This window comes from Miscanthus floridulus, chromosome 8 (assembly GCF_019320115.1).
Source record: "Miscanthus floridulus cultivar M001 chromosome 8, ASM1932011v1, whole genome shotgun sequence".
Classification (NCBI taxonomy): Eukaryota; Viridiplantae; Streptophyta; class Magnoliopsida; order Poales; family Poaceae; genus Miscanthus; species Miscanthus floridulus.
The window spans coordinates 11266363-11334379 of record NC_089587.1 but is presented as its reverse complement, the minus strand read 5'-3'; the positions used below and the strand labels follow the sequence as shown (position 1 = coordinate 11334379).

Genomic DNA, 68017 nt, shown 5'->3' with positions numbered 1-68017 from the left:
GTGCATATAGTTCTCTTCTCATCTGGTGTTAGGTTGAAGCACGCCGCGGGTAGAGTATATTTTCCATTAGCCTCAGGTACCGGGTGAAGCTATGGCATCACGTTTAGCTACACCATGTCTTTCCATGCTTTCAGACAATCCTTTGACTTGCATGTGTCCATCAAGGTAGAAATGAGACTCAAAGATATTTTTCTGCACGTGCATAGCATCAATGGCATGGGGGACCTCCAAGTCTGGCCAATAAGGTAGATACTGAAAGAAGATCGATTATTTCTTAAAAGGTACGCCTTCGACAGGAGGTGTGCTTCTATCTTTGTTCGTCCCATCTAGATTCTTCTTTTCATAGACGATGCATATGTTTTTCACCATTCTGTACATGTGTTCTCTGTTATGATGTCTCTTCGGACAGGGTTCAATCTCCGGGGTGTTGTCATAAAATCTAAAGAACAATTTGCTATGGTACTCGTGACTTGTCTTTAAGAAGCGTCGGTTCCTTAGGTAAACTATCTTCTTGGATGCATCTAGGTACACCCATGTAGTACCATCCAAGCAAACCAAGCATCCCGTCTTCCCTTTGATCTGTCTAGACAAAGCAAACAGCACAGGGTAATCATTGGTAGTAACAAATATTATTGCTCTACATATGAAGTCCTCCTTTCGGAATGCATCGTACATCGGCTCCTCATGCCTCCATAGCCTCTCCATTTCTTGCATCAAAGGCTCGAGTAACACGTCTATATCATTGCCTGGTTGTTTAGGGCCAGAAATAAGAATAGTGAGGAGAAGGTACTTTCTCTTCTGACACAACCATGTTGGGATGTTGTACATGGTCAAGACCACTGGCCAAGTGCTATGGTCGCTCATCCTCTCATTGAAGGGATTCATTCCATCAGTGCTCAAGCCAAATCGTATATTCCTTGGGTCATCGCTGAATTCTTTGTGCTTCTCATCAAACCTTTGCCACTGACTACAATCAACCGGGTGTGCAATCTTATCATCATCCACCTTGTGCTCATCATCCCACCATGTCATGAGTGTGGCTTCTTTAGGGTTTAGGAAGATACGTCTCAAGCGGTCGGTCACTGGCAGGTACCATATTACCAAGGCAGGAATTCTTCTCTGTTTTGCATCGTTGCCTAATGGAGTGTCCTCTGGGGGCTGAGATTCTTGTACCACCTTTTTTGTACCCTTCTTATTCCTCTTTTTCCTGGTGGAGGCTTCATCCCTACCGTAAAGGTCACTGTTCTTGTACTGGCTGGCCCCACACCGAGGACATTTATCTAGTGACTTGAATGTTTCGCCATGAAAAAGTATACAGTGGTTGGGGCATGCATGGATTTTTTTCAACCCCCATTATCAATGGACTTATGACCTTCTTCGCTTGGTATGTGTTGGTGGGAACTGAGTTTGGTTGTGGCAGCACCCATGACAGGAGATGCAATAGATCATTGAAACTATAGTCTGACTAGCCGTACTTAGCCTTCAGGATGAGTAGCTCAAGCACAAAATGTAGCAATGTCCAATGTGTCGGACAACCCTTTTCAACACCATACACAGTCTCCTTCGATACTTTTGTCACCCTTTCCAAATTTTCTAGATCTTTTGGGCTATTTAGTAAAATCTCTGGTCTAAGGGCTCGAATCATGTCCTCCAAATCATCTTCATCCCCAACATGTGCTCCACCATCATTATTGGCACCACCTTCGTCGTTACCATCCCAACCACCAGCATCACCACCTTGTTCATTGTCAAACTTGGAATCCATTCGTGCATCAAGCTCTGCTGAATATTGGGACAGGGATTCTAGGGTTTTGTCGTCGTATTCCTCCTCATCCTCGTCGTTAACAATAACCGTTTTACCATGATGAATCCACACTGTGTAGTCCTCAACAAATCCTCGCATAATCAAATGTGATCTGATGATAGTCACATCTGTCCATGCCATACGGTTCTTGCAATCTTTATAGGGACAAATAATTGTATCCTTATTCTCTGTTAATGTCATTGCATGCTTCTTTGTGGCTTCAATAAATTTATCCACCTCTTCATGGAAACCTGCCTTGAACCTTAACGAACCATACATCCAAGAGTTCTTGTACTCCATCTTTTACAACAACAACAAAACAAACATTAAAGGACTACTTATTCAGATATATATAAAAATGAATCAAATTAAAAATTACTTGAGAATAATTGTATATACTTTAGATATATATGAATATAAATCAAATATAATTACATGAAGCATACAAACACACCATGGTAGAGGAAAATTAATTAATGGCCCATTTATCCATAAATAATTAAAATACATATTTGTTGATTACAATAAATAATTTCAAAGACAACAATTAGCAACAATTATATTTTACCCAATATCTTTCATATAAACCCTAGCCCAATTTCATCAAACATAAATTTACAAAAACGAATTTAATAAAAAAACCAAACCCTAGATCTAGATCTACATGCACATGAAACATCCATAAAATTAACTAATTGTTCACTAAAATCAAGAAATATGGACCAAATGAGGGTATGATCTTGTTCCCCTACCTAATTTACCCTGGTACATTCAAAACTTGGGTCTAATTTGCTTCATAAGTAGCTCAAGCACCATAGAAGAGAGAGAAAAACAAAACTCTAATTACTCACTAACCAACCATTAAAACTTCAAAAAAAATGTGGAATAGCATTTTCTTATCTTCTACAACCTCTCCACCAAAGGATTTGAGACCAAAACCTTCCCCCCTTAGTAGAGCAATTTTTGGGAGGTGCCTAAGGCCTCCCCACCTTTCTTTCATGGGTTGGAGTGAGTGACCCGAGGAGGAAGAAGGTGCTGCAGTTTTTTATACGTGGGTCATTTATAGGGGCGGCTGGTGATTGAGCCACCCCTACAAATAGCAGGTAATTATACGCGGGGCATTTGTAGGGGCGGTTCAATCACCAGCCGTCCCTACAAATAGAAACACCTGGGGCGGCTGGTGAATGAGCCGCCCCTACAAATCAGATCCATTTGTAGGGGTGGCTCGTATCACCTGCCGCCTCTACTATTCCATTTGTAGAGGTGACTGGTCTCTAGGCTCCCAAGCACTCCACTGTAGGGGCGGCTCCATCACGAGTCGCCCCTACAAAAAATTTGCCCTGTTGCTACCAACCGTTTTTCACGTAGTGAATATATATGTAAGCTAATGTGTCTTACCAACAAACTAATATGCATGGCTAATTTTTAGCTAGGGCCTCGTTTAGATGCTGAAAAAATTTCAACCCGATGAATAGTACTACTTTCGTCTTATTTGACAAATATTGTCCAATCGTGGACCAACTAAGCTCAAAAGATTCATCTCGTGATTTCCAACTAAACTGTGTAATTAGTTATTTTTTTTACCTACATTTAATACTCCATGCAAGCGGCTAAAAATTGATGTGATGAAGAGAGAGTGAAAAAACTTGGAATTTTGGTGGCATCTAAACAAGGCCTAGGTGTAGCTTCCTGCACAACACATAAGCATTTAAATTTCATGGTATGTTGGAAAATGGAAACTTAGCATCGTCCAATTCCACTGGTGAATTAATCAAGATCGACTGTTGACAAATGAGAAATGACAGAGCGAGCAGAGGGATGATCGAGGAAGCAGAGGAACGGATTGTCGGCCTCATCCTCGCCACCTTTTCTCAGTCATGTACTCGTAGGACATGACAGGTAGGTGTGCTTTGCTAGCTGCGCCCACACTTTGTATCGGCGCAATACACTCCTTACGCTGTCTCCAGGAGACCCAAATCCAAAATAGGTCTTCAATATAATACATATAGCCTCCAACAAAATACCTATATGAAAGACCCATTTTAGGTGTTAGAAGAGGTATAACTTAAATCTGAGTATCCTCTCTCCTAGAGACTGTAACACCCTAAAATTTGCAACTTTAGAAATAGGGTTAAAAAGATTTTATTTTGTAGTTTTGTTCTCATGAAAACATACGAAAATAAATGTTTTTATTAAATTAAAATTCATCATAGGTTTAGCAACATTGTTCTTGCATACATGCTGGGTGCATATGATTTGTTGTAATACGTGGCTTTGTATAAAATCCAAAATGATTCAAATTGCTTTTAAAAAATTAAAAATAGATTTAAAATAAAAGAAAAAAGAGAGAAATTTGGAAAACCCTCTCCTCTCCCTGCTTTGGCCCGCAACGCCTAAGCCGACCCCCCCTCTCTCTCTCTCTCTCTCTCTCTCTCTGCTTCTCCTGGTTGAAGCCCAGCCCAGCGTGCCCTCACCTCGTGTGGCCCAGACAGCCAGCCGGCCCAACCAGCCCACGCAGGCACGCCCACTCTTCCCCTCCCTCCCTCTAGCTGTCATCGTGGCCCCGCTCTCTGAGGAGACCGGACCGTCAGCCTCATCCCCTACCTCGCACCGTGAGGAGACCGGACTCCATCCCGGGATAGGAAACCGCTCGCCGCACCGATTCCTCACGGGATACGGCGTGTCCTCCACGCCAACGTCCCTATGAAACGATGCCCCAGGTGTCACGCTACCCTCATCCCCAAACCCTAGCACAGCAATTTCGCCCCGAGCCCATAGCGCCGCCGCTTGAAACCCTAGCTCTGTCGCCGCCGGGCTCGCTCCGCTGTTCCGCAACCTCGCCGTTGCTTTGAGCTGATCTCTGAGCTTCGCAAGTTGGTAAGGAGTACGCCGGTACCTCCCTTGCTCTCTCCCCCCTTCCTCTTGCGTAAACACGCTCGTCGGAGCAACACCGGTGACCCAAGACCCTTGGGTGACCACAGCGTCACCACCAATCCCTCGCGGCCTCTCCCGACCCCCTAGCCGCGTTCGCCATCTCCCTCTCTATCTCCCTGAGCTTCTCCCATGTCAAACCGTGGCCCGTAGGCCGTTTTCCGTGTTCGCTGGTGAGATTCCTCGTCGCCGGTGATGGCGGCCGCCGCGCCGGTCGATTGTTTCGGCCGACAGCTTCTCCCTCCCTCTCTTCGATCTAATCTAGATCGTCCAATCTCTATCCGATGGCCTAGATTCACCCATACCCTTTCGTCAAGCACTTTTGCTAAAGAATCCCACCACTTTCTAGTAATTCCGCCCGCCGTCCTCGATTTTGATTTAATTCTGAATTTATTTATTTTAATTCGAAAAATAGCTCGGTTTATTTACAAATCTGCCACTGACCTTGTTTTAGCCATAAAATCTTCGTTCTAACTCTGTTTTGACCCGTTCAAGTTGCGTTAGATTTGTATTGACATAATCTATGTGACAATAACATTGTTTATCCTGCTTCGTTTTCTCAAATAAAATGTTAATTTGACCAATCTACATTATATTTCCAATTAAAAGCAATTTAGATTTTCTACTTCTATCTTTTCTAAATAAAATAAGATTAGTTTTATCTTGGCCTTCCAAATCAAATATAATTTGGCTTAATTTAATTTAGATATTTCTTTGAAATATCTTATCCATGCTTTTATATAGTTAAAATATAAAGTAAATGAAGCCTATAGTTTTCTTTTCAAAGTAAACCCTTCTGTAGTCGTTTCTTTTGCACCGTAGCTCCAATTAGCGTGCTTTTCGTGTCTGTGTGCTCGTAGCAATGCGAAGATTAGTTTTCAAACCTTTTTATTATTTGATGTACTATTCTAATTTAGTTCTATTATTTGCTTCGTGTATGATTGCATTGATGATTATGTGGTGTTCTATGATCATGTCCAGTCGGTGAGCAATACGTGGTGAACAAGAAGCAGTTCTTTGAAGGTTTGGACTTGAAGAAAGATCTGAGTTTAAAGCAAGTATAGCATGGAATCATCCTTGTTACCTATTCACCGTTAATTATTTTAATCATACTGCATGTGTCTACCTTGGCTACCACTAAGGATATCATAGCTTTTATATCTTGTACCTTATCACCTATGGGATTATGCATTGGGTAGTGATGCTAGTGCTCAAACAACAACCATAATCTTGTAACTTGACTAGTGGAATATTCAATAAACACTAAAAGATGTTTTTTAGCAACAAGAAACAAGGGGGCTAGAGCATAGTTTTTGCGATGCTCTAGATTTCTCTTCTTAAGGACTTATCTGTAAGTGGTCAACCAGGACTTATAGTACATCCACGAGTGCTATATGGCTCTGGCTTTAGTTAAGTATGAGGACATTTTCTAGCTCATAGTAGCTTACCGAAAGGCGCAAGGGGGGCTCTGATTGCTTTGATCTCGCGACCTGCCAAGGGAGTGCACTTTGGTTTCTATGTCTTTTTGTTAGTCACACATTGAGGAGGGATCTTACTGGTTGATGGGGAATCCTTAGCGGGCTACACTTGTTAGACAAACCTTTGAAAGACTTCACAGTGAGCCCTGTTGACCTTCCTTGGTAGTGGGTTAAGAGGCTCGCGGCCTCGAGCGAAAGGATAAATCACGGCTCATGGTGAAAGTCTACAACCTCTGCAGAGTGTAAAACTGGTATATCAGTCGTGCTCACGATTACGAGCGGCCTTGGAACATTTACGGAATAGATGATCACTATTGACTAATTGTTTATATTATTCATTATTCATATATGCATGATCATGTGTTTTTACGGGCTTATGATAAACTTGATGCTACTCAATTGCTAAAAGATGACTCACTAAAAGCTAATGCAGTTAAACCAGTGTCTACCTTTTGAGCCTCATAAACCCCATGTTATTCTTGTTGAGTACGACATGTACTTACGCTTGTTTATTTTTATTACTTGGATAAAAATCTCGGATGGGTACCAGATTGCTAGATTATAGAGCAGTTAGGCTTGTGATCAACCAGTCAGTTGTCCCTATGGTTGAGTGTCTTTCCACTGTCTACTATCTAAGGTTGTATTCTTTATACTAATACGTTATATATTAAACATTGTCTATTGATATTACCTCTATTTGTAGCCATATGTGTGATTTGATTTCCTAGGCTCACGTATGGTGTGTATCTGGTTTTGTCCTTAAAACCGAGTGCTACAGAGACACATTTGTATAAAGGATTCTCTTTTGGGTCTTGTTGTTGGAGAAGACCAAAAATAGGTATTGAACCCTTTACCCTATAGCGCTATCCAAACGTGAAATGGATCTTGTATTTTAGGCAATTATTGTTGAATAATGACCACAGTAATGCCTCACTCTCAGGTCTGATTGACTCGCACGCATAGAACAAAGTCAGGAACAAAGTATAACGGGTAAAACATGTAACTGAAGATATTAATGGTTCGTAATTAAATATATGCAGTAACTAAGGGATTGTTTGCGGTTCAGAGCTGGTCAGGCGTTGGATTTTGGACGCCTGGAGCCAGATGTGCTGCCTGGCCTGAGCTACATGGCCCATCCAATTCATTTGGAAAAGTTATAAATGATTTTTGGATGCAACTATTTATAGAGATGGGCATGTTTAGATACCTGCCTCCAAAAATCGATTTTTAGCAACACACGCTTAGAATGCCCACCTCTAGTCATTTTCAGAGACATGCATTTTAAAGTCTCCGCCTCTAGAAATCGATCGATGTAGTTGGGCGTCCTAAGACGATTGCCCCTGTTAATTGATGATTTTCAGAGATGATCGCCCTAGGACACCCACCTTTATTAATGATTTTCGAAGGTGAGCATTTTCCTAGAGACTACTAGACCATTTACGAACGCGGACACTCGGAGAGCCTGCCTTTCAAAATCATTTATCTGGTAGTGATAGAGGCACAGAAAGAGCGGGGGCGCACCTCAATGACGACGATGGCACTGTCATTCTCACTTTTGAGAAACCAAATATTATTAACTTTAACCAAATATATAATAGAGATTATTAATATTTATGGCTCATAATGTTATCATTATACTAATATTTAAATATATTTTTGTAATAAACTTATTTGGAAATAAAAAATGCTAATATTTTATACAAACTGATATTTTTTTTTAAAAAAAATGACTTGAGCTGCGCCAAAGAAAATCCACTCCATCAAGAAAACAAATGATACAAATGATATTTGAAGTACATTTTCTTCAAAGATAAATGCTAATTACATTTTCCAACCACCGAGACTATTAATTTCAATTAGTTTTCATTATACCATCCAGAACTCTCAATAGATTTTTGTCTCTACAGAGTACGAATACATTATTTGTCGTGGGTTTGTAACCACGGCTGGTGATGGGTCGCTGTGTAGAACTTCAATGGTTGACACTCAAGATAGGAGAGGTTTACCTTTTTTAGGCTTCGGAGCCCTACATTCAGCAATCTGAGTTCGATGTATCAGAGTGCTCAAGCGAAATTAAATAAATAATGGCGCCGCCGGTGCCCGCATGTGCAGGAGGGGAGGTCCCGGTCATAGGTCCCTCTCAGATGCCGTAGTCACACATGATGATGGGTACCAGACCGCACGTGGAAGGCGGCAGCCAACGACGTCACGCACAGCTGGGAGCGGCCAGCCACCCGGCACCGCTCGTCCCGGCCTCGGCGTCCGTAAATACGCGCCACGCCGAGCTCTCGTTAATCGCTTCGCTTCCTCCAAGGATTTAGCTGCTCTGCTCACCAAGCGCTGCTGCAGCGCAGCACGAGAGGCGAGCGCGACAGCTCGATCGAGTCACCACCACGCTGGCGGAGGAGGAGCCAGGTACTCCCTCCATCTCAAATTGTAAGTCATTCCAAGAATCTTGGAGAGTCAAAGTTTTTCAAGTTTGACCAAGTTTATATAACAAAATAATAATATTTATCATACCAAGTAAGTATCATTAGATTCTTCATTAGTTATATTTTCATATTATACCTATTTGATATCATCAATCTTTATGTTTCTCTCTATAATTTTAGTCAAACTTGAAAATGTTTGACTCTCCAAGATTCTTGGAATGACTTACAATTTGGGATGGAGGGAGTAGCTACAAGCGCGGGGATGGGTCACGACCACGGCGGCGGCGTAGGCTGCTGCTGCTGCGAGCTCTGCGGCGCGCCCGCGGCCGTGCACTGCGCGGCAGACGCGGCCTTCCTCTGCGCCGCCTGCGACGCCAAGGTGCACGGCGCCAACAACTCCATCGTGTCGCAGCACCGCCGCACGCGCCTCCCCCTCGCGGCCGTGAGATCGCCGGCGCCGGCCGAACGAGGACGGGTACGAGTCCGCGGCGAGCACCTGCGTGTCCACGACCGGCTCGGCCAGGAGCGGGAGCCGGAGCCAGAGCGCGCGCGCCGAGGCGGTGCTCGAGGGGTGGGCCAAGCGGACGGGCCTCGCGTCGGGGTCGGCGGCACGCCCGCGCGCCGCGGCGGCCGCGCGGGCGGTCCGGGCCTGCGCCCACGACCTGGCCTCCGCGCGCGTCGCCATGGCCGCCGCGCTGTGGCGGGAGGTGGCGGGGCGCGGTGGGATCGGCGGCGGGGGCAGGGGCGGGGGCGGGGGAAGCCACGGCGAGGCGCTGCGGCGCCTGGAGGCGTGCGCGCACGTGCCGGCGAGGCTTGTGGTGCCGGTCGCCACGTCCCAGGCGCGCGCCCGCGCACGCAGGCGGAGGGACGCCGTGGAGGGTTGGGACGAGTGCGAGTGGGCCGGGCCCAAGTCCAGCCCGGCACGTTCTTGATCTCCCCTATCTTTTGTTGTGCTTGCTGAGGAACAGACGACTTGCAATTTGTGGACCTTTGTTTATTCGATTTCGTTGGCCCAAGTTCCAAGCAAACTCAAAAAACAGCAAGCGAGGCACCAATGGTGATGCCGTGCATCTCAACATTCTTCGGAGGTCTTCATATAATAGAGTGTGCTGTGCTGGCATGTATATGTATTTATTTAAAGAGATGAACGCATGCATGCACAGTAAAAGATAATTATATTATTTCACGAAAAGAGAGAGAATTGTATTAGATATCTCTTATTAAGAAGATCTTATAGGTTGTCGAGAGCTAAGGGTAAAGGTTATGTGCATATGTGGAGTGCATTTAATTTCAGGATAGACGGAGGTGTGATTTAAATAATTCCTTAGGCCTTAGACCAATTTTTTTTTGTTTTCTAGAAAAAAAATGCATATTCAAGTATAGGCTTGTGTGGCACAACATATTCCTCTTTGACTTTGTCATCAGGCCATTCGTCAAGATATAAGGCTGTTCACAATCTGACAACCATTTGTCTTGTATCACAATTTGAATAGACACAGTTAATAGATAGTCAATTAATAGTTAGCTAGCCAATATTAACCACGAACTATTAACTAGCTACTATTACTCCCTTCCTCCCAAGTTATAAGTGGTTCTAGACATTATGCATCTAGACTAGAAAAAACAAATGTACGTAGACAAAACCAAGAATGATTTATAAGGGGGTGTTTGGATCCAGGGACTATCACATTGGACGTTCAGATGCTAATTAGGAGGATTAAACATGAGTTAGTTATAAAACTAATTACACAGACGGAGACTAATTTATGATAATGATCTATTAAGTCTAATTAATCTATGATTAACACATGGTACTGTAGCATCACAGTGTCAAATCATGGATTAATTAGACTTAATAGATTCGTCTCACAAATTAGTCTCTACTTATGTAATTAATTTTATAATTAGTCTATATTTAATAATCTAAATTAGTGTCAAACATTCGATGTGACATGAACTAAAAATTAGTCCTTGGAACCAAACACCCCCTAATTTGGAATGGAGGGAGTAGCCCCTAGTGGATTGGGAATGAAAACGACCAGTCGGGGTGTGTGGATTAGGGATGAAAACGACCAAAACCCGTCGAGGTGTGTGGATTAGGGATGAAAGTGACCGACTGAGTCAGGATGTGTAGGGATGAAAACGACCCGAAACAATCGGGGCATACACACCGTTATGCAACTAGCGCCAGGCTTTGCACTAGCCAGATGCGACGTCGCCTTTTTTGCACAGGGTTACCCGTATTATGCATGATGTGTACAAACGGCCGCATTCCACGGCCATATGGCATCATCAAGTGGGTGAAAATGAAGTAGTTAGGTGTCATGTCGATCGTCTTCCCACCCTGCCCACGCCCCACAAGTGGCGCGGCTGCGCAGCAGAAATGCCGCCGTCGATGACCCAGAAGCGGCGGCACATGAAGGGGACAGGGTCACAAGGAGACGGCTGAGCGCCGGCCTCGCTAGTTCTGCTGGTCCTGAATCCGTAACAGGCACATCTGAAGCAGAACTGCTTTCCAATTTCTAGAACTCAAGAAGATTGATGCTCAAAAACTGTCCGTGAACCATGCATGTTATTATTCATTCACAAGTTCACATGTATGTCCGTCTGTATGACTGTATGTACAGCACAGTTCATGGACTCTCGGACACCACGCTACAAGCCTCCCAACGTCCTCGGCTTTAGCCCTTGGAAGGCACTGCAGATGCTTTGCATACTGGACACCAGTTCTTCTGCCCAAGCCACTGGCCTATGCAGCACACATGGAACCGGTGCTCGCACGGCAGCCTCCCAACTTCTTCGCCCTCCATGTACTCTTCCTGGAATAGACACAGATGTCTAAGTTTCATTCCATAACAGAATATTTCTGCACCAGTTTCTTTGGTTATGAACATGAGAGGACTGAATAAAGTTAAACCCCTAAAAAATATCAGTGATGAGAGCAATAAGCTTTAATTCTTCAAAAAAAAAAAGAGCAATAAGCTCTCTGCCTTAATTAAAAGGCAAAGCTCCTGCCACTTACGTCAAAAAAAAAAAAAATGAGAGCAATAAGCAGTACATTGCAAAATCAAGCATAAATAACATTTGCAGAAAGGGTGCTGAATTGGCTCGACAACTTCAAGCCTTAGTCTGACGCCTACCACTGATATTGGAGAACTATAACCACTGATATTGGAGAACTATAACCTCTGTAATAAGTACTCCCTCCATCCCAAATTGTAAGTCATTCCAAGAATCTTGGAGAGTCAGAGCTTCTCAAGTTTGACCAAAATTATAAAAAAAATTACAAAGATTTATGACATCAAATAGGTATACTATAAAAATATAATTAACAAAGAATCTATTGGTACTTAGTTGGTATCATAAATGTTATTATCTTATTATATAAACTTGGTCAAACTTGAGATGCTTTGACTCTCCAAGATTCTTGGAATGACTTACAATTTGAGATGGAGGGAGTAATACGTAACAGCTTATAGAACACCGGCTTGTATGGTTTGGTCGCCTTTGAACCTTGCAAACGCTTGTGGAAATCCTGGGTGCTGTCAGAATGTAAAGTATTTTTATGGCTTGCCATTCGGAACAAATGTTGGGTAGCCAATCGACTAGCAAGAAGAGGTCTAGCGCACTCCAGCAATGTGTGTCATGTGATTAGGAGGAGGAATCTGCCCAACGTATTCTCTCCACTTGTGTGTTTGCTCATCAATTTCTGGTATAATTTTCTTAGCTTAGCTTGGGCTGGACAGAGTGGCTCCAAGACGCAATGAATTGAGCTCTGCAGATTGGTGGAGAAAGGCAAGTTGAAGGATTGGTAAGGCCGAAAGAAAGGGGTTTCATAGTGTTGTCATTTTGGGTGCTTGAACCTGTGGATTCGAAGCAATAAGTGTGTGATCGGTGGCGCCTGCCCTTCTCTCACTGATGCTTACTACTACTTCGAGGAGGAGATGAGACCCTGGTGCCTGGAAAGCTTCAGCCTTCAAGGTTGGGCTTGTTTGATTAGTCCAGGTTGGAGGTCGTTTTTTTTTTCTGTTTCAGGCTTTTTTGACTCGAGATGTAAAGCAACCCATCCTTGTCTGATAATCATAGTTGAGATGAGGAGGTTGTAAGGGACTGTTATTTCTTTTATCTATGATATAAATAAAAACACAAAGCTCTCCTGTGCGATCGAGAAAAAAATATCTTGTTTTGCACTTGTATTTGCTTTCAAGAAAGGCAGACTCGGACGTTAAAAAAACACTGCCAGGAATCCAGTTCATAAGACTTTTCGGTAGTGGGGTAATAGCAGCATAAAAGGGCCTGTCTTCTGTGAGAAGGGTAGACAAACCTGTACTACTCAATGCCGACTGTCCAAAACAAAAGGTCAAAACTCAAAACCTTTTACTTAGTGCCCAAAATAACCAGTTCCACATGAAGAGAAAGTGCTCAATGTTGAATCTTTATATGCATATGTTTATACCCACAGAAATAGTAGATCCCCTAGGTAAGGTTACCATATACCTGGCATATGCTGCATTTCATGTCATCAACGGTTGATTTGTTCACATCTGAAGCGACTTGACTATATATGCTTCTTCTGAGGCATTTTGTGAACTGCTCTTCTGAAAGAGCTGTGCTTACAGAGCCTATTCTCTCCTCCAAGGCCAATAATTCCTGTTCAGAAGGAGATACAAGCACCTCTTGTGTGAGTATAAATATGAACCATGAGTATTTCATAAAGAATCATAGTTAGTACTCAAATCATAGCAAGGGCTTCAAAGGCAGAATAAGGAAGAATCCAGAAAGAAAAGCATCCTGTAACAAAACCCCTCCAGCATTCAGGTAGAACAAGACATGATAAAAGATAGTACCTCATAGGACATATTATCAATATCCATCCGCATGTCTCTATGCCGATCATAGGAGCCAAAAGCACCAAGAAATAGATTCGTCTCCAGCACCAGCAATTGCTGCAAAAAAAAAAAAAGTTTATTCAAGATTTCAGGCAAAAGAAAGATGATAACAAACTTGTGGAGTAAAGAATAAAAACGAACTAACATCATAAGTTAGCTCTGCTTGTTGTTCAATCCTCTCCAATGCTACCAAAACCTACAGAAAATAAACCTATTTCATTCCAAAATATTACACTTATACCACCTTCTTAGTTAAAGCTAAGGATATTTATCAAAATAAGATCAGTATCACTATATATTTAACTGGATTATAATGACATAAGATCTAACAACAAAAACAGAACAGCTGGAACCACTATAGGAAACATTTTAGAAACAACCTCTGTAATTCCTTCCATGGTTATGTGTCTGTGACTCTCTCTCTCCCCCATGAGACTATGGAACATTTGTCGAGGACTTTCTTCAAAAAGGGAGCTTGGTCTTCCCCTTTCAGCTCGAGTATTCGAGCAATGACGACGACTAGATGAAAAAATGTTACTATCAAATTCCACAAAGAATGGCCTTATTGAACTCTCAGTGGAGACTTCTTCCAATGAAAGATGTTCCTGAGCTGGCTGTACATTCCTCATGGATGATTCATGCAGAGAAAGCATGCCATCTTCTCTTTCATCAGGAACACTCATCCTAGTGGTATGAGGAGAAGGTCGTCTCGTCCTAACTGAAACTGCCGATTCCTGGTTTCTGCTGCTTCTTCGTGGTATTTGTTGAGAAAGTGATTGTTCATTCATTCTGATTCTGTGACCAGTACTACGAATATCTGTAGGAGGTGAATGACCTAAACTTAAGTTCCTTGATCTGGAAGAGCTTTCCTGGTCAAATGCCCTCTTTCTCATGAACTCAAACCTCCTACTAATAACAGACTCAGATGGGCAACCTGATGGCTGAGCATCAGGTACTGAAGTACAACCAAGGTTTTTAAGCCCACGTATCTGCCCTCCACTAACATGACCATAAGCTGGCCTCAGACCCATGGTAGAACTTCTGGGTATAGTAGACCCATTAGTCAGAGATGAAGAAGATGCTCCTGGAGTACCCATGTTTACTTCTTTGTATTTCTGTGTCTGTGTCCTAGAACTTAGTGAGGCAGTTTGGACCAAGGACTTGACTGTATGTGCAGAAACACCTGAATGACCGGTAAAATGAGAGCCTTCTGGATAAGGTACTTGTTCAGTAGTAAAACCTTCTGATTCACCCTGCAGAGTGTCTGAACTCTCGTTGTCTACAACAATTTTCTTACTACCCTCTAGCCGCTTGGCATCAGCCTTTCTTCTACTACTTTCAGCAATATCAAACCCTGGCACAAAAGGTTGTCTTCGCCTTTCCTCAAACTTGCTAAGTGGAAATTTGGAAGAGCTTGCAGGTGCCACCTTTGAGCTTGAAGATTTAAATGAATCATGTACATATCTTGGTCTTTCTTGATTATCGCCAATTCGCGCTTTCATAGGATTGAATCTAGTGCTGCTTACCGGTTTATCGATGCTGTGATTAGTCCTCTCTTCTGAACTTTGATTCCTGGAAGACAATCTGGAACCCCTCCTGAGATATGCAATTTCTGCTTTTGATCTCCTATCTGAATATTCCTCCATATAATCAGGTTGCAATAAGTACCTCAATAATTGTTCTGAGATATCCTATAGTTCTGCAGATCTGTAAGACAATTTTGTAAAGGTCAGTAAACAATAAAACCTGGAGGAGGGATACAAATAACGAATGAGCAAGAAAAATTCAGAAATATGCGCCTGGACATATTGAGAATGAATATTTTTTTACTTGGACAATAAAATGCTTCGGAACTAAGATTACTGTCCATCAGCAGAATCATAATAACAAATTTGAGACACTGTGAATATGAATGTATGAAAACCAGTTATGACCAAGGGTCTCTTTGTATTGGGGGTATATCATTGGTATGGATATTGTTGCACTATAAACTTCCAAATGGAACCTCATCCTAACACCCTCGGAAATGCACAGTGAAAAATGCTTTCAAGTTCAGCAGGCATCCTTCACAGTTCATCTTAACCACAATGAACTTCTAAACGTTGGATATAAAACATAAACATCTGAAAAATGATGTGCTCAAAAGATCAATATGAGCAACAAACAAACAGTCAAATTGGCCCTTAGCATTTGGCAACCAACTATATAAGAAGACAGTTTTGTCCTAGCATACTTGTCATAGAGATAACCATAATCGCTTTTGAGACCCAAGTCTGAGCTCTATTACCCAGCTCTAAAGCCGGTAGCCCGGTACCAAAAGCAGCCAGGTCCGAGGTGGAGGGGGTACCACTACCAACTCACCTTCCGCGTCAACATCAGACAGGACCCCACATCATCAGTAACCAAATGAGCGAGAATTTGAGACACGCATGTCAGCACGGAACCAGGAAAGATAGACAACAACATTTTCAAGGTAAGATAACCTTAATGCGCAAAAAACATTTTCCAGATAAGCCAAAAAAAAGGGGCATCGGGACCACCCTCCACAGATCATGACATGATCATTTTTTTTGATAGGGATCATTGACATTGAGAAGTGAGTGCAATGACATCATTCGTCTATCCACATACTCAGTACAACTTTTTCATCAAATAATACTAGTATTTTATTGCCCCCTCTGAAACCCAATACAAAGCACAAAGTGCCAATGTCAGTAGTAACTAGGTACCCGGCTTAACAGATTGCCCACTCTGAGTAACAGCGAGTGCCAAACATCTCACGGTAAATTTGCTAATGAAAACTGCATCGCCATCAAACCGTTCAGGCCCAGTATCCGAATCTCTTTCATGCAACTACCATGTTAATTGCTTCTAAATCATCTGAACAAAACTAGCCCACCACTACCCCGACTCCCAAACAACAACAATAACCAAAAAAGAATCCAATGTTTCTGCATTTTAGAGCCTGAAGCCCACAGCGAGGCGGACAGAAGAAATCGACTTGCTGTGTGAGAATCAGATTAATCGCTAACTTTCCTCAGCTTCTGAGCCAGCCGAGACGAGCGATATAATAATACTACAACAACTAAAACCGATCATTCAGTTCGACAAACCCCAAGCAAATACTGGCATTCGAATCGAACAACAGAATAAAACGGAACCAGGCAAACAAGAGACTGCACAGCACCCATCACCTGCTGATCCTACTAGAAGTCGCCGCCGTCGCTCGAGAACACCAGCATCGGGAAGGGAGAGGGGGGCCGCCCCGCCTGCGCCTCTAGTTCGGAAGGAACCGCGGCGTGCTCCGGCCGGCCGGAGGAGGAGGAGACGCCAAGGCAGCAGGAGGCGAGAGAAGGGAAGGAAGCAGCGAGCGGAGGGGGTGGGGTGGCTTGGATTCCTCCCTGGTTGGATCCGAGGCCATTTATCACGGGCCAGGCCGCGCCAGGGGAAGGGTCGCCCCGTTAACGGGTCGGGTGCGCTGTCTGCCAGTTGTCGCTTTGCGTTGGTATTTGGACTGCTGCTACGTCCACGCACGGAAGGGGTACACGGACACGTACACTACGGCGGCAGCGCGGTGCAGCACGGCGAGTGGGCCCGGGTGGACAGTGTGGCGGTGTGGGTGGTCGTCCTGGCTGGGCATGATAAATGAGCTGAGTATTGTGGCGTGTGCGTGCACGTGACAAACGCGTACACAATACGTTTTTTTCAGACACCATACACGACGCCGAATGTACCGCCACGTGACAAGCCGCGTTTGCTACGGAATGAGGTTCTCGTACAAGTTTTTTAGATCCAGACTTTTACAAAAATTATTTTATTAGATGATAAATTATAGAATAGCTTTATAAGGACGTTTGGTCCGAAATAAGATTCTATTCTCTCCGTTCAGAGGCAATTCGACTTGGTGCGCGATCTTCAAAACCACACCTTGATGATTAATTTTTTCTTGTAATTTGTAATAGTTTATGGCAACAAAGGTAGTACTCCCTCTGGTTTCCTAAAAAATGTCGTTTTGGACAGCGACACGATCTAAAAAAACAACTTAACCATTACTTTTTGCTATAAAATATTTATAAAATATAGTCTATATATACTTTTATGAAACTACATTTCAAGATGAATCTATTTACATCACTTTCATATTTTGAAACTTAACCAAAAAAAATATATTTATAGTCAAAGTTTAAAATATTTGACTTAAGACAACCTCAAAACGACATTCTTTAGGAAACCGGAGGGAGTATTAGAAAGGGTTCCTAAACACAAATTCAATGTTACTGTTTTTATACCAGAAACTTTGTGTATATCGAATAATTGTTGATCGAAGATAACAAATTTTGAAATACGTGCATGTCTTATATTTCGAAACGGATGGATTAATTCACAAGAAAATATATATTTTCTGAAAAATCATGTAACTAGAAAATAATTAAAAACATTTCTATTTTTTTCGAAGAACAACTTTAATATAACACACATCTCAACTTGTATTAAAAAGAATTATAACTGAAAAAAATATACAATTGCTAGCACAGAAAGGAGAGGCAAAGAAACAGAGGCGATTCATATGCGAAACTAGCCTTTTGCCGATTCGATTCGATGACGCGGTGCAAAAATGAGAATTGTTCCCTAGTCGAAATGGTTCTGGATTCAGAAAGTTTCCGTGTACCAAACGCTCCCTAGGTCCTGCTACAGGGGAAATTGCTAGACGTTGTTCGTGGGCGAGTATGCATGTACACAGACTTGTAACGTGATTATATTCTTCTATGCGCAGGGACTATTTTCCCTTCATCGTGCAAAGTACTGTACTATCTTAGTTCACAATCACAGGTTGTACCATGAGATTTTATTTTCTTGGAAACTAAAGGCCAAGTTTTCTTCACACTTGCACGCTACGTATTGGTGATTTCTTTTTCTTTAAAAATACTCATACACACAAATACTCATATATTGATCTATTACACGCATATATAAACACAAATTACTTCCACTAGCAATTTTTATTGAGATTGACACCGTTACAACAGGCCTCCGGTATTGTTTGTTGAACCTAATCAAACTACTACTCTCAACGTTTTAGCTTCTTTTAGATATTTTTAGATTTTATGCATCTAGGCATGCGTGTATATCTAAGTGCATAGCAAAAACTATGTATTTAAAAAAATCCATAACATATTGTAATTTGGAACGGAGGGAGTAGTATTTGTTAGTTGCGGTCAAAATCATGTATCCATACGTGTATATACTGGTTATAACATGCAGCGGCGGATCCAAAGGGGGGGCTGGGGGGCTCCAGCCCCCTTAATTTCTTGATTTCAAGCTTAATCACTGTAGCAAAAGCTTGATTTCACCATTAAATCTTCATGCAAATCAACATCTCCATTGTTTTAGCCCCTCCTTATCCCGCATCGTGTATCCGCCACTGAACATGCTGAATCCATCTTCGTCCTATGGTGAAAAGAAAGAACAGTGCGAGACACGAGTAGAGGTGGATGGATACCAAGATGGCCGTGCTCGATTTTCAGGAAAAAGAATAGCTGCACACTCGCATGCATGACCTGCTGTCGCGGTTAGGTCATGGACTCATGGATGCAGGATGCCCTGTGACCTCTTTATAAGATTATATATATTGTTACTGATTGCTAACCAATTCGTCCACTCAAGTAGCACTAACCCGGCATTAGCCCCGCGTGTCATCACACGCAGGCCTCGTTCGTGAAAAGAGAATTGGGGAGAAATATGTACGAGGGCAACTGGCAACGGCAGTGGGTGGCGACAGCATCAAATGGGTCGGCTGCAACTAACCACTAATGTCGTGTTCACTTTGATAAATCATGGTTTAAAATACCGTTGACTGAATTATTACGAAAGAAAAATATTATTTATTAGCTGAAAAAGTACGGAGCGAACAGGACGCAAGAGAGCACGACACACATCACCTGAAACCCCACGTTCAGGGCACCCTGTCTGAGCTGCTTTCGAGTTTGGGCAGACCTCTTTGCATTCATTCCTTCATTCACCGTTGTGCTCCAATCCTGAAAAGTAGTTTTTTTCTAGGGCCTTGTTTAGATCACCTTCAAATTTCAAGTTTTTTCACTCTCTTTCCATCACATTAATTTTTAGCCGCTTGCATGGAGCATTAAATGTCGGTAAAAAAAATAATTAATTGCACAGTTTAGTTGGAAATCACGAGATGAATCTTTTGAGCTTAGTTGATCCACGATTAGACAATATTTACCAAATAAGACGAAAATGCTACTATTTATCGGTTTAAAATTTTTTACAATCTAAACATGGCCCAGTATATTATTGTACGCCTATAGAGTAATGCGTTAGGTGTCTCTGCCAAAAGGACAAGCGAAAGAGACCCACACAAATCACCGCCAAATGTTTGGGATGACAGGCAGTCCGGCTTGTTTTGGAGCACGGACGGACCGGGGAGACGCATGTGCACGAGAAGTAGCTAGGGTCGCAGGAGTGGTTAGCATGGTGACATCGAGCTGATGCCACGTGGAGTGGTAATGGGGGCGCGATTAGGGTTTTGTTTAGATGCCATCCAAATTCCAAGTTTTTTCACTCTCTTTTCGTCACATCAATTTTTAGCCGCTTGCATGGAGTATTAAATATAGGTAAAAAAATAACTAATTACACAATTTAGTTGGAAATCATGATATGAATCTTTTGAGCCTAGTTGGTCCATGATTAGACAATATTTGCCAAATAAAACGAAAGTTATACTATTTATCGGGTTCATTTTTTTTTTAATCTAAACGAGGCCTAGGATGGATAGGATTTTCTTTAGAGAAGCTGAATTGCAGCGTGGCCGTTGATCCAGTCATCCAGAGCCCAGCTGTCCAGACCTGACAAATCAGACGGCAACGCGTCCTGTCCACCTGTGGGGTGAGGCCCCTTCCACAAGTGGGCAGAGCCGCAGAGGCAAGTCACAACTGCTCCTCCGTTCCAAAATATCCGTCGCTTTCGCTTTCCGAGAAACAATTTTAACAAAATATATATTAAAAAATATTAATATTTATGATATATAATTAGTATCATCAGAAAGATCTTTGAATCTAGTTTTTAATAAATTTATTTAGAGATACAAATGTTATTAGTATTTTCTACAAATTAAATCAAACTTGTGGCACGAAAACTGAAAACGACAAGTAAATTGGGACAGAGGGAGTAGGCAACTAGCTATGGGCGTGCACCTGCCCTCAAAATTAGGCAGCATTCATTAGGATTGAATTGGAAATTGAAATCACAGGTGCAGCCCACGAATTAGGCCCTGTTTAGTTCCTCTTCAAAATGTTAAAATTTTCAAGATTTTCTGTCACATCGAATCTTTGGACGCATGCATAAAGCATTAAATATAAATAAAAATAAAACCAATTACACAGTTTAGATGAAATTCACGAGACGAATCTTTTAAGCCTAATTAGACTATGATTGGACATTAATTGTCAAATAACAACGAAAATGCTACCGTGACATTTCGCAAAAAATTTTGCCAACTAAACGGTACCTTAGTAAATCAGCATTAGAAAAAAAAACAAGCTTGAAGGCAGCTGGTTTTTTCCGGTCCTAGCGGCTAGTGCTCTGCCTCAGCTTGTCTGCAGCTCTCATCCTATCCTAGGCAGATAAAGGTTCAGGACAGGCCCTAAATGGGTAGTAATGATTGTGGGAGTGAACATGATGGTTGTAGGTCTGGAACCATGATTTTTTAGAGAGATAAATTAGGTGTGCTGAATGACAATGGGAGTCAACATGCAGCCTGTTCGGGAGGCCGTATCGTATCGTGGATTATTTACTGCTGGCTGGTTTGATGTGAGAGAAAAATACTATTCCCGACTGAAAATTTACGATCATTTACCCGCAAGCGAACAGGCTGATGATGTTTGCAATGATGCAACCTCTGAAAAGAGGGATACAAACATACAGTTCATATGTAGCTCACCTAGTCCCTCTCATTAGTGCTGAGTGCATCACCGGTAACACTTAGGCGTTGTTTATAAAGTTTTGGATATCAGGTCGGTTGTCCAATGAAAATGTTATATGGGGTGTTCAGATACTAATAAAAAACAAACTAAACAAACTACAGAATTCATCAGTAAACCGCAAGACGAATTTATTAAGTCTAATTAAGCCATCATTAGCGTATGTGTACTGTAGCACTTTTGTTATCAAATCATAGACTGATTAGGCTTAAAAGATTCGTCTAGTAGTCGTAATCTGTACAATTAGTTATTTTTTAGTTTATATTTAATACTCCGTGTATGTGTCCAAACATTCAATGAGGTATGGTGTAAATTTTCTATCATTACTAAGTTTTTTTCTATTTTTAGTAGGGTTCAGACAATTTTTTTTTTATTTTTGACCCTAAAGAAAAAACTAACGAGTCACACACTAAGCATAGCAATTATATTAAAAGATTTATTAATTTTCATTAAATCTTATAGAAAGAGGGATACTTTCTTCTTTTTTTTAGGGATTTTTGGAAAAACAACTCATGGTGTAAACTTTGGGGAACTAAACAAGGCTTTAGCCTGAAAGCAGCAACAATGCTTCTCTGGAAATGGCCGTTTAGGCAAGAAATGCACAGGTCAAGTCTGATTAGGATCCAAGTAGCATTCATGGACCCATCATCTACCAACTATTGCAGATATTAAAAGTAAACAAGCATAGGGAAAACAGTGAAAGTCAAAACATGGAAAGCAAAGTGCAATGGATGGGGCACTGGGCAGCAATGCGCTACTAGTCCCCAGACACCCATAGGACTAGACCAAATGGATAGGGCACGCCCAGAATGACATGTCCCGTTCATCTAATGGCTCATGAAAGACAGAACATATGCTGCAAAAATAAAAGGGAATTTACCAAAAATTTTCTTCTCCATGTCTCAGCAGGGCATGCCACTGTCAAGCAGGAAGGCTCTCAGCTTTCTCCTTTTCTTTTTCTGAACAAAGCACCGTTATGCTACATCCTCTTCTGGACCATCTGGACAACGGAGCGTCTTTTAATGGACACCTGCTATTGACAGAGACATGAATCTTCATCTTCCTCTAGGCCTTATTTAGATTGTAAGTTTTTTCACTCTCTCTTCATCACATTAAATCTTTGAACATATACATGGAGTATTAAATGTAGATAAAAAAATAATTAATTACATAATTTGATTATAAATTACGAGACGAATTTTTTGAGCCTAGTTAAGCCATGATTAGACAATAATTGTCAAATACAAACGAAAATACTACAGTGCCAAATACTGATTCCTAACTTCAATCTAAACAAGACCCTACATTCAAAGGACGGCCCCACAGTCAAGTCCGATAAGGATCCAAGTAGCATTCATGAACCCATCATCTACCAACTAAGGCCTTGTTTAGTTCCAACAAGTTTTCCCAAAAAAATGCTACAACACTCGTCACATCAAATCTTATGATACGTGTATGGAGCATTAAATGTAGATGAAAAAAACTAATTGCACAGTTTGGTTGGAAATCACGAGACGAACATTTTGAGTCTAATTAGTCCATGATTGAATACTAATTACCAAATAAAAACGAAAGTGCTACAGTAGCCAAATTCCTAAATTTTCCCCAACTAAACATAGCCTAATACAGATATTAAAAGTGAACAAGCGTAGGGAAAACAGTGGAAATCAAAGCATGGGATGCAAAGTGCAATGGATGGGGCATTGGGCAGCAATGCGCTACCAGTCCCCAGACGCCCATAGGACCAGACCAAATGGATAGGGCACGCAGAAAGATTTTAATGACTAGAGGGGGTGAATAGCCTATTATAAATTCTACATCAATTCTACATCAACACTTAAGCCAAGTGGATAGTCAATTAAACGGCTAAGCGAGTGTTGCGCTAGCCTACTACAAATACATGCCTTCTAACCATAATTCTAATTGTTATAGTCTCTAATTCACACTCAAGGCTAAGACACTACGACTAAGTTAGTGAGCTCTCAAAGACTAAATAAAGAGTCTCACTAACCACTAAACAAGACACTAATTAGCTCTCAAAACTAGTTACACTAAAGAGCTTAGCTACACTAAAAAGGTAAATACGAGAGTGATAGAGATGTTTATACCGCCGTATAGAGGAGTGAGCCAGTCACAAGATGGAGCCAATTAATCACAATCGAAACCCGGTGATAAGAGATGACACAATGATTTTTCACTGAGGTTCACTTGCTTGCTGGCAAGTTAGTCCCCGTTGTGGAAATACACTCACTTGAAGGTTCACGCGCTAATTGGCATCACACGTCAAACTCACAATTGGGTGACGCATAACCAACACAAGATGAGAAACACACAAGCCACGGGTAATCCACTAGAGTACATTTTGGCTCTCCGCCGGAGAAATGTCAAGAACCCCTCATAATCACCACGATCGAAGCCGAAGACAGTCACCTTCCTCCGCTCAACGATCCTTGCTGTATCAAGCCGTCTAGGTGGCGGCAACCACCAAGAGAAACAAACAAATCCCACAGCGAAACACAATCACCAAGTGCCTCTAGATACAATCACTCAAGCAATGCACTTGATTCACTCACAATCTCACAAAGATGATAAATTAATGATAAAGATGAGTGGGAGGGCTTTGGCTAAGCTCATAAGATTGCTATGTTAATGCAAATGGCCAAGAGAGTGAGCTTGAGCCGGTTATGAGGCTTAAATAGAAGCCCCTACGAAATAGAGCCGTTGGGCTCCTTATTGCAGCCCAACTCGGGGCAACCGGACGCGCGGGTCCGTCTGATTGGACACACAGCCCCAATGTCTGGTCAGCGGATGACTGCCACGTGTCCTTCGCTTCAAACCTGCACCGCCCAATCTCAACAGTCAAGTCGCTCCGCGCCAGCGATCAAGTAACGACCGGACGCACCCACGGTTGACCTGACGCTGCGCCACCACGTCCGCTCGCGCGCTCGCCCACGCGCCAAGCCACTGACCTGACGCACTACTGAGATGACCAGACACGTCAGGTCATGCATGATCGGACGCAGTCCAGAGTCCGATCCTCTGTGGCCAACTCCTTCGCCTTGCGTCACCATACGTCACAGGCGACCAGATGCATCCCCTGCACGCCCGGTCCCTCTTTCTTCTCAGCGTCCGGTCATGAGACCGAGAGTGGCCTTCACTGCGCACCACTGACCGGACGCGGGGTCAGAGTCCGGTCACACTGCCCAAAGGCAGAGTCCGGTCACTTCGAGACTTCTCCTTTTTGACCCCAAACTTCATCACCCTTGCTCAAATGTGCTAACTACCAAGTGTAACAGCTTGTGCATGTGCGTTAGCATATTTTCACAATCATTTTCAAGGGTGTTAGCTCTCCACTAGATCTAAATGCATATGCAAAGAGTTAGAACATCTAGTGGCACTTTGATAACTGTATTTCAATACGAGTTTCATCCCTCTTAATAGTACGGTTATCGATCCTAAATGTGATCACACTCGCTAAGTGTCTTGATCACCAAACCAAAAAAGTTTATATCAAGTTTCATCTTTGCCTTGAGTTTTTTGTTTTTCTCTTTCTTTTTTTCCAAGCTGAACACTCGATCACCATGGCCATCATCACCATCATGACCTTCATTTGCTCCACCATTTAGAATAGTGCTACCTACCTCATAATCACCAGAGTAAATAGGTTAGCACATAGAATTTCATTAATTCATCAAAACCGATCTAGAGCTTTGACACGCAAAAAATGACATGTCCCGCTCACCTGATGGCTCATGAAAGACAGGACATATGCTGCAAAAACAAAAGGAAATTTACCAAAATTTTTCTTCTCCATGTCTCACCAGTGCATGCCACTGTCAGGCCGGAAGGCTCCCAGCTTTCTCCTTTTCTTTTTCTGAAGAAAGCAACGTTACGTTACATCCTGTTCTGGACCAACCGGACTCCGGAGCGCCTTTTAATGAACACCTGCTATTGACAGGGACATGAACCCATCATCTACCAACTAATACAGATATTAAGGGCTTGTTGGGGGTACTACCCCTCCTCCTAAAATTCATATCACATTAAATATTTAGACATATGCATGGAGTATTAAATATAGACTAATTATAAAACTAATTGCATAACTTGCGACTAATTTATGAGACAAATCTTTTAAGCCTAATTAGTCAATGATTTGACAACATGGTGCTACAATAAACATGTGCTAATGACAAATTAATTAGATTTAAAAAATTCGTTTCGAAAATTAGCCTCCATCTATATAATTGGTTTTATAATTAATCTATATTTAATACTTCTTATTAACATCTAAACATTCGATATGACATAAATTTTAAAAACACCAAAGAACCAAACACCGCCTGCAAATGAAAAAGCATAGAGAAAACAGTGGAAGTCAAAGCATGGGAAGCAAAGTGCAATGGATAGGGCACGGGGCAGCAATGCGCTACCAATCCCTAGACCCATAGGACTAGGCCAAATGGATAGAGCCCGCCTAGAATCATATGGCCCGCTCACCTGATGGCTCGTGATGGCTCGTGAAAGACAGGACATATGCCGCAGAAATAAAAGAGAATTCACTAGTAGAGAAATAATCTTTGATTTTATCTTGAAATTTAACTTTAGTTTCGTCTCGGAGTCTACAGACCTTTAGTCTTTGTATCTTCAACTGGGATTAAAGGTCCCTACCTAACGGCTACTACGGCAGGCTTTTGCTGCAAGGGATCTTTTGTTCCGATTGGAGCTACCAACCGGGACTAAAGATTTACTTTTACTCCTAGTTTGTACCTCCAACAGAGAGTAAAAGTCTATTCTCGGCTGGAGGCTCCGCCCGAAACTAGAAATGAACATTTAGTCCCGGTTTCTGTATACAACCGGGACTACAGTTCTCCTCCTATATACCCCTTGTTTCTCTCCGAGCCCGAGCCACTTCGAGCTCAGTGTTCTTGCTTCATCGCCGGTCTCTCTTCTTCCTCATCACCGGTGATCACAAGATTTCTTCCATTCCTCCATCGATTCTTCGGTTCTAAAGGTTACCAACTTTATACTCTCATGTTTCATCAGTAGCTTATTTCATTTTGTGGACTAGATATATGTGGTTTTTTATAGTAGATTTTTTTATTTATAAGCCATTTAAGCTCAAAATCACTTTAAAGTTTGCATATTTGGATGAAGGAAGGTTAAAGTTGTTATTCAAAACTAGTATTGAGCTTTCATTTCTAGCATGCATAGCCCACTTCATGCTTTAGAGATATAGAGAATTTTAGAGTTTTTTTAATTTTATTTGTTTATAAAATGAGAAATTTATATTATATTAAAATGAGTATAGAGAGTAGATGGCAACTGCTTCCGGGTTCTCGGCCTCTCATCGGATTACAAAAGCGAATAAGGCCGGACCTCCCTCTCATTGCATGCGGCAAGTGTGAGGAGAAGATTGTGATGGAGTACTGGGTGAGGAAGGAGTGTCCCAACAAGGGCCGTATCTTCTACAAGTGTCCGGATCGCAATGTGAGTTATTTTGTCGCATTTGATGATTATGGTTAATTTATACTTATTTTTATGATGATTGTGATTAAAGTTCTAATTTTTTGTTTTAATTTTAGTGGGATGGCACTGGATGTTCAGGCTGATACTGGGAGGAAGAGTATGTTGAACACGTGCAAAACTCTCTCGCACAGGCGGTTACGACGGCTGATGAGACAGTGATCCTACGGAAGAAGCCCATAGATATTGAACAAACGTATGATCTGTCTGTTTTAGTTGGGATTAGTCGCAAAATCCTTATGCTGCTGAAGTACATTTTAGCTTTAGTTTTTTAGTGATAGTTGGGATTGTCTACATTGTAGTGAGACTTTCATAAATTAATACCTTGTGTGGTGACATGCATGTCGTATAATTAACTAATTATGTTCTAGGTTTTAATATGGTATGTATGTCATGTAATGCAGATGAGACGGTATTGGATGTACAATGCTGATCGCCGCTCCCAAGAGTTCATTGAGGACGTACATTCTTTCTTACGTGTGGCCGAGGCAAACAAACGCAATGATTTTATGTGCTACCCATGTGTCATATGTAAGAATTTGAAGGAATATCCTAGCTCAAGGAGTCTTCATTCACACTTGTTGAAGTCGGGTTTCATGCCAAACTATATTTGTTGGACGAAGCACGAAAAAACTGAGATTGTAATGGAAGAAGGTGAAGAAGAACAATGAGACGATGATGACATTATTGCTGAATATGGGGCCTTCAATGATACTGCAATGGGGGAAGCTGAAGAAGAGGTAGGGGCAGAAGATGAGCCCGCTGATGATCTTGGTCAGGCCATTCGTGACACATAAAGAGAATACGAAAGTGAAAAGGAGAAGATCAAGTTCGAGCGCATGCTAGAGGATCACAAGAAATTACTATACCCAACTTATGATGCAGGGCAAAAAAAGTTAGGTACCACACTGGAATTGCTGCAATGGAAGGCAAAGAATGATGTATCTGACAAGGGATTTGGAGAGTTACTGAAAATCCAAAAGAAGATGCTTTTGAAGGATAACGAATTGTCCACCACTACGTACGAAGCAAAACAGATAGTCTGCCCTTTAGGATTAGAAATCCAGAAGATACATGCATGTCCTAATGACTGCATCCTCTACCGTGACGAGGAGTATGAGAAGTTAGATACATGTCCGGTATATCATGCATCGCGGTATAAGATCAGGCGAGATGACCCTGGTGATGTTGAGGGCGAACGTCCCACAAAGAAAATCCCTGCCAAGATTATGTGGTATGCTCCTATAATACTACGCTTGAAACGTCTGTTCAAAAACAAAGACCATGCAAAGTTGTTGCGATGGCACAAAGAAGACCATAAGGTAGACAATATGTTGAGACACCCTGCTGATGGGTCCTAGTGGAGAGCAATCGATAGAGAATTTTCGGAGTTTGCAAATGACGCAAGAAACTTAAGGTTTGCTTTAAGTATGGATGATATGAATCCTTTTGGTGAGCAGAGCAGTAGTCATGGCACTTGGCCTGTTACTCTATGTATCTACAACCTTCCTCTCTGGTTATGCATGAAGCGTAAGTTTATTATGATGCCAATGCTCATCTAAGGCCCAAGACAACCTAGCAACGACATCGATGTATATCTGAGGCCACTAGTTGAAGAACTTCTACTTTTGTGGAATAGACCAGGTGTACGTGTGTGGGATGAGTACAAACAGGAGCACGTTGACATGTGAGCATTGTTGTTTGTAACAATCAATGATTGGCCTGCTCTAAGTAATCTTTTAGGATAATCAAACAAGGGATATAATGCGTGCACGTACTGTTTCAATGACATTAAAGGTATATTCTTGAAAAAATATCAAAAGGTCGTGTACCTTGGCCATCGTCGATTTTTTCGATGAGAGTATTGATGAGCAACTTTATTTGTTGGCTAGGCAGCCATCGTGGCATATCCTCACATATAAATGGTACGAGATAAATGGGAATATATTTTACACAGTAGCCCAAGATAAAAGGAGCACCAACCAAAACAGTGGTGTCCGCATAGATGCCACCGACCCTAATGGAAATAAGCAAACATATTATGGCCGCATAGAGGAGATATGAGAACTAAACTATGCACCTACTTTTAAGGTACCTTTGTTTAAGTGCCAATGGGTAAAGGCGACTGGAGGCGAGGTAGCAGTCGACAACCAGTATGGAATGACAACCGTGGACCTCAACAATATTGGGTACAAAGACGAACCGTTCGTCCTTACCAAGGATGTGAATCAGGTGTTCTATGTCAAGAACACTATGTCAAGGACATGGCTACAAATCCGAAGAGAGGGAAAAACAACAACGATCCAATCAATGAGCCAAAGCGCCACATAGTTCTTTTAGGGAGAAGAAACATCGTCGGAATTGAAGACAAGTCAGACATATAAGAAAATTATGAAAAGGATGACCGAATTCCACCCTTCACAGTGACTAAAGACCCAAGCATTCAGTTAAATGATGAGGACACTTCATGGTTACGGCGCGATCATAACCAAGGGATATATGTTAAGAAAATGTTCACTACTGTACCCGCTTGATATATATAGTGATGTATTAGACCTATTATGTAATAATTATGACTTCAGATTTTATTGTCGTGTTTTCATATTTTCTACGGTTCAAATAAATTTTCTGCTAGACGGTGGATTTCCCGTGGAGAATGTGTGATGAAAAACCAAATGATGAACGTTAATAAGATGTGAAAATTAATTTCCTGTCGAAAAATAATAGTTTTAACGATTTTAATTAAGTAGTATATTTTTGCATGGTGTAAATTATAATTATTATTTACACTATGTCAAATATTTATACAGTAAAACAAAATAGTTTAGTTTACAAATTTTTGTTGCGTATAATAATGCAAAACCAAGTCAAAGAATTTTTTTATAATTTTTTTGGATAATATTTTATTTATTAGGCAATTAATAACTCTCTGCATATTTATATAAAAGAAATATATAAAAAAGAAAAAACCCTTACTCCCGGGTGGATCAACCACCCGGGACTAAAGGTTGTGCTTTAGTCCCGGGTGTATACACAAGCCGGGACAGATCCCCCTTTACTCCTGGGTGGATTAACCACCCGGGACTAAAGGTAGAGCTGCAGTTTTCCAACCCGTCCAAATGCCCTTTACTCCTGGGTCGTGGGTACACCCGGGACTAATGCTCAGACCTTTAGTCCCGGTTGTAATAATAGCCCGGGACTAAAGATTCTTTAGTCTCGGTTGGTAGCTTCAACCGGGACTAAAGGTATCCCTTTATAATCCACGCCCTAGTTCTCTTCCTCCCTGTCTCCGCCACGCCGTCGCCTCATCTTCTCCACCAGATCGATCTAGCAGTGCCGCCGCTCCCAGGCGACCACCCTACCCTCGCCTCGTCAGCGCGCCTCTTCTCCGGCCGGCCAACGTGCTTCTTCTCCGGCCAGCCAGCGGGCCTCGCTCGTCCTCGCTGGAGCGCGCGTCATCCTCGTCCCCGGCCCCAACCTCGCTCGTGCTCACCGGAGCGCGCCGAGCCTTCACCGCGCTACCTCACCGGAGCTCGCCCGAGCCTTCCCCGCGTGCGCTGCCTCACCGGAGGGCGGCCGAGTCTTTCCCGCGCTGCCACACCGGAGCTCGCCGAGCCTTCTTCGAGCGCGCTACCTCACCGGCCGAGTCTTGTAACTAGTTTCGATCTCTTGTATGTGCCTGTCTGTTGCGTGTTTGAGCCTTCTCCGAGCGCGCTGCCGATCGACTCATGCTGCCTGTCTTGTATGCGCTGCTGAGCCTCACCGGCCGAGCATTGTATGTTTGAGCTACCGATCGACTCACGCGAGCCTCCACGCGATGTGCGGGACGGTGGAGAACTCGTGCTGCCGATCGACTCCACGTGGCTGCGGTGCCCAGCGGTGTGGCTTGTTTCCATCGGTAGCGTCAGGCAGGCGTCAGTCGTCGTCGTTCAGCTCTGTCGGTCATGGTTTTGCGGTTGTGTTGCTGTCTTTGCACTTCGTTCATAGAATCAGAGCCCGAACAGCCGGCCTGACAGTTTTCATTTCGTTGCTACGGTCCAGGGTGCAATGCAATGCAATGACAATTGACAATGCGTTGCTATGTCAAAATATGGTCATTTTGACTCCACGACTAAACATTTTATTTTAACTTTTTATGAAATGAAAAACTTAGAAAATAGTTAGAAAATTGTAGAAAATCCGTACTAGTTGAACTTACGGACCGTGATCAGCTCGGCGAGCATGTTCTCTGCCGAGCGGTAACGGATGTTAAGGAGGAGCTTTGATTCTACGAGGAAGAGCGGCAACGGTCGTGGAAGACCGTGTTCCCTTCCTCGTAGAATCGGAGCTCTTCTTTGGCCACGTACGGTGCCGTCCGGTGAAGATATGCTCGCCGAGATGATCACGTAAGCAATGTCAACTAGTATGGATGGTTATTTATTGAAACATGTTTTTGAGCTATAATTTGATGGATATTTGATAACTTTAGACCTACAAATGTCACAAATGTTACTATCCTCGGCAACCTAAACGTCCGTGAGCTCGTCGATATCGAGCAGGTCACTTAGAATTATTTTTTCCATGAAATGAAATACTTAGAAATCATGCCTTTTATTTTTTAGAATTAATTTTTCCATGAAATAAAAAACTTAGAAAATAGTTACAAAATTGTAGAAAATCCGTATTAGTTGAATTTGCGGACCGTGTTTATCTCGGCAAGCATGTTCTCTGTCGAGCGGTAACGGACGTCAAGGAGGAGCTTTGATTCTATGAGGGATAGCGGCAACGGTCGTGCAAGACCGTGTTCCCTTACTCGTAGAATCGGAGCTCTTCCTTGGCCAAGTACGGTACCGTCCAGTGAAGAAATGCTCGTCGAGATGATCACGTCAGGAAGGTCAACTAGTACGGATGATTATTTATTGAAACATGTTTTTGAGCTATAATTTGATGGATATTTGATAACTTTTGACCTACAAATGTCATCTGCAAATGTTACTATCCTCGGCAACCTAAACGCCCGCGAGCTCGTCGATATCGAGCAGGTCACTTAGAATTATTTTTTTATGAAATGAAATACTTAGAAATCATGCCTTTTATTTTTTAGAATTAATTTTTTCCATGAAATGAAAAACTTAGAAAATAGTTAGAAAATTGTAGAAAATCCGTACTAGTTGAATTTATGGACCGTGTTCATCTTGGCGAGCATGTTCTCTGCTGAGCGGTAACGGACGTCAAGGAGGAGTTTTGATTCTACGAGGGAGAGCCGCAACAGTTATGGAAGACCGTGTTCCCTTCCTCATAGAATCGGAGCTCTTCCTTAGCCCAGTACGATGCCGTCCAGTGGTGAAATGCTCGCTGAGATGATCATGTACGCAAGGTCAACTAGTACGGATGGTTATTTATTGGGACATGTTTTATTTTTTATAGATATATCTAGTAGAGTAAAAGCTAGATGGCTGCCCTGAGAGACAACATGAATGAAGAAATGATGAATATTATCAACACCGACACTCAATTTATCGATGGTGACCAGTAGGATGTAGATGACGGGAGTCAATACCTGGCTCTTGAAGAAAACCAAGAAAATATTGTGCAAGAAAATACTGGCGAGGTATATATATATATATATATATATATTTGAATATTATATATATATATTTGAATATCTATCATCTATTATGTGTACACATGATATTTATTTATTCTTTTTTTATACGTAGCCCTCTGGATCGACGACCACAACGGCGAAAAGCAAAAATATTCGAGGCCCGAAAAAGCCATTGGAGGGGCGCTACATAATATCGGAATTCAATATCGAGACAGGCGAACCACTTGGTCCACATGCAAGGAAATTCATGCAACACTGTGGATACCTTATAAGGGATAGAGTTCCAATCAGTGCCCGTGAATGGAAGCAAAAGATCAACGAGCCTCATGTTAGTTTTATCTCTGATCTTGATAAGAATTTAATTTGGGATGATATCCTTCAACATTTCACGTTGCAAGCGGATGATTATGATGATATCAACGATCGTGAATTGAAGGAGCTAGTTCAAAAGTGGCCTATGAAGAAGATGGCCACACAATTCTAGACTTGGAAGAAATCCCTATACACGAAATACGTCAAGAAGAACCTAACGCCCAATTTCAATACTAGTGGCCCGCTCGTGAAGTTAAGGCCCTACTAGAATGATTTTATACAGTACAAGACACCGGAAGAGGGTGAGAAACGGATCAGAAGGAACCAAGAGAATGCTCGACAGAAGGTATACCACCATGGCATGGGATCTGGTGGCTACGCGACTGCCATTCCTAAGTGAAAAAATGGAAGCGGACATTCTTACCAAGGTTATCACACCAGAATCACTCAATTGGCCCAAACGCACGAAGAATTGGTTTTTCGCTCATGGGGGAAGGCTGGACCTAGAGACCGGGAAGCCGGTTCATGGCCCAAAACTCGAAAGAGCAACACAAAGATTATCTTATGCTCTACAGGCTAAAGCTATTGGTGCGTTCAGGCCCAATAGAGAGAAGGATGAACTGATGTATGCTATCGGGACTGCTGAACACAGTGGCTGAACAAGAGGTTTAGGATGGAACATTCCTTGGGAGCATAGTTTCCCTAACGGCAGAGATACCTATAGAAGCCGGCAGAGAAGGAAGGATGAGAAATCAGCGCGGATCAGTAGGTTGGAGGAATATGTTCGTGAGTCACGGGAGGCATTGCTTTAAGCACAAGAGCGCGAAAAAAACATGCAAGCTAGAATGCAGGACGAAATCATAAAGCAAGTGCAAATAGCAATGAGTTCCCAAAGGCAGGCATCAGATGCAGGAATCAACATTAATATTAGCCCCCCTGATCAGTTGAAAAGTAGCTGCGCTTCCACGGAGTTGCCAAATCAAGATGACGCAATGCTACGTTTCCCTATGGATGACATCACTGCACCGTTTACATCATGTGAGCTACATATTCCAAAAGAGAATGCCACGATCATGGTGGCTCTCGGTGTTTTTTCTCCTCCAGATCCTACCAAGACACCAAGATCCATGGGGCAATAATACCACCTGTATATGTTAGCGTCTCAGTGGATAGAGTTAACAAAGGTTTTAGTGATCTGGCTCTTGACATTCCAGGAGGTGATGGGGAGAATACTCTAGGAGAAGCAGAGAAGTCATTTATACTATGGCGCAAGTGCTACATCATTATTCTCAGGGTCTCTAGTCCACCGCCGCTTCCTCAATTGCTAGACAATAGGTGCGGACATAAGTGAACAAAAAAAATTTCACTAATTTTCTATTGACATGCATGATTAAAAATAACAATTTCTTATACCTAATTATTCTTTTTTGTACTCACACTGTAGGGTCTCCACCAACCTAAGTCCAATTATCCAATCTCCCGGGAAATCAGGTGGCAACGCCGCCACCACCGCCACCTCCAAGGAGGTCTCCAACGCCTCCAAAGAGGTCTCCAAAGCCTCTAAGGAGGTCTCCAATGCCTCCAAAGAGGTCTCCAACGGCTTCCCCGCCTCCCTTGATGACTAAGAAGAAGCCAGCTTCTAAGAGGGCCGCCCCGTAAACGAAGCCGTTGGCCCACCAGCCGGCAAAGAAGAAAGCCATATCTAATCCAATTATTTCCCAAAAACTGTCTTACGAGAAAAGTGAAAAGGAATTAAATACTGTAGTACAAAAAGATGTGGATAGTTTTTTCAAAAAAGTGAAAAAGCAACGAAAAGCGAGGGAGAACCCGGAGAAACCGTACTTCTAGCTACCTCCAGATCTTCTAAGAAAGAAGGTGGACCAGAAAAAGCGGGAATCTCAAAAGACCCTGCCAAAATTGGACTATGACCGCTCTCTCACCAAGTCATTTGAGGCGGCGCAGAAAAAGACTGACTAAGGAAATGTGTTGCACAACTCGGACAACAATCGCAACAATCAGTCCCCCCTCTTGTCGTTCGTAATGAATATGGTTCGAACTTAGACTTAGACGTCGATTTTGAGGAGCTGGCTCGGTTTTACGAGGAAACTGGTTTGGACCTTGCCTAAGTGCTCGTTGAAGGACCATCTGCTCCGAAAGTGGATCCTTGGAAGAAATTTGAACATGGAAAGAGTCTATGCAACCCTGAGACCTTAGGTGATCTGGGTACGCAAATGTACCTGCTAAACAAGTGGTACATGACGGCGTGTGAACGGGGAGAGGCCTTTATTCTTGTCAGAGTTAGAAACCAACATTACTTCCGTGGCGATGACGTTATATATGTCGAGTTTGTAGAATTACACCAACTATGCCACCTGGACTTTCTCGACAAAAGTCTTATTAGCTGCTATTGTCTATAAGTGTGATTATTTTTTACTATTAAAGTATGTATATATAAAGCTATATGTATATATATAAATTATATATCCTCACACTATATTTTTATATATATAGATATGAGATGACAGAACTCAGAAAGAGAAATGATAATGATGTTGGTTTCATTGATCCAAATGTCGTATTCAAACACCCTAACCCCCCGTCTCAATAGAAAGCTGAACTCGAGAAAAATCTCATGAGGTTCTTAGTGAACCAACAAAACAAGAACATACTCTTCCCCTACAACTTTAAGTGAGTGTTAAATAATTAATGTCGATCATATGGACATTTGTTCAATTATTTGCTTACTAGCTAAGCTATCTCCCATATATATATATATATATATGTTGACTCTAGTTAATGTCGATCATATTTGTGTATAAAAACATATGCAGCAATCACTGGATATTGATGGTCATCGATATGACCAATAGTCGCTTGAGCATTTTAGACTCGTTAAGAAAAGAGCAAATAGAGTACCAAGACATGATAGATATTGTCCAAGGTTAATTTGATCTCTCTAGCAACTATATATACCCCGATTTCTTAACTGCAATAATTATTAAAGGCTAAATTAATTTTTTATTTTATTGGACGCAGTGTTTGGAAAAGTTTCATTGAGGAACACCACATAAAACATTGCAAAACGTCACTGGATGTAATCGCACACAAAGTAAGTACTAGCTACATTTATATATATATAATTCAATTAACACCATGCATGTTTTCAATTCACCGGATCTTTTTTCTCATAAAAGTGGGTTCTGAGGCAAGAACAGGGGAACAACTACTGCAGATACTATGTTTGCGAGTTCATCATGGCGTACGCAAAAAGAACTTCTGAAGAGATCCTCAAAGTACGTTATATAAATATATTCATATATTCATAATTTCTTTTGTTGCTCATATATATAAGTAATCACGTGACCAATACACACACACACATATATATATATATATATATATATATATATATATATATATATATATATATATTAATACTTTTCCTTTAACTTTTATTAAAGACTCTATGGTTCAAGAAAAAAGTCATACGACGTGACCAACTGAAAGCAATTCAAGAGACCATAGCAGGATTTCTTAATGACCAGGTCCTCAACCCCGCCGGCGAGTTCTACAATGACGTCAACGAAACATGGAAGCCAAACCAGATGAAGTGAATTTGTTATCCCAAGGATATGATAGAATATACAATGCAAGCTTTATTTGTAATATATATATATATATATATATATATATATATATATATATATATATATATATATATATATATATATATATGTGTGTGTATATAAAATAACGTACAATATATGTATATATGCATGTAATATATATGTTAGTTTCATACTTTAGTTTGTACAAAATGTTCGAACATTATAAACGTGTAGAATACGTATATTACTAGCATCGTAGAATGCGTATTCGAAAACCAAAACGAATCATTAATTGAAAATAGAAAAAAAAGGAAACCTTTAGTCCCAATTGGTAATACCAACCGGGACTAAAACGCCGCCCCACGTGGCCAGGTCGAGAGGCCTCTTTAGTCCCGGTTGGTCTTACCAACCGGGACTAAAGGTGCACCTTTAGTCCCGGACGAGAAGCCGGGACTAAAGGATGGGCCATTTAGTCCCGGATTCGTGCTCCCGGTTGGAAAACCGGGACTGAAGGGGTTTCCCAACCGGAAGTAAAGCCCGTTTCTGTACTAGTGATTTATCAAAAAATTTCTTCTCCATGTCCCAGCAGTGCATGCCACTGTCAGGCAGGAAGGCTCCCAGCTTTCTCCTTTTCTTTTTCTGAAGAAAGCACCGTTATATTACATTGTATTGCCAACAAGCAAAGATGATTCATTGTTTAGTTGCCAGCAAACAAAATGCGGCTTTTTAATAAACACAACATTTTATCGGACCAAAAAAGGTCCCTGTATACATGTACGTAGCATACACTCTGCTCGTCACCTTTCCAAGCATATCCACACCATCAGACAAGTACAGTACAGACAGTGGCGGATCCAGAAAAAAATATTTAGGGGGGCTGGACTAAACATAGAGCTAAGCCAGCCTAACTCAATTATATCCCATACAAAACAAATATAGCAATTTCAATCAATTTAACATGTAAGCTTAGATAAACACTCAAAAAGTATCACGAGAGGAAGTAAATGAAATTTTCATTACTAACCAACAGAGTAATATTAGTATCTAGGCCTAATACTTTAGGAATTACGAATCCGAAATTCCAAAGTAGGTAACGTTCATGTAAACACAATAGTTCTGTTAAGCACGATGGGTGACCAAAGCAACGAAATCCTTTAAAAAAAAAACTGCTTACACGGGCTGGGGGCTGTCGGGCTAGTTGCCTGGCTTCGGCCTTTCGGAAAACAGGAAGCAAGAAAGCAGAGAAGTGAAGAAAAGGCCGGTTTGCTCCTACTTGGGTCCTCCAATTAAATGCGGCCCAATATCAAATAGCTGGCCCAGGCGGGCAGGAACGAGTGGAGGACGTTCATCTTCAACCTTCAGACGTTCTCCAGTTCAGTTAGCCTCTAGCGCCTCCTTCTCTTCCTCCCATGGCTGAAATTTTTAGGGGGGGCTGAGGGGGGGCTCCAGGGGCTCGGCCACAGTAGGGGGGGCTCGAGCCCCCCCAGCCCCGGTGGCAGATCCGCCCCTGAGTACAGAGGCATATGGTCATATGAGCAACATACAAGCTTTGTTTGAAGGAATCCATCGTCTGGAAACGAGGGCACAAGCATTTTCAAACTTCCACGGACCGGAGTCAACCATTCAGGCCCATCTCCTTCCTCGTCTTGCCGATGAAAAGATCCCCGGATTTGATCTTGCCTGGCAAGCACCCGCAGAGCGTCAGCAAGGGAATTTGAGCCAGCCCTTCCTTCCTTCCAAGAGAGACGAGTGCCAGCGGGTAACCGGTGCTGTAAGTTGCCAGTTTGCTGTTGGGCAAACCCTTGATCAGTAACTTTAGGTTCTTCGCCACTAGCAGGGCGTGCTTGTGGGCGTTGTACCCTTGTTTGATTTCCTGAAAATTGATGGATATTAGTGCCAACAACTTCAGTGTTTTTGCGATAACATTGCTACTTCCAACATTAAAGATCGATGATGATCTATGGGGACCCTTTTTTATTTCAACCAAGGATGCTCCATGGACAGTATAAAAATTTAAGAAACATGAATTGTGATGATCAGTAATCAGTATCCACTAGACAGACAAATCTTTATCCAGAGCATCATAATCAAGGATAAGGAACACCAAAAATAGTTCGGTAGTGAGAACTATCATATCATCCAACTGCCAAGAATTAGGTTACTGCAGATTAATCATTTAGATTATTATCTAACTGCCAAGATGACGGAAGGGCATGGGTGCAACTAGGAGATGATTTTCAAATATCAGTGGTCTCCGCTGAACTAAAGTCATGTGAGTGTCATTGTGTCATGATGCACTAATAGAGAATACTCATTCTTTGCAAGGTTTTGGTAGAATCTCATTTACGTGAGCCAATAGTTACTGTGTGCGAATTTTCAATGGGTTCTGCTGGGAAAACTGAGAGTAATCAGCCTACATAGACATGCACTCATTAACAGTTCAGTCTGCACAAATTTGGGCAGTAGTTCAGTTTAGATCAAGTGGTTGCTATTCTCTACAAATTTAAGTCACCGTGGTTGGGACAAGGAGAAAACTAACAGAGTAAAAAACAGAAGGAAAATCACAAGTTGGTAATGAAAACTTACAGGAATATCCGTGATGTCACCAATCGCGAAAATGTTATAATAACCTTTCACTCTTAAATCCTTTTCCACCATTACTCTCCCCTTGCTATCCAAAGATTCCTTTAGGATGGTATCATGTAGCCACGACGAACTCAGCGGCTTTCCAATACACACAAAGTGGCAATCAGCTATTACTGTTTCTCCTCCTGATGTCCTATACACCTTCTCTGTGTCTGATAATGAGCCCAAGTCAACCGATTGCTGAAGAAGCACGTCTACTTTCTTTGAAGTCAGCCAATCAAGGCACTTCTTTGAAGCCTTTTCTCCCATGAATTCGAGTAGACGCGGTCCTCTATGGATATGGGTCACCTTCTTCCCCGGGTAGTCTACCACAATCTCCGCAGCTAGTTCAACACCAGTTGGACCACCCCCAATTATCAGCACAGATTCTGATGACTCTATCTTCTCATTATCTGTAATATAACAAGCATAAACAAAACAAAGCATATGCATGACAGCGAAGGTCACAAAAGCGTAACTGTTTTTTTTTTTCATTATGTGGTTTGACTGCAGTAAAACCTCTCTGGAATTCCTTTATCCTCTCAGCTCTGCTGGCAGGAGAAGTCAAAGCAAGGCCAGTTGCTATGACGAGATAATCATATGGAAGAGAGTGGCCATCAGTAGTAAGGACAGCGTGTTCGGTGATATTGACCGCAGAAGATGTCACGATGGTTGCGTCGTTGAGGTAATCTTTGTGATAGATCAATGACCTCTCAGCAAAAGATGGTTCGACCATGGAGCGCAGCTCAGCATAGGGGATCTCCAGGTACTCTTTCCTGTCATTAGAAAGGGGGCAGCATGTACGAAGGAACGTTCCAATTATGATTTAGTGTGAACCAGGTGATGTTACTTTACATTCAGCATCAGGTATTTAAGCTAAGCTGTCACCAGCACCGAATAGATAGATAATTTTTTTGGCCCAAGTCGATCAGGCTCTATGCGTGGCCCAGGTAAACACAGCCCAGCGATTACTCTTGTTCTCCGTCTCCCGCACCTGAGGCCGCGACTCATGACAGCGGCAACGTTCGAACTGGCCCGGCCGCCCGGCCTGATTTTTCCGAGTGCGTGAAGATGTAGAGGACACAGATGGCGAGCGAGAGCAAGACGAAACACAGACCCAGGCACCAAGGCCCGGGTTTGTTGTGGCGTGGTGGTGGGCTAGCTGTGGCGCGCCATGGGCGCTGCTGGCTCCATCCACTCCACGCACGAGAAAGCTAGTATATATACGGTTGGAGTTGATCCCAGTGATTAAAGCTAGCTTTATTGCGCTGTCCGTCCTTGCCTTGAAACCCTAGGGACGACTGCTTGCTGCCGGCCAAGTTGACGAGCGTATCAGCCAAATCAACCGACGGGCGCATGCCCACGGCTGCTCATGCCCCCTACGCGGCTGCTAGAGTGGTTGGGCGCCGCCGGTAGGCCATGGTCCACGGCGGCGCGCGCACAGGCACGACAGCCAGTCCAAGAAAGAAAGCAAGCAGCCGGTCGGCTCGGGATTTCCGCGAGCGGGTGGCCGGCGCAGGAGAGGAGCGGGCGAGGAAAGGAAGAGGTGCTTACGGGTCGAGGAGGACGACGTCGGCGTGGCCCTGCATGGTCTTGGCGAACAGGGAGCCTGCGTGGCCGCCGCCAACCACCAGCACCCTCGCCTTCTCCCCCGCCCCCGCCATCGCCGGAGCCGGACGCTCGCTCCCTCGCGCGCGGCCCACTCAGCTGACAAGAAGCTCCCCCACCCGCCCAGCTCACGCGGCGTAATCAACGAAGCAGCTCGCGAGCGCAAAAGTGGCGGCTTTGGAAGAATGGGGCCGACCGCTGGTGACTGGACTCGAGTGCTCGACCGACGCGATGGGACGGTGGAGCGCCATGGCGCTGGCGCCAACCTTTATCACCTTCCGTTTGAGTGTCATCTCCATTCTCCTACACGACTACACGCAAGGAACTGCGATAATATAATACAATTATTAAAATAAATAAACTACAAATTAACTAAACGAAAAAAATCCCGAATGTAATCGTTGAGATTCGATTTTATCCCTCTTACCTTTTATTAATTTTTATCTCAGATACCCCAGTATCCTTTACATTTTCTTTTTTTGATTTTTTTATGTTCAAAACATAGAAGAAATCAACCATACCATGTGCAGGGGCGGGCCCACATGTATTCAATGGTATTCAGTTGAATACCTAATTTTTTTGGCAAAAAATTTCATATATATAATATATATACAAGTCTGTATATGAGAAAAAGAAAAATATAGTGAACTTCCTACCTGTACACTCAATTTAGCCCAATTTCTAATCGTTTTCGTTTCCCATCCGAGGCCCATTTTGTCTAGCCGAGGCCCAAGGATGCACGCTCGGTGCTCCAGGTCGCCCTCCAGTCCTGCTGGCCGCTGGTCCCGCAATCGCACGGAGAAAGTTGAATCGACTCGGTTCGCGCGGCGTGTTCTTGCAAAAGAAACCCTTAGGGCCTTGTTTCATCGGTTCGTGCCCTCGTGCAGCGTGCGACGGCAAGGAGGCAGGAGGCGCGGCGTGGCGGCGTGCGATTAGCAGCTAGCAGGCAGCAAGCAGGCCAGCCGCCGGCACCAGGCACCAGGCAACGACCTTCGACCTGTAAGTTCAGATTCACTCCTCACGAAGTTTTAGGGATAGCAATTCGCCAATTTGTCCCCAAACTACTTAGTCTAGTCTCTTGTTTTAATTTTAGGTCTCAAGTATAAAAAGAAAATGATGAAAGCTTCATAAATTGGAAAGGTCTAGCAGAGTTGTCCATAATGCTTGTTAAAAAGGACAAGGTTGATATGTTCAACGTTGTTTACAAACTTCTCAAATTGGTGCTAGTTCTCCCAGTTGCAACAGTCGGTGCTGAAAGGATCTTTTCTACCATGAACTATATCAAAAACAAGCTGAGATATAAGATGGGGCAAGATTACTTGAATGATGGCTTTGTTACATTCATTGAAAGGGAATTCTTCTTGCAAGCAAAGGATGAACACTATCAACCGTTTTCAAAGCATGAAGGATCGAAAAGTTGTCTTGTAATTTGTAAATTTTATTGTCATTTGGTTGTCAATTCTATATGTTGCCATTCCATATGTTGCCACTTTGCTATGTTGAACTATTGGTACCTTTTTATGTTAAATAATTTCAATTTATGCTCAGATTCTTGAATATGGAAATTCTGCTCAATTCTTAAACTATATATTATGCAGTTTTAACTATATGGCATTAATATTAGCCATTTGGTTGTAAAAAAATAATACCCATGTATAGTTTGAATACTCAGCCCTCAAATCCTGGGCCCGCCGCTGACCATGTGCATGATCGCATGGTATGGTCAAAGATAGCCTAGCCAGCGGGTAACCGAAATAATCGCCCGCTAACTACCCTCCTGACCGTAGGTGTAGAGGAGCGGTTGGGGACGCTGACACGTGGGGCACCCGGGCCTCTCTTAAACCGTTGGGAGTTGCAGGACTTGTCCTCCCTCCCTGCACACGTGGCCTGGGCTGGCCGCCTCCGTCCACCGTCCTCCACCGCGAGGCCGCCGTCTGCGAGGGCTTCAGATGGCCCTCTGCGCCGTCCCTTCCTCCTAGTGCCCTGCAACATTGCAGATCCAGCCCTCTGATCCTCATCTTCTTCACCTCTCCAACATGAAGGTCAACACGAAGGTCAAGCTGGAGGTATATGTAGTTGTTGCATTGCATTCGCCATTCATCATGATTCGTAGTAAGGATGTTAAAAAAAGATTTTTTTATTAATTTTCTCTATATATATGTTTGTTTATGTTATTATAAATTTGATTCATAAGGGCCACGAGGGCATCATCGTCATCAGAAGTAAAAAGATGCATAGAAGAATTCTGCTTTATCTTTAATATTGTTATTATGTATAATATAAGCCGCGCGCGCGCGTGTGTATATATATATATATATATATATATATATATATATATATATATATATATATATATATATATATATATATATATATATATATATATATATATATATATATATATATAGATATAGAGGATCACGAAGGAAAAGAGTATCTTGGAGATTAAGTCAAAAGTTATGAGATGCAGTCTTGATTTGGTTTGGGTGCTGGACACATTGACCGTGCATTACATATCTCTTAGGTTATACAGCCGTATATAATGAATCTCCAACGACAGCACGGATCTCTTATACCATTATTATACAATTTGTTTGCAGACACCAAAGCAGGCCATGGCGCCGTCGCGGTCCCTGCCGCGGAGCGCCAGCGAGCTCGCGGACCCGCCGTCGCCGTTCAGCTCCAACCCGGCGCACCACCCGGTGTCCGTGCCCAACACGCCCGGGCTGTCGTCGTGCTCGTCGTTCGGCCGCATGCTGTCCCCGCCCACCGACACGCCCACCAAGCAACAGCAGCAGGGCGGCAACAAGCCCAAGCCGACGCCGGCGGCGTCCGTCGCCGCGTACTACGCGTCGCTGTGGTCGCCCAGGCGCCTCATGCAGCGCGCTGCCCGCGCGTTCCGACGCAGCAGATCTCGCGGCCGCGTCAGGACGGTCAAGGACCTCGCCGAGGAACGGGCCTCGGTGCTCAACGCCGGCAGCAGCAAGGTCTCCGACACGGCGGCGGTGCTGCCGCCTGCAGGTGCGGAGGTCGCCAGCGGCGCCGCCGTGGGCAGCGTGCAGGATGGGCCGCAGCAGCAGCAGCGCCACGATGACTACCACCATGAGATCGTCCCCGAGAAGATCATACGAGAGGACGCGCCGCCGGCGCCGGTCGTTGCTGAAGAGAAGGAGACCGCCTCCACGGAGGAGGAGGTGGAGTCGCCTAAGAAAGGAGCGGCGCCGGTGCCCGAGGCCATCGTCGCCGCAGCCGCAATGGAGGACGACGTGGTGGCGGACAAGTTCGTGATGGTGGTGAAGGAGGCGATCAAGAATCACGAGGCGGAGCAGGACGAGAAGAAGGAGGCGATGCGGAGGTTCCAGGGCAGCCGGGTGAAGACGGCGATGGAGGCGCGGCCGGAATCGGAGCAGCCGCGGCGCCGGGAGGTGGCGCGGAGCAACGACGTCATCGAGGAGGCGCGCACCAAGCTGCTGGAGAAGCGCCAGTGCAGCAGGGTCAAGGCGCTCGTCGGCGCCTTCGAGACCGTCATGGACACCAAGAAGGACGCCGCCGTCGCCGGCAAGCCGCAGCACCAGTACCGCAAGTCGGCCTAAAACCACCATGCAAGCCACAGCGACGGCGGCGACCCGCATTGATCGATCCTCCACGCTTCGTGTCTTCGCCTTAATTAAATATTAATTACTGTTATAATCCTGGCCAGCCCGTCGCCGCATGCATGCAAGACGCTAATTAATCCCTATTACTACTAATTAACCCCGGTTAATTCGTGGCACACCATGTATAGCGTCATGGAGTTCTCCATCTACACAGAGGAGTAATATTTTGTAAGGAGGAGGAAAATGGGGTAGACCGATGTTGCATTCTGCAGAAATTCTTCTATGATTATATAATTCATCGGTTTTATTCTTCCCTAGATACATGAGTGCTTTAATTTGGTAGAATTTGTTCATTGTGTTCGGATTTGGAACGTTTGAACCAACATATTGCATCGGTCATGCATGCACCTAGAATGACATGATTGAATTTTACTTGTGGTCCCTAAAATTGGAATTTAGACGGTATCCTACGGGTCTCTAAGGAACGGGATATACTAGTGCCCGGACGTCTAAACAAAAGCGCAGCGCGTGTCCGGACGCCCGCGCGTCTACGGAAAAGGCCGCGCCAGCCTTTCCTTCCCCCTTGGCCCCCTCCTCTCTCTCTCTGCTACCGCGAGTCCGGACGCCCGCGCGCCCGTGGGAAACACCGCGCCCGCTGCTCATTCCCCCTGACCCCCCTCCTCTATCTCTGGGCGGGCAGGGCCTGAGAGCCAGCATGAAGATGAGCACGCCTTGTCTGCAGGATCCTAGGTGCGCTGCGCGCCCCATCCCTCGACGCCTAGGGCGTTCCCCATGACTCTCTACCTCTAAAACATGAAACACTTGGATGCAACATACGACTGAAGGAGATGAAACATTTGGAACATATAACTACAACATGTGTGTGAAACATATGTAACATCCAAATAAAACACTTGCAAATTGCAACATGAAAACACTTATTGCAACATATGACTGCAGCTAAAACAATTCAAACATACTCTTGCAACATAGGTGTGAAACATTGCAACATCCAGATAAAAAACGCTTGCAACGTACATCTGAAACAGATGAAACAATTTGAACAAATGCTTGCAACATGCATCTAAAACACTTAAAACATGCCTTTGAAACACTTGCAACGTATGCACCATCCCGATCTACCTTTGCAACATTCTTACGAAACACATGCAACATACCTCTAAAACACTTGAAATATATATTTGCAACATATGAGAGGGGAGGTCGGGGCCGGTCGATTCTGGCCTCGGGGCGCAAGCACCACCAGCACAGGCCGCGCTCATGGGTGCCCTTGGCTTGGCCGAGGACCGACCTGAGGCGCGCGACGGCACCATGAGCACCAACTAGCAGAGGCGGGTAGGGCAGCCGACGGTGTGGGAGCGAACGGCGTGGGTGGGCGCACGGCGGGGTGGGACTGTGGGATCAAGGAGCGAGAGGCCAGGTAGGTGCGCGACGGGTGGGACTGTGGGAGAAAGGAGCGAGAGGCGTGGGTGGGCGCGCACGACGGGCAGGAGCGAGAAGTGAACAACACAGGATGGGCGCGCGTGCGGGGAGATGGTTGCGGCGACAAATGCAGAGTGGGGCGGACGAAAGGCCGCACGGCGCCGTGAAGCATGCATTGGGTGGGCAGGTGGGTAGATATTCTCTGTGGGAGACATAAAGAGGAGAAGGCAGGCTTGGTGGGCCATGCAGGTGAAAGCTCTAGTTTGGTTTTGGTGAATTGATGAAACCCTAAGTGCTAACCTAGTTTATCAAAGTAATTATGAGATAGGTATTACTACTCCAAGTGATGAAGCAAATGAAGATCATGACATGATGATGGTGATGGCATGGTGGTGATCAAATGCTTGGACTTAGAAAAGAAGAAAGAAAAACAAAAAGCTCAAGACAAAGGTGAAACTTGATAGGAGCTTTTTCATTTTGGTGATCGAGACACTGAGTGAGTGTGATCACATTTAGGATCGATAGCCGTACTATTAAGAGGGGTGAAACTCGTATCGAAATGCAGTTATCAAAGTGCCACTAGATGCTCTAACTCATTGCATATGCATTTAGGATCTAGTGGAGTGCTAACACCCTTGAAAAATATTTCTGAAAATATGCTAACACATGTGCACAAGGTGACACACTCAGTGTTTGGCGCATTTGAGCAAGGGTGGAGAAGTTGGTAAAATGAAGGAGGGGATAGTCACTAAGAAACAGTGACCGGACACTGGTCACGCAGTAACCAGACTCTGACCCTACGTCCGGTCAGTAGGCGCGCAGTGTTGGTCGCCCTCGGTCCCCTGACCGGACATTGAAGGGACTGAGGGACCGGACGTACAGTGGGTGCATCCAGTCACCTAGTGACGTACACTGACGCAAGCAACAGAGAGAGACTATGTTGACCGGACGCTGGCCTAGGTCCGGTCATGTGCCACCAGACGTGTTCGGTCGTGAAAAACCATCTCTGGAACTTTACTAGAAACGACCGGACGCCAGTGATGGTGTGTCCGGTCACTTTGAACAGCGCGTCCTGTTGAGAATGAAACCTTACTAAAATCGACCGGACTCCAATGTTGGAGCGTCTGGTCACTTCGAGCAGCGCGTCCGGTCATAACTTAAGTGCACTAATGACCGTTCAGATCGAGCGATCAACATTTAAAGTCAGGGACACATGGTGAATATCTGAGGACTGGATGCTGGGGTCCTACGTCTGGTCAAACCGACCGGTGTGTCCGATCGCCCTAATTTTTAGGGAGCAGAGGAGCCAACGACTCTATTCATGAGGGCTCTCTATTTAAGCCCCATGGCCGGCTCTAGCTCAGACACTTGGCCTTTTGCATTGACATAGCAACCTTGTGATCTTAGCCAAAGCCCTCCCACTCATCTCCATCATTGATTCAATATCTTTGTGAGATTGGGAGAGAATCCAAGTGCATTGCTTGAGTGATTACATCTAGAGGCACTTGGTGTTCGTGTTTCGCTATGGGATTCACTTGTTACTCTTAGTGGTTGCCGCCACCTAGATGGCTTGGAGCAGCGAGGATCGTCGAGCAGAGGTCGGTGATTGTCTCTGGCTCCGATCATGGTGATTGTGAGGGGTCTTGTGCCTTCCCCGGTGGAGCGCCAAAAGGTAACTCTAGTGGAGTGCTCGTGTCATTGAGTTACCTCACTTGTGGGTAGGTTCTTGTGGTGTCCAATTGTGTGGACGAGGTTCGTGCAACACCTCTTAGCCGCTGAACCACCAAGTGTTGGTCAACACAACAGGAACTAGCGTGCCGGCAAGCACGTGAACCTCGGGAGAAAAATTGGTTGTCTCTTGCCTGTTGGTATTCTCCCGGTGATTGATTTAGTATTCATCTTGTGATTGGTTCACTCCTCTATACGATGATATAATCACCTTACTTACTCATTTACATACCCGTAAACTAGTTATAGTAAGCTCTTTAGTGTAGCTAGAATTGGGAGCTTGCTTGTAGCTTAAGTTCATCTAGTGGAACTCTTTAGTGTTACAAGTGTGAGAGCTCTTAGTGAGTATTAACTTAGTAAATTGTGTTTCTAGTGATCATAGTAACTAGAATTGTTGGATAGGTGGCTTACAACCCTTGTAGAGCTAGAGTAAGTTTGCTTTTTGCTATTTGTCATACTAATCAAATTGCTCTAGTTGGTTTATAGATTTTTTAATAGGCTATTCACCTCCTCTCTAGCCATATTAGGACCTTTCAAGTGGTATCGGAGCCGTGGTCACCGTTTGATTGAAGCCTTAACAACCTCGGTGTCAAATTATGGCTCAAATTGTGTTCAACCATGTGGGGGGCAAACCACCGTTCTTTTGATGGCACATGCTATGATTATTAGAAGAGAAAGATGAGGATGTATCTTGATTCAATCAATGATCAAGTATGGGATGTGACCGAGAGTGACTATACTATCATTGATCCCAACAATCTCACCAACCAAGATAAGACCAATAAGTAATGCAATACAATGGATCTCAACACCATATGCAATGCCATTGATTCCAAGGTGTTTGAGCAAATCATGGATTGTGAGAGAGCTAATGAGATGTGGAAGAGATTGGAGGAAACATATGAAGGCACACCAGCGATGAAGAGTGTCAAGTTGTACATCCTCAAGAACAAGTTGACAAGCTTCAAGGTGAGGGAAGATGAGAGCATTCCGGAGATGTTCCATCGATTGCAAGTGATTGCTAATGACTTGAAGGCTTTGGGAGAGAAGATCAATGATTATGATGTCTCTCAGTGGCTCTTGCTGTGCTTACCTCCAAGATTTGAGATGTTGAGATTGCTTATCATAAGAGGAGGATTAAAGAAGATTACCCCTAACCAAGTACTAGGTGATGTCATGACACAAGAGACATATCGTGTGGAAAGGGAGGGGGTTGACAAGGATGACAAGAAGGAAGATGAAGACAAGAAGAAGAAGAGTGTAGCATTCAAGGCTAGCTCATCATCCAAGAATAAGAGCAAGTCCAAGAAAGAATCAAGTGATGATGATGATCTTAGTGATATTGATGAAGAAGCTATGGCTCTCTTTGTGCGCAAGATGGGCAAATTCATGAAGAAGAAGGGCTATGGTGCAAGAAAGAGAAGAGATCACACCAAAAGCAAAGAATATGTGAGAAGATGCTACAATTGCAAGAGCCCCGATTACGTTGTAGCGGATTGTCCCTACAATAGTGACAATAATGAGGATGAGAAGAAGAAGCACAAGAAGGACAAGAAGGAAAAGAAGAAGAAGAAGGAGGAGAAGATGATGACCTTCCAAAAGAAGAAGGGTGGAGGCTATGTGGTCACATGGGATATTGATGGCTCTTTGGATAGTGATGGATCTAGTGATGATGGCAAGAAATCTATCAAGAAAGCATTAGCAAGCATCGCCATCAACAACAAGCCCTCCATCTTCGACACTCCATCGACATGCCTCATGGCAAAGCCTACCAAGGTAAAATATGATGTGAGTGATGATGATGAATGTAAAAGTGATGCTTGTAGGAGTGATGATGATGAGGAGGAGTACACCAAGGAGGAGCTCATGGACATGTATGAGCAAGTGCACACTTGCTTTGAGATGAAGAGAAATGAGTGCAAAGAATTGTGCAAGAAAGTCAAATTTCTTGAGCAATCCTTTGATGAGCTAAATGCTACTCATGAGAGGCTAATAGAAGCCCATGAGAAGCTTGGCAAAGCTCACTCTAAGCTTGAAAAGGCTCACTCCTCTCTCATCGAGCAGGTCAAAATGGAGGAAGCCAAGAAGGAGCAAGTGATTGTGTCATGTGATGTGGGACTAACATGTGATATTATTTATGAATCTTTTTATAAGTCCATTGTTGTTGCTCCCACTAACCCTTCTTGTAGCACTACTACTTCTACTTCACCTTTGAGTGATGGTTTCACTTGTGATGCCTCGTTAATGGTGGAAAATGAGACCCTCAAGAAGGAAGTGAATGAGCTCACTCGTGCCTTAGGCAATGCCTATGGTGGAGATGCCCGCTTGCTAAAGTGCTTGGGTGGCCAAAGATTTTCTCTCAATAAAGAGGGACTAGGCTATACCCCTAAGAAAGGCAAGGCAACCTTTGTCACTCCCAAAGCTAGCTTTATAAAGGGCAATGGTCAGTTTTGCAATAGATGCAAGCAAGTTGGGCATATAGAACAATATTGCAAGACTAAAAAGAACAAGCAACCTAATGTATCCTCAATTAGATTTGATTCTTGTTACATGCTTGTTAAGGGTGCCAATGGTGTGAAAGCTAAGTTCATTGGTACACCAATTGTGGGCCCAAAGAAGAAGGCCATTTGGGTGCCAAAGACCTTGGTAACTAGCTTTCAAGGACCCAAGCAAGTTTGGATACCTAAAAGGAATTGATCTTTTTTTGTAGGTCAATTATAAAGCCGGAGGAAGGCATTGGGTGATTGATAGTGGGTGCACTCAACACATGACCAGTGATCCAAGAATGTTCAATTCAATCAATGAAAATAAGAGCAATGAGATTGATAGTATCACATTTGGTGACAATGGCAAATGCAAGGTCAAAGGTCTTGGTAAGATTACAATATCCAATGACTTGAGCATTTCCAATGTGCTACTAGTAGAGAGCTTGAACTTTAACCTATTATCGGTAGCTCAATTATGTGATCTTGGTTTCAAGTGTATTTTTAGTGTGGATGATGTAGAGATCATAAGAGTAGATGGCTCAAACTTGATATTCAAAGGATTTAGATATGAGAATCTATACTTGGTTGATTTCAATACTAGAGAAGCTCAATTGTCAACATGTTTGCTCACTGAGTCTAGCATGGGTTGGTTATGGCATAGAAGGCTTGGTCGTGTTGGAATGAAACAACTGAACAAGTTGATCAAGCATGACTTAGTTAGAGGATTGAAAGATGTCACATTTGAGAAGGATAAGCTATGTAGTGCATGTCAAGCCGGAAAGTAAGTTGATAACACACATCCTAAGAAGAGCATGATGAGCACATCTAAGGAGTTTGAGTTGGTGCACATAGACTTGTTTGGACCAACCACATACACTAGCATTGGTGGAAACAAATACAGATTTGTGATTGTGGATGATTTCACTAGATACACATAAGTGTTCTTTCTTGTGTGACAAGAGTGATGTGTTTGCAATCTTCAAGACATTAATCAAGAGAATTCATAATGAGTTTGAATCAACCATTAAGAAAGTGAAAAGTGACAATGGTAGTGAGTTCAAGAACACAAGAGTGGATGATTTATGTGATAAGTTTGGAATTAGGCATCAATTTTTGGCCAAGTATACTCCACAATCAAATGGGCTAGTTGAAAGAAAGAATAGAACTTTAATTGACATGGCAAGATCAATGTTGAGTGAGTACAATGTGAGTCATTCATTTTGAGCCGAAGCAATCAACATGGCTTGCTACTATAGCAACCGACTCTATTGTCACCCCATGATGGAGAAGACACCTTATGAGCTATTGAATGGAAGAAAGCCCAACTTAGCATACTTTCGGGTTTTTGGTTGTAAATGCTATATATTGAAGAAAGGCACTAGATTGAGCAAAAGAAATGTGATGAAGGTTTCTTGCTTGGTTACTCCACTACTAGCAAGGCATATAGAGTTTGGAATTTGGCTAGTGGTACTCTTGAGGAGGTTCATGATGTGGAATTTGATGAAACAAATGGTTCCTAAGAGAAAGATGAGAATCTAGATGATGTGAGAGGCACTCAATTAGTCAATGCAATGAAGAACATGGACATTGGTGATATAAGACCTAGAGAGGTGATTGATGTTGAAGATGACAAGAATCAAGTGCTCTCTAACTCAAATGTACAAGCTAGTGGTTCTCAAGATCAAAGTCAAGCAAGTGCTAGTGTTGATAAAGTGCAAGATCAACAAGTGACTAGTTCATCATCTCAACCAAATGATCAATCAAATGCAAGCAATCAAGTGCAAGCGCTCCAACCAACCAATGTCGGAAGAGATCATCCTTTGGACTCTATAATTAGTGATATTTCTAGAGGTGTACAAACAAGATCTAGATTGGCATCATTTTATGAACATTTCTCATTTGTGTCATCCATTGAACCTAAGAAGATAGATGAAGCTTTGAAGGATGTTGATTGGGTCAATGCTATGCATGAAGAGCTAAACAGCTTCAAGAGAAATTAAGTATGTGAGTTAGTTGAGAGGCCTATGGATCATAATGTAATTGGAACCAAGTGGGTCTTTTGGAACAAGCAAGATCAAGATGGGATAGTAATAAGGAACAAAGCAAGATTAGTGGCTCAAGGTTACACTCATGTTGAAGGTCTTGACTTTGGAGAAACATATGCCCCGGTTGTAAGATTGGAAGCAATTAGGATCTTGCTAGCCTATGCTTGTGCCCACAACATCAAGTTGTATCAAATGGATATGAAGAGTGCATTTCTCAATGGGTACATCAATGAGCTTGTGTATGTTGAGCAACCTCCCGGCTTTGAAGATGAAAAGAAACCAAACCATGTTTATAAGTTGAGAAAGGCTTTCTATGGATTGAAACAAGCACCAAAAACATGGTATGAGAGATTGAGAGATTTTCTACTCTCTTAGGGATTCAACATGGGAAAGGCTGACACCACTCTCTTTACCAAAAAGCTTGGAAATGACTTGTTTGTATTGCAAATCTATGTTGATGATATCATATTTGGGTCCACCAATCAAGATTTTTATGAGGAGTTTGGTAAGATGATGGCAAGTGAGTTTAAGATGTCCATGATTAGGGAGCTTAGTTACTTCCTTGGTCTTCAAATCAAGCAAATGAAGAATGGCACATTTGTGAGTCAAAGCAAGTACATCAAAGACATGCTCAAGAAGTTTGGAATGGATGATGTTAAAGCTGTTAGTACACCAATGTGGACAAATGGAAGCTTGGATGGTGATGCTTGTGGCAACATGGTGGATCAAAAGAAATATCGGTCTATGATTGGAAACTTACTCTATGTGACCGCATCAAGACTGGATGTGATGTTTAGTGTATGCATGTATGCTAGATTTCAAACCTCACCAAGAGAAAATCATTTGAAGGCAACAAAGATAATATTGAGGTACTTGAAGCGTACATAAAATATTGGATTGTGGTATCCCAAAGGAGCAAGATTTGAGTTGATTGGATATTTGAACTCCGATTATGCGAGATGTAAAGTTGAGAGAAAGAGCACATCAGACATATGTCAACTATTGGGAAGATCACTTGTGTCTTGATCATCAAAGAAGCAAAATAGTGTAGCACTATCAACCGCCGAAGCAGAGTACATTTTGGACGGTAGTTGTTGTGCTCAATTACTTTGGATGAAGGCTACTTTGAGTGACTTTATGTAGCACCCAGTTTTAAGAACAAAACTAGATACACACCATATGTGAGCCTAGAAAGTCAAATCTCACATATAGCTATAAATAAGGCTAATATCAATAGACAATGCTCAATATATAATGTACTTAGTATAAAGAATATAACCTTAGACAGCAGACAGCGGAAAGACAACTCCAATCTTCAGGTGAAGACTCTAATTCCATAGGGATAACTGACTGGTTGATCACAAGCCTAATTTCTCCAAACTCTAGCAATCTGGTACCCATCTAGGATTTTTATCCAAAGATTTAAAAAGTAAAGCAAGCGTAAGTACATGTCGTACTCAACAAATATAACATGGGATTCATGAGGCTCAAAAGGCTAACACTGGTTTAACTACGATTAGCTTTTAATGAGTCATGATTTTAAGCAGTTGAGTAGCATCAAACTTATCATAAGCCCATATAAACACAAGATCAGGTAAACATGAATAATGAATAGCATAAACAATAATCATTAGTGAGTATCTTTATCATCAGTATCATCAGTGTTCATCATCTAATCCGTAAGGGTTCCAAGGCCGCTCGTGACCGTGAGTATGGCTGATATACTAGCTTTACACTCTATAGAGGTTGTACACTTTTACTGTGAGTTATGATTTACCCTTTCGCTCGAGGTGATTAGCCTCTTAATCCACTACCTAGGAAGGTCGGCAGGGTTCACTATGAAGTCTTTCAAAGGTTCTTCTAATAAGTTAGGGCCATTAAATTCACTCGGCAAACAAATATAGGAACCCCCTATCGAATGGCATAATTTCATCATGGTTATACACATAAGAGTAGAGGCTGTCCTATACCCAATTTGGCAAGCCATTCTTACGCCAATAAAGGTAACCTCTAATAAGCTAGAAAAGGTCCTCATACTGAGCTAAAGCCAGAGCCATATAGCCCTCACAGCTGTACTGTAAGTCTCGGATGATCACTTACAAATAAGTCCTTAGGGAGAGGAATCTAGAGCACCTTAAAAACAACCCAATGCTCTAACCCCCTTGTTTCATGTTGCTAAAAAACATCTTTTAACGTTTATTGCATATTCCATTAGTCAAGTTACAAGATAATGGTTGTGGTTGAGCACTAGCATTATACTACCCAATGCAATACCCCATAGGTAACAAGGTACAAGGTAACAAAGCACTAGGAAATCCTTAGTGGCAGTCAAGGTAGACACATGTAGTATGATAAGTGATTAATGGTGTATAGGACAACAAGGAAGATCCCATGCTATACTTGCCTTAAACTTAGATCCTTCTTCTAATCCAAATCTTCAAAGATCTGCTTCTTGATTCACCACGTATAGCTCACTAACTGGACAAGATCATAAAGCACCACACAAGCATCCATGCAATCATACACGAAGCAAACAATAGATCTAAATTAGAATAGTACACCAATCATAGAAAAACAAGTAAAAGAGTTTGAGACATGATTCTACGCATCACTACAAACACATAGTCGAGAGAGGCACGCTAATCGGAGCTATAATCAAAAGAGATACAGCTACCGAAAGGCTTGTTTTTCTTTTAAAAGAGAACCATAGGCTTTATTAATTTTAACTATCTAAAAGGATGCATAAGATATTTTAGAGAAATATCTAAGTTGAATTAAGTTAAATTTATATTTGGTTTTGAAAACTGAAGTGGAATTTATCATATTTTATTTATAAAATCCAGTTGCATAATTATTATTCAAGTTAGTGTTTAAACCATGAAATCTTAGAAATAGTGGCATGATAAACATTGTTACCAATGCATAGTTTATGTTATTACGAATCGAACGCAACTTAAATGGGCTAAAACAGAGTTGAAACGTAGAAGATATGAATTAAACAAGATTTCCTTTAATAAAATAATAGATTAAATCTGACCTCGAATTTTAAAAGTTGAAAACATATCTATCAGTAGTATGAACATGTAGATTATGAAATGCAAGTTGAATGGGTCAAATCGGAGTTAAAACAGAGAAGATATAGCCTACAGAAGGTAATGGCAATTTTATAAATAGATGGAACTTAATTTTCGAATTAAAAAAATAAAATCTGATTTTTAAATCAGCCGAGTACTGTGGATCCTATTTAGCAAAAGTTCGGGGCTCTTTTGAAAGAAACCAGGGATGGCAGGTTAGAACATAGAAAACCAGAGGGTTTTTTTATGAAAAATGGCCAAGGCGAAGGGGGTATGGAGGAATGTAAGCCGTTGGATCAGAGTTGGATGGATGAGATTAGATCTGGAGAGTGGACTGTGGGTTCTATATTCAAAAGCTCGAGGGACTCTTTAGCAAATATGCCAAGCCAAAAGGGTATCATGCAATCTCGACCGTCGGATCTAATTTCGATGGCTAAGAACAGAAGCAAGGGAGAGAGAGGGCGCACGCCGACCGGAATAGAGAGAGAAGACGGCGGCGCCATGGCCGGACCTCACCGGAGCTTCGCCAAATGGTGTTTCAGGCCTCGGATTGTGATAGGAATAGCACGGGGAGAAAGAGAGCAAGACTGTGAACTCACCATGGAGGTTAGCGCCGGCGATGAAGACACGAAAGAGGCGCGATGCTCGGCGGTGGCAGCGGCGGACGACAGCTAGGGTTTGGCGGTGTTGCGTTAGCTCGGCGAGGCATCTACAGCTTAGAATGGGATAGGGAAGCGGTGTGGCGCTGCTTAGTATTTATGAAGCTAGTTACTTGAGGCGCAAGGCAACGACGTGGGGCGGGGGCAGCACGGACTCTTGGCGACGGCGGTGGTGGAGTCCACATTGGGTACGAGTGGGAGGAGGGGGATAGAGCTAACAGGGATGGCCCACCTATCGGCGACTACGTGGGAGAGAGGTGTAAAACGGCGCAGCGCTGGGCCGACTGGGCCAGGGCGTGCGGCTGGACCAAAGGAGAGGAGGAGAGCATCGACGCGGCGCTGGGCTGTGAAAGCGGGAAGCAGAGCTGGCCCGAGCGCGCGGACGAACAGGGGCAGGCCGAGGGAAAGGAAGCGGGCCGCGCGGGAAAAGAAAAGGATGGGGAGGAGCAGTGGGCTGGCTTGGGCTGCCAGAGGGAAAGAGAGGGAGAGGGAGAGCAAAGAGTTTCTATTTTTCCTTTTCCATTTCTTTTTCAAAACAAATTTCGATTATGAATCAAATCAAGTTCAAATATTATTTCCAATATACTTTTCAATAAAAATGAGAAATTTTGGTAAGTTCTCCAAAAATAAATTTTACACCTTTTTAAATTCTTTTATTTTCTAATTCTCTTTTCTTTCTTTTCTTTTACTTCAAAGCCATTTTTAATTTTATTTGCAAAAGCAATTTAAACCATTTTAAATTTTCAATCAAAACCACTCAACCAAATAATGCAAGGGCATGTATGCTCAAACAAAAAGTGCCATTGCTACATTGTCATGAGCACAAAATTCATAAATAAACCATTTTAAACCTATTTTTAAAAGAGGCAAATTTTAGGCTGTTACACTTTGGAATCAAATTCAAGCAAGTGCCATTGTTATATGACAATGAGAGTGCCGTAAAGCTCACCAACAACCCGGTTCAACATTCAAGAACAAAGCATATAGATGTCCGCCATCACTTCATAAGAGATCACCAACAAAAAGGGGATATTTGTATTAAGAGTGTTGGCACCGATGATCAACTTGCCGATATCTTCACCAAGCCACTTGATGAGAAGAGGTTTTGCAAGCTAAGGATACAATACGATTTACGCCTCTCAAGTTAACGAGCTAGTTCTAACGACGAACGTACTAATCTATGTATCAACATCGTCAAGAAAAGTGTCATTTCCCAACAATTATTTTAGTTACATAAACCCAAGTTGTTTCTTTATCCCATTTAATCTTTATTCGTAATATGGCATCATTATCTATTTGGCAAACTAATTATTCTGGAGCTACAAAATTTACAGTGAGTACCTAATATTGCTAGGAGCCTACTGTACACATTTTAGATTCAACAATACTACCAATTTATCATGGAAATTCCTAAGTGTATATTTTACAATATTAAGTACCATAAATTAATTATATAGCTTACAAGAATATTATCCAACTATGTGAACAAAATATAATAATAGGTAGATCATGATTTTAGAGATTCAACAAAATTGGTTTCACATTTTTATGATTTTCCACATTTTATTTTCAATTTTTGAAAGGCACTGAATTATCAAAACAAAACAACACCACAAGGCATGACCTGGGTGGACAAGCTCGGCCCATAGACACACAGTGGCCCAGTAGCCAGAATGGCCGATCCACGCGGACGCAGCTGCGCGCACAGCGGCTGGCCCAGCGAGACACGGCGGCCCAGGCGCTCAGGCAGCGGCGCTAATAGCCCAGCACGCGGGCAGCGACGCGAACTGTCCAGCGCGTGGCACGAGCAGCCCATCAAACGGCCCATGCGGCCAAGGCAGCCCATGCGGCCAACCACAGGCTGGCCCAGCGCGAGCAGTGTAACCCAAAAATTTCAGTCTTTCGAAATAATTTTTTTTTTGATTTAATTAGGCAATTATATGTGTATTTCAAATTTAGGAAATAATATTTTTATGAAATTAAAAGTAAATATAAGGATAGAAACATGTTGATGCATTCATGATGCTGCACATTTGTTTTTGTAATGATTAGCTTTGACTAAAATTTGAATTGAATTCAAATTCAACTTGAAAATGAGTTTGAAAAATTTATTTGGAAAAAGAAAAAAATTCCTTCTTTTCTCCCTCCCTTCCTCATTTTCAGCCCACGGGCCCTTTTCTCCCGCCGGCCCACGCGCCTTCTCTTTTCCCCTCCCCCGCTTCCTTCCTGGGCTGGCCCAGCTCGGCCAGGTGGCCGTTGCCGTGCCTTCGCCCCTCCTTCAGCCGCTGACCGCCCGGGCCCGCGCGTCAGCGCCGTCCCCCTCCTCCCACAATCACAGCGCCCGGTCCTGGCGCAACCGTCGCCGCTCCGCGCCCACGTCGTGCATTGTGGGAGCGCCCCCCGCGCCCGACCTCTACAAAAGCGAGCCATGACCCCGCCGCCCTCCCTACTGTTCGTCCCCACTCTAATTCCGCGCTCGCCTGTGCACGAGGAAGCCAAAACTGCCGCGCCAGGATCCGCCGTCCACCCTCCGCACGGACAACCGTCCCCGAGTCACCTCCGTCTCTGAATTTCGCCGCGGTGAGCTTCGTCGTGCTCCCCTCTTTCTCCTAGTGCTATTACTTGCGTGTTTCGTGGCCCGTAGACCCTGTTCGCATGCGCCCGATAGCTCCCAGACGCCGGCCATGGCGACCGCCGCCTCGGCCGCATCCTCCGACCGCCGTATCGGCCTAGCCGAGGTCCCCTTCTCCCCTGCCATCTCCCGGTGCTCTCGGTTCATCGAACCGTGGACCATAGCCCTGAACCGAACACTCTGGCGAGCTCCACGTCGCCGGCCATGGGGCGCCGCCGCCGGAGCCACTGTTCCAGCCAACTCTTTCTCTCTCCCTCCCCTAGATCTAATCCGAGCCGTCCGTTCTTGATCCAACGACCACCGATGGCCGATACCCTTTCGCCCTGGCATAATTGCTAAAGAGACCCTGAGCTTTTCTAAGTCTTAACCCGCAGTCCAAAGCACATTTCTAGAGTACGCTTTCTCCTTTTGAAAACGTAAAGTATACTGTTTTAGTCCAAAATACGTTTTCAGTATTTACAGAAATGCCATTGCACTGTTTTGCTTATAGAATGGTCGTTTTAGCTCTGAATCGACCCGTTCAAATTGCGTTAGTTTTGTAATTTCATAATATACGTGTTAGTACCATTGTTAATCATGTTTGCAACTTTTAAATTTTGAGATTAGATTTAGTTAAATAAATTGCTATAGGAAATCCCGTTTAAATCATAACTTTCGTGTTTTAGCACCGTTTTTCGTGAACTTCGCGTTGCCGTGATCGTAGCGAGGCATAGATTCTTTTCATAAACATTTTAATTTGTTTTCTAAACTGTTGGTGTACCGTTCTAGCTGTAGTATTGTTTGCTTTGCATGAATGTTCCTGGAATGTTGTATGTTGCTGTGTTGGTCGTGTTCAGACGGTGAGGAGAACGTTGGAGACCAAGAGTTCTTCGACGACCAGCAGGATCAACAAGAGTTTGCTAACCAAGGCAAGTATAGCATGGGCCTACCTTGATGTCCTATTCACTTTAATCATTCACTCATGTGCATATGTCTAAATTTGATAACCATAAGGACATCCTAGTTATTGGATGACATGTTCCCTTGACTCCTATGGGTTAATTGCATATGGGTAGATTGCTAGCGCTCTAACTGAACATGGTCTATACAATGGTTAATGGTTCTATGGAACTAAAGGTAAAACATGCTTTTATAACAACTGATCCATAGGGCGAAGGAGCAAATGACTTTCGATCATATTGCTCTTGGCCCTCCATAAGGACTTACCTGTTGGCAAAAGCTGGGACTGACAGTGCAACCGTGAGAGTCATATGGCTCTGACTTTAGCTCAGTAATAGGACCTTTTCTAGCTTGTTAGAGGTTATCTTTATCGCGCAAAAGGGGCTTGCCACATTGGGTATAGGGCTGCCTCTGTTCCTATGTGTATAGCCGCGATGGATATGTGCCATAGGAAAGGGGGTCCCTACATCTGCCTGCCGAGGAAACCTAGCAGCCCTAACTTGTTAGAGAAACCTATGAAATGGCTTCATAGTGTACCCTGCCCGCTCACCTTGGCAGTGATATGGGAGTAATTAACCCGGGCATATGGGAATCACGACTCGCGGTGAATGTGCACCACCTCTGTAGAGGGTTACAAACTGTTATAACAGCCATGCTCACGGTCATGAGCGGCCCAGAAAACTCACAGAATAATTGGTTACTCATTATGGTTCATTTATGATGGTATACGATGATAATATGATGCAAATGATTCAGATAGCTGATTATGTGGGTATAAATGGGAGCTTAAGCATAACTTGATAATAAAATCTTGACTTACTAAAAGTGCTAACTATAGTAAACCTATGCCATTCTTTTTGAGCTTCATAACCCCATGTTATCTTGTTAAGTACGGGAAGTACTTACGCTTGTTTACTTTCTATATTTGGATAAAAATCCTGGATGGGTAACAGATGACAACGTGTATGAGGAGCTTCTTAGGGACTATTAGGCTGACCATCCCTGTGATGGAGTTCCACGAGAGAGTTATCTTTTTATCTTCCGTTGTGTTGTGTAAGACTATGTGATGTTATTAATCGTGATGTAAGATACACCGTGATGATACTTTTTATAATTTGTCAACTTGTGTGTGTGACTGATCCCTGGGCACACATGAGTTTAGTGCATTCAATTTTATCCTTAAAATTGGGTGTGACAAATTGGTATCAGAGCCGTGTTGACTGTAGGACGCAAGCCTAGTTAGAAATGGTCGTTTTAGCATCTTTGCTCCTCTGGTTTCATGCTTACTGTCTTATTCTTGTTATTTTATTAAAATATTTATGCTTTTCATACCTTAATCTATTATATAAAATTATTGATTCTAATTCTATCTCACTTTAAATCTATAGATGTCTCGTAACCCGAAGACCGCCCGCCTCAGCACTGCATGCTACCGTGCCTTGTTCACCCCCCGACCCCACAGGCGGAGAAGGAGATTGTGATCATCTCCGATGATGAGGAGATGGCTACCCCGACACCTGCACCTGCTCCTACTCTAGCTGTTGCACCTGTCTACCCTACTGTAGCTACCCCAGCGGAGTCAACAACTACTTCACCTACACCTGTGCCATCCCTAGTTGTCCCTGTGGTGGATGAGGAGATAGGCTGGAAGTGCAAGTACTACTTCAAGCCAGCCTCGAAGATGGCCTACTACCACACCCTCCTTACTCATGTGCTGGATGACTACTACCCTAATCTGCACACCTCCATCATCTATCATTGTGCAGAGTACCAGCATCCTTTGGAGGCCACCTTTTGGAAGGTAGAGCTGGTTGTCACTGCTTGGAATGACATAAAGAATGGACATGAGGTGGAGACTATCCACCGTGCCACTGCTAGAAGGGCCCATGCATTGGATGGCATGGAAGATGCAGCGCAGGACGCTTACATTTACTACCATGGTTGTCGTTTTGAGGCCATGAAGGAGGATCGTTTTAGGTACCTTCCTCGCAATGATCATGAGGGTAACTGGCAGGTCCTGGAACCACCAGAAAGTGACCCAACTCTAGAAGCAATAGTGCAACATGTCCATGCCATGCAGGGGGTAGATGAAGAGGTCAAGGGAGAGCTGCGTGCATCATAGAGGGCTGAGAGGCGCCTCCAGAAGCAAGTTGATGAACTACATGCTCAACTTGGGCTGCCACCGATCTACAAGAAGAAGCGCCGGTCGTTCACCATGATTGACACCGCCCCATAGGTGTTAGATTCCTTGTTTAAAGATTACAACGTTGTTAGTTCGTGAGTCATGTCTAGTCTTGTTTGGTCTTGTGAACTTTAATGATTAGATGCTTTAATTGTGAACTTGGATGATTTGGAGTTTGGTTGTTTGCTGGAAGTTTGTGGGCACGTCCACAACTTCCTTAGGTTTGAACCTTAAGTTTAGATGATGTTATAAATGTAGATGAGTTTGCTTTATCTTATCTCTGCTGTGCTGTTTTCTGGAGTAGCCTATGTTCTTTATCTTGTATCTCGAAATCTTGGCTGCCAAAAATTCTAAAATTTTTGTGCAGATATCTAGACTTCTGTACCTTTCCAATGTCTCAGGAATCACATCAATATCTATTCAGGTTTGTGAGATCTAGCTATCACAAGTTGATGTTCCTGCGCAGACTGGAACCCAGAACAGATTCAATTTAGCTATGTTTTTGACCATGTGTATGTCAGAATCTGTAAAAGTGTTCTAAATAAAAGTTGTAGCTGATCTCCTAAGCTTTCCAACCGTTCTTGGTACACCTCTGTTGGATCTCTAAAACTTGAGTTATAATAGATTTACTGAACTACTGTATTTGAATCTTGTCCAGAAAATTTTCAGCATTGTTCCTTATCTTTATAAGCTCTCTATAAATTAGAAATCTCTAAAATTTTGTGCATTTGTTGGAAAGCAGATGGCCGCAAGAGGAGGAAGAGGCAGAGGCCGTGGTCATGGATGTGATGCTCTCATAAATCCACCACCACCTCCACCAGTGACTATAGAACAATTGATGGGAATGCAAGCGCAGTTGATGCAAGCTATGATGCAGCGCTTGGATAATGAACCTACAAGAGGACCACCACCTGTTCAGGTCAGAGATAAGTGTGGAGAGTTTATGAAGGGTCGCCCACCGGTGTTCACCCATACCTCAGACCCTATGGAGGCAGATGATTGGTTGCATGCTGTGGAGAAGCAACTTAACATAGCACAATGCAATGATCTTGAGAAGGTGCTGTATGCTTCTGGTCAACTCCAGGGAGCAGTTCAGGATTGGTGGGATTCTTTCTAGTATGGACGCCCCAACAATGCTCCTGCTATCACCTGGTAGGAATTCAAGGACAACTTCCGGTCATATCATATCCCTAATGGACTGGTGGAATTGAAGCAAGAGGAATTCAGATCCCTTAAGCAAGGATCCATGACTATGGCAGAGTATCATGACAAGTTTGCTCAACTGTCATGCTATGCTCCAAATGATGTAGTTGAGGATAAGGAGAAGCAATGTTGTTTCCTCAAGGGACTTTATGATGGCCTACAGCTCCAGCTGATGTCTAACACCTACCATAACTTTCAGTCATTAGTGAACTGCGCTATTGTGATTGATGATAAGCTCAAAGAGATGGAAGCCAAGAAGAGGAGGCTTCAAGGGCAAGCTTTTGGAAGCAACACCCGCCTGCGTGCCTATCCCTAGTAGGGTTTTCAGCAGAGGAATCAAGGACCATCTAACCAGAGAAATCGTGGTCAGTATCCTTAGCGTAACCAGTTCCAGCAACGCCCTTAGTACCAGTAATAGTATGGTAATCAGCGTCCCTCGCAATAGACTGACAATCCGGCAACATGCTAGGGAATGCCCAACAATGCTCCTGTGAAGAGTGGTGCACCCAATAACCCCAACGCATGCTACCGCTGTGGAGAAGTAGGTCACTATGCTCATCAGTGTCCAAAGAAGCAGAACCAGCATGCTCCTCAGAACCAGACTGGCAATCAGAAGTTCAATGCCCGACCACCTCACACTGCGAAGGTGAACTATGTGTCATCTGATGCAGCTCAGGAGATGCCCGAGGTCATGTTGGGTACATTCAGTGTCAACTCTATCTCTGCTACAGTACTTTTTGATTCTGGTGCTTCGCATTCATTTATTTCCCAAGCTTTTGTTAGAATGCATAGCATACCTTTATGTGCCATGAAAAACCCCATACTAGTAAATTCACTGGGAGGTAGTATACCCGCTTCTTATTGGAGTCCCTCAACTAGCATTTCCTTAGGGGGGTAGACTTCAAAGTGAAGCCTATTGTGTTGAGAACAACAAGAATTGATCTTATTCTGGGAATGGATTGGATGAAACAACACCGGGCAGTGATTCAGTGTCAGGAGAAATCTGTTGTTGTGACATCACCCAATGGAGATAGAATCTGTGTTGAAGTGGTAGTGCAAGCTCAGCCAACAACCACTGCGAATCAGTTGGATGGTGATGCCAATGAACAAGATCGTGTTGTGGAGGAGTTCTCGAATGTCTTCCCCGATGACTTGCCAGGTATGCCACCTGACCATGACATTGAATTCATTATTGAATTATTACCTGAAACTGCACCAATAGCTAAACGTCCATATAGAATGGGGGTTAATGAATTAGAAGAGCTTAAGAAACAACTAAAAGAGTTGCAAGAAAAAGGTTTCATACGCCCTAGTTCTTCCCCATGGGGGGCACCTGTGATCTGTGTGGATAAGAAGGATGGTAGCCAATGGATGTGTGTGGATTACCGTTCACTTAATGAGGTTACAACCAAGAATAAATACCCTTTGCCTAGGATTGATGATTTATTTGATCAGTTGAGAGGAGCCTATGTGTTCTCCAAGATTGATCTCCGCTCAGGATACCATCAGCTTAAGATTCGAAACTCAGACATACCTAAGACAGCATTCACTACACGGTATGGCTTGTATGAGTACACCATTATGTCTTTTGGATTGACCAATGCACCTGCATACTTTATGTTTCTGATGAATAAGGTATTCATGGAGTTTCTTGATAAATTTGTGGTGGTATTCATTGATGACATACTGATATTCTCCAAGACCGAAGAAGAACATGCTGAACATATAAGGTTGGTCTTGCAAAAGCTTAGAGAACATAAGTTGTATGCTAAGCGGAGCAAGTGTGAGTTTTGGTTGAAGGAGGTCTCTTTTCTGGGTCATGTTGTCTCCAATGGTGGAATAGAAGTGGATCTAGGCAAAGTACAAGATGTGTTGAATTAGAAACCACCAATCAATGTAAGTGAGATTCGTAGCTTTTTGGGATTGGCTGGATACTACAGGAGGTTCATTGAAGGTTTTTCCAAGCTTGCTAAGCCTATGACAGCTCTGTTGGAAAAGAATGCTAAATTTGTATGGTCGGATAAATGCCAGGCAAACTTTGATGAGCTAAAGAAGAGATTGACTACAGCTCCAGTATTGATTTTGCCCGACTTATGCAAGAACTTCTCTATATATTGTGATGCATCCCGTTTGGGCCTTGGATATGTGCTTATGCAAGAAGGAAGAGTGGTGGCATATGCATCTAGACAATTGAGGAAGCATGAGTTGAATTACCCTACTCATGACTTGGAATTGGCAGCTATGGTTCATGCTTTGAAAATCTGGAGACATTATCTAATTGGGCATAAGAGTGATATCTATACAGATCACAAGAGTTTGAAGTATATCTTTACCTAGTCAGATCTAAATTTGAGACAATGTCGTTGGTTGGAATTGATCAAAGACTATGATTTGGATGTGCATTATCATCCGGGAAAAGCAAATGTCGTAGCTGATGCACTTAGCAGGAAGAGTTATGCCAATGGACTTGGGATAACATTTATGTCAGTAGAGTTATGTGCTAAAATGGAGTATCTCAACTTGAGTCTTGTCACTAATGCAATGGAATTGGTGATAGAGCCTACATTGGAGCAAGAGATACGCAAAGGTCAATTGGAGGATGAAAAACTAAAAGAGATAGCGGAGAATGTAGTGCTTGGAAAAGCACCAGGATTTAGGATGGATGAGAATGGTACTCTTTGGTTCAGGAAAAGGATATGTGTACCTAAAGTGAAGGCTATCCGTGATGCAATTCTGCAAGAGGCACATGAATCTGCCTATTCCATACATCCCGGAAGTACCAAGATGTATTTGGATCTCAAGGAGAAGTATTGGTGGTATGGTTTGAAGAGAGATGTGGCAGAGTATGTGGCTTTGTGTGACACTTGTCAAAGAGTGAAAGCTGAGCATCAAAGACCTACAGGGTTGTTACAACCAATGAAGATTCTTGAATGGAAATGGGAAGAAGTTGGTATGGATTTTATCGTAGGATTGCCCTGCACTCAAAGAGGTTATGATTCAATATGAGTAATAGTGGATCGGCTCACCAAGGTTGCTCACTTTTTACCAGTCAAGACTACCTATACGGGTGCAAGGCTAGCAGAGTTGTACATGGAAAGAATAGTGTGCTTACTTGGTGTTCCCAAGAAAATTGTGTCGGATAGAGGCACTCAGTTTACATCGCAATTCTGGCAGAAAGTACATAGATCTTTGGGGACAAAGTTGAATTTCAGTTCTGCTTACCACCCGCAAACTGATGGATAGACTAAAAGGATCAACTAGATTTTGGAAGATATGTTGAGAGCTTGTGCACTGCAGTATGGCACTAGTTGGGACAAGAGTCTACCATATGCTGAGTTCTCATACAACAATAGTTACCAGAAGAGTCTCAAGATGGCACCTTTTGAGGCGTTGTATGGGCGTAAATGTAGAACACCTTTGTTCTAGAACCAGACTGGTGAAACTCAAGTGTTTGGACCTGATGTCCTTAGAGACGTAGAAGAACAAGTGAGAATGATTAGGGACAACTTGAGGGTGGCTTAGTCCCGATAGAAGAGTTACGCTGATACTCACAGAAGAGAGCTGACTTTTGAAGTTGGAGATTATGTGTACCTGAAGGTGTCACCAATGAGAAGTGTGAAAAGATTCAATATGAAAGGAAAGTTGGCACCGAGGTATATTGGACCTTTTAAGATCCTAGAGAGATGTGGAGAAGTAGCCTATTAGTTGGAACTGCCTGAGAGTTTGTTAGGTGTACATGATGTGTTCCATGTTTCTCAGTTAAAGAAGTGTTTGCGAGTACCAGAAGAGCAAATTCCTTTAGAAGAACTTACTGTTAAGGAAGATCTCACATATGAAGAGTATCCAATAAAGATCTTACAGATTGCAGAAAGAGTTACAAGGAGCTGAGTTATAAAAATGTGCAAGGTACAGTGGAATCGGTATACAGAGGATGAGGCTACTTGGGAAAGAGAAGAGAAGTTGTGAAAGTCTTATCCTCAACTGTTTGAGTAACCAATCACCTGAATCTCGAGGACAAGATTCACCTTAAGGGGGTTAGAATTATAACACCCAAAAATTTTAGTCTTTTGAAATAATTTTTTTGATTTAATTAGGCAATTATATGTGCATTTCAAATTTAGGAAATAATATTTTTATGAAATTAAAAGTAAATATAAGGATAGAAACATGTTGATGCATTCATGCCGCTGCATATTTGTTTTTGTAATGATTAGCTTTGACTAAAATTTGAATTGAATTCAAATTCAACTTGAAAATGAGTTTGGAAAATTTATTTGGAAAAAGAAAAAAAATTCCTTCTTTTCTCCCTCCCTTCCTCATTTTCGGCCCGCGCGCCTTCTCTTTTCCCCTCCCCCGCTTCCTTCCTGGGCTGGCCTAGCTCGGCCAGACGACCATTGCCGCGCCTTCGCCCCTCCTTCAGCCGCTGACCGCCTGGGCCCATGCGTCAGTGCCGTCCCCCTCCTCCCGCAACCGCAGCGCCTGGTCCTAGCGCAACCGTTGCCGCTCTGCGCTCATGTCACGCATCGTGGGAGCGCCCCCCCCGCACCCGGCCTCTACAAAAGCGAGCCGTGACCCCGCCGCCCTCCCTGCTGTTCGTCCCCGCTTCAATTCCACGCTCGCCTGTGCACGAGGAAGCCGAAACTGCCGCGTCGGGATCCACCATCCGCCCTCTGTGTAGACAACCATCCTCGAGTCGCCTCCATCTCTCAATTTCATCGTGGTGAGCTTCGCCGTGCTCCCCTCTTTCTCCCAGTGCTGTTACTTGCGTGTTTCATGGCCTGTAGACCTTGTTCGCGTGCGCCCGATAGCACCTGGCTGCTGGCCATGGTGACCGCCGCCTCGGCCGTGTCCTCCAGCCGCCGTATCGGCCTGGTCGAGGTCCCCTTCTACCCCGCCATCTCCCGGTGCTCTCGGTTCATCGAATCGTGGACCATAGCCCCCGAACCGAACACTCTTTCGATCATGTTAATTGCTAGCGCTCTAACTGAACATGGTCTATACAATGGTTAATGGTTCTATGGAACTAAAGGTAAAACATGCTTTTATAACAACTGATCCATAGGGCGAAGGAGCAAATGACTTTCGATCATGTTGCTCTCGGCCCTCCATAAGGACTTACTTGTCGACAAAAGCTGGGACTGACAGTGCAACCGTGAGAGTCATATGGCTCTGACTTTAGCTCAGTAATAGGACCTTTTCTAGCTTGTTAGAGGTTACCTTTATGGCGCAAAAGGGG

General features: G+C 43.2%; 2 protein-coding genes and 1 pseudogene across 4 annotated transcripts; 1 reads left to right on the top strand and 2 right to left on the bottom strand.

Moving 5' to 3' along the window:
• Positions 1 to 8907: 8907 nt before the first annotated feature.
• LOC136471105 (B-box zinc finger protein 32-like) lies at positions 8908 to 9577 on the top strand (annotated as a pseudogene).
• Positions 9578 to 11195: 1618 nt separating this feature from the next.
• On the bottom strand, positions 11196 to 16915 carry LOC136471104 (E3 ubiquitin-protein ligase MBR2-like). 3 transcript variants are annotated; one of them, XM_066468836.1, is made up of 6 exons: positions 16729 to 16915; positions 13915 to 15241; positions 13680 to 13730; positions 13493 to 13591; positions 13143 to 13295; positions 11196 to 11464 (listed from the first exon to the last, which is right to left on the bottom strand). In XM_066468836.1, the coding sequence occupies exons 2-6, from the start codon at positions 15178 to 15180 to the stop codon at positions 11327 to 11329; spliced, it is 1707 nt and encodes a 568-aa protein (XP_066324933.1). In that variant the 5' UTR covers positions 15181 to 15241; positions 16729 to 16915; the 3' UTR covers positions 11196 to 11326. The 3 variants fall into 3 exon arrangements, with proteins under 3 accessions (XP_066324933.1, XP_066324934.1, XP_066324935.1); XM_066468837.1 differs by lacking the exon at positions 16729 to 16915 and adding an exon at positions 15896 to 15906; XM_066468838.1 differs by lacking the exon at positions 13680 to 13730.
• Positions 16916 to 38083: 21168 nt separating this feature from the next.
• On the bottom strand, positions 38084 to 40887 carry LOC136471103 (uncharacterized). The gene is made up of 4 exons (XM_066468835.1): positions 40741 to 40887; positions 39706 to 39962; positions 39148 to 39599; positions 38084 to 38434 (listed from the first exon to the last, which is right to left on the bottom strand). The coding sequence occupies exons 1-4, from the start codon at positions 40848 to 40850 to the stop codon at positions 38177 to 38179; spliced, it is 1077 nt and encodes a 358-aa protein (XP_066324932.1). The 5' UTR covers positions 40851 to 40887; the 3' UTR covers positions 38084 to 38176.
• Between the last annotated feature and the right edge of the window lie 27130 nt (positions 40888 to 68017).

Bases quoted from the DNA above. Each gene is read 5' to 3' on its own strand.
- LOC136471103 (XM_066468835.1), bottom strand. From the start codon at position 40,850: ATGGCGGGGGCGGGGGAGAAGGCGAGGGTGCTGGTGGTTGGCGGCGGC. The intron at 39,963-40,740 runs GTAAGCACCTCT...TTCTAATGACAG, and splicing joins GACGTCGTCCTCCTCGACCC to GAAAGAGTACCTGGAGATCC. The intron at 39,600-39,705 runs GTTTTACTGCAG...GTTATATTACAG, and splicing joins GATAAAGGAATTCCAGAGAG to ATAATGAGAAGATAGAGTCA.
- LOC136471104 (XM_066468836.1), bottom strand. From the start codon at position 15,180: ATGGAGGAATATTCAGATAGGAGATCAAAAGCAGAAATTGCATATCTC. The intron at 13,731-13,914 runs GTTGTTTCTAAA...TATTTTCTGTAG, and splicing joins CCATGGAAGGAATTACAGAG to GTTTTGGTAGCATTGGAGAG. The intron at 13,296-13,492 runs GTACTATCTTTT...CCTTCTGAACAG, and splicing joins TTGATAATATGTCCTATGAG to GAATTATTGGCCTTGGAGGA.